The 60,948-nt window shown below is 50.0% G+C and overlaps 1 pseudogene; it reads left to right on the forward strand.

Annotated features, from left to right (window-relative positions):
• The first annotated feature begins 35,813 nt into the window (after positions 1 to 35,813).
• LOC122545947 (cyclic AMP-responsive element-binding protein 1 pseudogene) lies at positions 35,814 to 58,689 on the forward strand (annotated as a pseudogene).
• The last annotated feature ends 2,259 nt before the right edge of the window (positions 58,690 to 60,948 follow it).

The raw sequence follows: 60,948 nt of genomic DNA on the forward strand, positions 1-60,948 counted from the left end.
TAACCGTACTGTTACATGAATGTGACCGACACTCTAACAGCACAGGCCTGACTGCTGTTCAGGTTTTGCTGCACATGGACAGACAGATTGGTTCAGGAGCTGAGGGCTGACACATTGTTCGGAACATTGTGTGATCTTCAGTGAACATCCCCACTTCTGACCTGATGAGGAAAAGACATTGATGGAGCAGCTGAAGTTGTTTGTGCCAAGGGAGCTATGCTGAGGATCTCCTGAATAGGTGTCCTGGGACTGTGAGGATTATCGGCCACAGACCACAAACATCTTGCTCTGTGTTTCAAATCACTCGAACCAAAGGGCGGTTTACACTGATTCCCAATCAGTACAATTTTGTTGAGGTTCTTTGATTGTATCCTTGGTTAAATGCTGCTTTGATATCAGGGCCAGTCACTGTAACCTGACCCCTTGTGTTCACCTCGTTTCCACATATGAGGAGATCATGGTTTTGGAGAACGGAGTGTTTGCCTCAAACAACGCGTCGTGAATGTCAGCGATTCCGTATTCCACAGAGTTTGAGAGCTAGATTACATGATTAGATGATTACAGGCTTGCTAGGAATGGGCTCAGAAATAGACTGAGGAGAGCCACAAGGGGACACGAAAAATGCTTGGCAGGAAGGATTAGGGAGAACCCAAAGGCGTTTCACTCATACGTGAGGAGCAAGAGAGTGATCAGGGCGAAGGTAGGGCCGATCAAGGATAGCGTATGGAACCTGTGCGTGGAATCTGAGCCGATAGGGGAAGCCCTAAATGAGTTTTTGCTTTGGTTTTCACCAAGGAAAGGGAACTTGTTGTGAATTTGAGGAGCTGGAATACAGGCTTGATCTGATTAAGATTGATGAAGTTGATGTGTTGGATGTTTTGGCAAACATTAAGATTGATTCGTCCTGGGGCCATACCAGATTTATCCTAGGCTGCTCCGGGAAGTGAGAAAGAAGGTTGCTAAGCCACTGGCGAAGATCTTTGCCTCCTCATTCTCCATGGGAGTCGTACCAGGGGATTGGAAGGAGGCGAAAGTTGTTCCTCTTTTCAAGAAGGGTAATAGGTCACAGCACATTTTTTTCTTCTTCTCCTGAATGAATGCGAAGCGATGCATTTTGGAAGGTCGAACATGAATGCTGATTGTCGAATTAAAGACAGGATTCTTGGCAGTGTGGATGAACAGAGGGATCTTTGTGTTCAAGTACATAGATCCTTGAAAGTTGTGACTCCCATGGATAGGGTTGTTAAGAAAGCAGATGGTGTTTTGGCTTTCATTAAAAGGGGGAATTGAGTTTAAGACCCGCGACGTGTTGCTACAGCTCTACAAGTTGCTGGTGAGACTACACTTGGAATATTGTGTTCAGGTCTGGTCGCCCTATTATACGAAACATACAGAGTCTTTGGAGAGGGGGCAAAGAAGGTTTACCAGGATGCTGATTGGACTGGAAAAGAGGTTGACTTTTCGTTCTGGAGCAAAGGAGGAAGAGAGATGACCTGATTGAGGTATACAAGGCATGGATAGAGTCAACAGCCAGAGACCTTTCCCCAGGGCAAGATTAACTGGTACGAGGGGTCATAGTCATAAGATATTTGGAGAAAGATAAAGCGGAGACCTCAGAGGAACGTTCTTTACGTAGAGCATTCTGAATGCATGGAATGCATTGCCAGCGGTGGTGGTGGGAGCAGAGTCTTTAGGGACATTTAAGCGACTGCTGGATATGCACATGGATGGCAGTGAATTGAGGGGTGCATAGATTAAGTTATTATATTTTACATGAGTATTAACTCTCGGCATAACATCGTGAGTCAAAGGGCCTATTCTGTGCTACACTTTTCTATGTGCTATGTTCTAGATCACTGAAAATACTTAAAAAGGAGGTAGATGGATTTTGATCTGTCAGAGAGGTGAGGGTGATGGACAACTGGGCATTAAAGAGAATTTGGGAGCAAGATCAGATCAGACATGATCTTAGTGAAGGGAAAGTCAGGCGTAGGGTGGGGAGCGTGTTTGCGAATGGGGTGTTGAGGGGTGAACGACCTGCTCCTGTATCTGATGTTCTGACATTCTGTCCTTGGAAAGTTAGTGGATATTATTTTCCTGGAAGGTCTGTTATTGAATGTTGCAGTCAGGGAGGCCAGAGAATTTTGTGAGCCATCTCTCGGTGAGGTATGGGGGCTGTATTCACAGTGAATCTGCGTCTACAACATGACCAATAAATAAAGCACAAGTTGCGGAGAGGGGAAGCTATGTAAAGAGAGATGAGGGGCCTCTTTCATAACCAGCCTGGGCTTTCCAATTACATTTCCCAAATCACCTCAAAGCGTGTGGGGCAGTCTTGAAGGGCTGAATGGTCTCCTCCGTTTCTGTGTAACAGGTTATAGGAGTAAGTAGCCTCCAACTGCTCCTGTCTAGCACGTTTGAGGAGCTGAATGGAATCCAGAAACATGGGACTGAGGAGTAAGGGTGGGATATTAGATACTTTGAGCCTTCTTCACCAGAAACTAAGATTGTGGCTGGTCACGTTATGTTGTCAGCCCCACTTTACTGTCTGTATCCCATTATCCGTGACTCACTTCTCTATCAAATATTTAACTAACACAGCTTTGTTCAGCAACACTCCCTAGGATCTTACCATTAAGTGTACAAGTCCTGCCGCAATTTGCTTTCCCAAAATGCAGCAGCTCACATTTATGTAAATTAAACTCCACCTGCCACTCCTCAGCCCATTGGCCGATCAGATCAATATCCAGTTGCAATCTGAGGTAACATTCTTCGCTGTCCACTCCACATCAAATTTTGGTGTCATCTGCAAACGTACTAACAATACCTTCTACGTACATATCCAAACCATTGATATAAATGACTAAAAGTAGCAGACCCAGCACCCATCCTCGTGGCACTCCAGTGGTCATAGGTCTCCAGTCTGAAAACCAACCCTCCATCACCACCCTCTGTCTTCTACCTTCGAGCCAGTTCTGTAACTCCCCGTATTCCATCAGAATTAATCTTGCTCACCATTCACCCATGGTGAACGCCTTAGTGAACTCCATCTAGTTCACGTCCATTTCTCGGCCCTCATCAATCCTCTTTGTTACTTCTTCAAAAAAATCAATTAAGTTCTAGAAAAATGATTTCCCACGCACAAAGCCATGTTAGCTATCCCTAATCAGTCCTTGCCTTTCCAAATACATATACATCCTATCCCTCAGCATTCCTCCAAACACTTGCCCACCACTGACTTCAGGCTCACCAGTCTCTCGTTCACTGGCTTGTCCTTATCACCTTTCTTATAAATGGTACTCTTCTGGAATACTGTGTCTAATTCTGCTTACCTTGTTATAGAAAGTGTGCTGTTGAGGTGTAGAGTGTTTAGAAGAGATTTACCGGGATGCTGTCAGAAACAGAGGGGCTGAGTTATAAATGTAGACTGGTTAGGCTGGGACTGTTTCACTGGTCAGAAGAAACTTGATGGGTTATACAGGCTTATAAAATCATGAGAGGTCTAGATAAGGTGATTGGTTGTTCTCTTTTTACTAGGATTGGATATTCAAGACTAGGGGGATATTTTAAGATGAGAGGAGAAATGTTTTAAAAAGACATGAAATGCAATTTTTTTTACACAGAAGGTTTGTGCGTGGAATGAACTTCCAGTGGAAGTGATGGACGCAGATGCAGTTACAAGCTTAAAATACATTCAGATCAGTAAATCAGTTTGGATAGTGCTGTGAGCTGTTCCTTCCTCCCACCCTTGAATGAATCCTTTTTGGATTTCACCCTCTGCCAATGCCTATGCAGTGGTGTGGGGAGGCCAGCAGAGGGTGATATTGCATCAGTTTAAACAACACAGACTGTCCGACCGACCCGACACAGACACGCAAATAGACTGGGTGACACGCAGATAAAGGGAGCCTATCAGGTTTCCTCTTCTTCTGTGCTTCATCAAAACCTCATTCGCTCTGTCTGGCGTGTGTTAGGCTTTCTGTTCCTACATTGATAGCATGTCATTATTTGACTCCCTCTGTGACACTATGTAAGCATTAACTTGCTCACACAAGGCAGTGTGGCAGGATTTCAGTAGTTCCGTGGGCCTGTGACTCTCTGACAATCTCAACGTGTGTACAATGTTAACAATCACACAACGCAAGGTTTTTAAATTTGTACACGCCATTCCAACCCCGCCAGCTCCAAATCAATGCTTATAGATGGCACCAAACCTTAAAGCATTATAATGTTTCTGGAGGACAGTGTGGTACGCCAATAGGCCAGTAACACATTGGTGTAGTGTTCAGGTTTATTGGAGATGGGAATAAATGCAGATCAGTGTGAGATGATGTACTTTGGAAGGAAGGACATTAGAAGAAAATATAAAACAGGCTGTACTGTTATAAAGGGGGTGCAGGAACAGAGGGTCCTAGGTGTATATGAACACAGATTATTGAAGATGTCAGGACTAGTGGGGAGAGCAATAACTATTAGCTTCAGTATCTGAGCTGTTTTCAGGGGGAGGTGTAGGAGGGAGTCTCTGTGCTCCCTTCCCGGGAGGTGGTGGTGACAATGTGTTGTGAGCCCACCCTCCTTCCCGCCAAGACGAGGGGGAGTCCATTTGTACCAGCTCGGAAACGGAACTGCCAGTGGGTTTAAAGTGAGAATTGCTCTTCACTGAACATTGCTCCTTACTCGGTCGGTGGGACATGAATGTTTCAGAATCTCCACACGAGGTGTCCCGGTCCTCTCCAGCTCGTAGCAGGGTCCTCCCCACATGGCGGGGGTAGGGGGGGGGTGAGGGAATGCATATCGGGCACTCCACCAGCCGGATAGGCCCTTTCTGTCCTATTCCAGTCTGTTTCTCCTGGAATGGGAGAAAGAGATGGAGGGTGGGAGTGGACCATGAGCCTTGTTCGGGTATCGGTGCTGTAACAGATATACAGTGAGTGTGAGAGAACAGGGGAAGCTGAGTGACCCTTATCCTGACTGAGGGGGGAAGTTTATTGATACTTGTCCTGTATTACTGGTCATTTCTTCAGATCGCAGATACTGCACTGTGGTAGGTGGTGCGCCTAGACCATGCTTGGTGGGTCTGCTGGTGTGCCCCCTCTGGTAAGAGAATGGTCCCCCTCTGTGCTAGGCCATCCACCAGGACCTCCATGCCCGTGTCGACAAACCGTGGTGTAATTGTCCCTTATCTGCCATGTTCGAGATAAACTGTGCAGGGCAGCACCAAACAGGGAAAGCTCAAACATGTGTCCATTGGATTGTTAAAGATGGCATCAGTACCAGGGATCACGGAATACACCACCGGGCGTGGTGTGTACCTCCAGCCATGATGGGTGGGAGAATCAGGCTGGTATTGAATGAGAGGGACACCATGGGGTGAGGTGAGTAGTTAATTAGGTGAGTTCGATAAGCTAGCACCAGGAAACCAGCTCAGCCTCGTGGAGACAATCCCTCTGTCATACGCAATGAAGACAGGCTCATGTTACAGGATGCTATCGATGTGTTTACATTTCAGCATTCACAAACCTGGGAACACATCCTTCCATGACACTGTCTCTCAGTCCCCCCTCTCTGTCGATACCCCAAACGCATCCCACGTGGTAATATTTAAACTGATTCACTCACCATCTCTCTCTCTGGCAGTGATGTTCACACACAAAGCATCCCCTTGTCATGCTACATTGGAGATATGGAGATGTAAATGGATGTGAGCTGCACATTTTGTCACTTCCAGCATGGGCTGCATGATTCCCCACACTGCACAGGGATCTAACACAGTGTTACTGAGCAATGCACTGGAGTGCTGGACACAGTACTATATGCTGGGAGAGTAACTGCTCCTGGTTTACAGATGAATTCACGGGTGATCACTGCACAGGTAGCTGTGCTGATCAGACTATCTTGTTGAGGTTTATGTGGTCTGGATGGATATTTGTTTCAGGTTCACACATTAGTGCCGTGTTGTGGTCTGCACAGCTCCCCGTGCTGGACAGATATCTAGTCCAGGTTTATATATCAATGCACTGCTCAGGAAACTGGTGTTGAATCCTTCAGGACAGCAATGTTCCCACCCTCCGTATTAGGAACTGGGAAGGAGTGACCTGTGTCTGCTCTCGAGTGATCGATGTTGTGGGAATGTTCCAGAAACCATCTGTCCTTATGGATGTGTCTCTAACTGTTTGGGCAGGGAGGGTTTCTTGTGATTTATGTCATATTTTGGCAGTAATTCCGACCTTCCCATTTGTTATTCCAGCTCCGATTATTTTAATAAATCCCTGAATACAGGGACACATTTGAAAATCTCACTGTGTTCCCAATCAAACGGGTCCCTTTGCCTCCAGACTGATGGATAATGGGTTTGTTTTCCTTCCTCACAGTTAACGTAGTGACCATCTACGTCCTGCTTTATAAAGATTGTGGATTGTCTCCATCTGTCAGACGTTACCTGGGGGCCATGGCAGCGGCGGATCTCCTGGTCATTATCCTCGACCTGATCCTGAGACACATTCCCATTGTTTATCTGAAACAGTTTTATTTCCTGAGGGACTCCGTCCCCGTGTGTAATATCCACGCCGTCCTGCTTTATGCAGCCACTGACTGCTCTGTCTGGTTCACCGTCACTTTCACCTTTGATCGGTTTGTGGCCATTTGTTGCCAGAAGCTGAAAAGTAAATATTGCAGTGAGAAAACGGCGGCTGTGGTTCTGGGAGCAGTGACTGTGCTGAGCTGTTTAAAGAACATTTCCTGGTATTTTATGCTCACGGCTCGGTATCGGATGTGGAACGGCCCTTGGTTTTGTGATATAGCACACGCTGTTCTATTCTCCATTGTCTGGGTCACAATCGAGTTCCTCCATCACATTCTAACCCCGTGTGTCCCATTTCTCCTGATTCTGCTGCTCAATGTTCTCACCGTCAGACACATTTTAGTGACCAGCAGAGCCCGCAGGAGACTCCGCGCTCACACCAATGGGGACGCTCAGTCTGACACTGAAATGAGAAACCGAAAAAAATCCATCATTTTACTGTTTGTGATCTCGGCCAATTTCATCCTGTTATGGCCAATGTTAATGCTGTATTGTATATGGAGACGGATGTGGTGGATTGGGTATCGGTCTGTGACTCTCGATCCCTTTGTGCGGGAATTGGGCTTCATGCTGCAGCTCCTCAGTTGCTGCACAAACACCGCGATTTATGCCGTGACCCAGACTCAGTTCAGGCAGCAGCTGAAGAATGTGCTGAAATATCCCTTCACCCAGATCCATCCATCCATCAAATTCCCTCATTAATCAATCCATCCAGGATTTTCTCATTTTAGTTCAGTGTTTCAGCGATGTAGCAGCCTGTCGCTATGGTAACAGACTGAGGGTAGCGCTGGTTTGTCCATCCTTATCCCACAGAGGGGTTACAGGGAAACATTTCAATATTTCTCACAACTCAGGGGCCAATGAGAAAAGGCACCATCCCACTGACTGCATTCATCACTGCCATTTGTAAACAATAAAAATGTTCATTAAAGCGTGCCGAGCAGCAGAGTGACCGATGTTGTTGTGTGTCTTTTTATTGGAGAAGCTGAGCTGGAGAGAGACAGACTCAGCCCCAAGTCCTGGTCCTCAGGGAAGGGGAGGGCACTGCGCCAGGAGCTCAGGAGCTGGGTTTAACTCCCTCTGTCCTTACATTCCCTTCTGGGTCTCCCACTCCAACTTGGCTCTCAGCAGAATTCACCTTGCTCCCTTTGTCCCTCTACCTCCATATATCCCTCCCACTCTCACACTGCACTGCTATTTCTCTCTCATTTTCCCATTTACACACTCAATTCCACTGTCCTTGCCTTCCCCAATCTCATTCACTCTCTCTCCATCTTGCGATCATAACCTCCCAATGTTACTGTCTTCCTCGATTCCTTCGGTGCTGGGGGAACAGAAGAGGGTTGTCGATCTTCAGACCGGTGTTAAGGAACAGAGATTCGGACGGCATATTAGGTCATTGCCAGGGCAACAGTATGGAGCTTGGGCCAGATGCCATTACTTGGGGACATAGTGAGTGTGAGAATATGAGCCGTTACTAGGGGGTAACAGGTGGAGTGGCACCGTAGGCTGTGGCTGAGACTGGTACAACAGGATATCACAAACAGAACACATTGTGTGGGACATACTGTCTGTTACTCAGGGAATAGAATGGAAATGGAATTAAAGGCCATTTAGAGGGGATCATCTGGGTCGGTGTTCACAGGCAGGAGCTCTGTTTAAGGTGTGTGAGGAGTGTGATGGTGGGAGACTGCGTGGGCGTGTGAACGTGATGCTGGGGGAGTTTGCGGCGAGGGAGTGAGCCTGATGGCGGGGGAATGTGTGGAGGAGAGAGCGTGATGGTGGGAGAGAGTGTGGGGAAGTGAGAGTGACGATGGGGGCGTGTGCAAGGGAGTGAACAGGACAATGGGAGTGTGCGGGAGAGTGAGTGTGATGGTGGGGCAGCGCACAGGGTCTGCGAGTCAGGGTGGGGCTGTGTGTGGGAGAGTGAGCGATACAGTATGGGACAGTGTGCTTGACTGAGTCTCATGGTGAGGCTTTGTACAGGATGAGTGCATGACAGTGGGGTTACATGTGGTGGAGAGTGTGTGAAGGTGTGCGACTATGCAGGGGAGTGAACATGACGTTAGGGGAGTTTGTGTGGGTGAGCGTGACAGTGGGGGTTGTGTGGGGCAGTATGTGTGAGGTTGGTGGAGTGTGTGGTGGTGAACGTGACGGTGAAGGTGGTGTGTGGCAGCATGTGTGATGGTTGTGGATTGTGTGTGGGTGAGTACGATGGTGAGAGTGGTGTGGGGCAGCATGTGAGGGTGGCGGAGTGTGCGGGGGTGAGCATAACGGTGGGGGTGGTGTGGGGCAATGTGTGTAAGTGTGGGGCAGTGTGTGGAGGTGAGCGTGATGGTGAGGGTGGTGTGGGGCATTGTGTGTGAGGGTGGTGGAGTGTGTGGGGGTGAGCGTGACGGTGGGGGTGGTGTGCGGCAATGTGTGTAAGTGTGGGACAGTGTGTGGGGGTGCGCGTGATGGTGAGGGTGGTGTGGGGCATTGTGTGTGAGGGTGGTGGAGTGTGTGGGTGTGAGGGTGATGATGGTCGTCGTGTGGGCAGAATGTGTGAGGGTGATGGAGTGTGTGGGAGTGAGCGTTACGGTGGGATGGTATGGGGCAGTGTGTGTGATGATGGTGGATTGTGTGGGTGTGAGCGTGATGGTGGGGGTGGTGTGGGGCAGTGTGTGAAATGGTGATGGAATGTATGGGTGTGAGGGTAATGGTGGTAGTCGTGTGGGGCAGAATGTGTGAGGGTGGTGGTGTTCGTGGTTGTGAGCGTGACGGTGGGGATGGTGTGGGGCAGTATGTTTGATGGTTGTGGAGTGTGTGGGGTGACGTGTGATAGTGGGGGTGATGTGGGGTAGCATGTGTGATGGTTGTGGATTATGTGGGGGTGAGTATGACGATGAAGGTGGTGTGTGGCAGTGTATGTGATGGTGGTGGAGTGTGTGGGGGTGAGCGTGATGGTGAGGAGTGGTGTGGGGCAGTGTGTGTGAGGGTGGTGGAGTGTGTGGAGGTGAGAGTGACGGTGGGTTTGGAGTGGGGCAGTGTGTCTGACGGTGGTGGAGAGTGTGCTGGTGAGCGCGACGGTGGCGGTGGTGTGGGGCAGTGTGTGCGAGTGTGGTGGAGTGAGTGGGGGTGAGCGTGACGGTGGGAGAGGTGTGGGGCTGTATGTGTGGTGGTGGTGAAGTGTGTGGGGGTGAGCGTGACGGTGGGTGTGGTGTGGGGCCGTGTGTGTGATGGTGGGGGGAGTGTGTGGGGGTGAGCGTGACGGTGAGAGTGGTGTCGGGCAGTATGTGTGATGGTGGTGAAGTATGTGGGGGTGAGTGTGACGGTGAGAGTGGTGTGGGGCAGTATGTGTGATGGTGGTTGAGTATGTGGGGATGAGCGTAATGGTGAGGGTGGTGTGGGGCAGTGTGTGCGAGTGTGGTGGAATGAGTGGGGGTGAGCGTGACGGTGGGAGAGGTGTGGGGCTGCATGTGTGATGGTGGTGAAGTATGTGGGGGTGAGTGTGACGGTGAGAGTGGTGTGGGGCAGTATGTGTGATGGTGGTTGAGTATGTGGGGATGAGCGTAATGGTGAGGGTGGTGTGGGGCAGTGTGTGTGATGGTGGTGGAGTGTGGGTGTGAGCGCGATGGTGGGGGTCATGTGGGGCAGTGCGTATGTGCCCGAATGAGAGTGACGGTGGAAGGTGTGAGGGGCATTTTGTAACATAGTGGGTGTGAGGAGGGTCAGAGTTTGGTGACGGAATGACGGTGAGGGGGGTCAGGGTGACGGTGATAGAGTGAGTGTGAGAGGGCCAGGGTGACGGTGAGTGAGTGAGTGTGAGGGGTCCAGGTTACCGTGATGGAGTGAGTGTGTGGCGATCAGGGTGACGGTGATGGAGAAAGTGTGAGGGAGTCAGGGTGACGGTGATGGAGTGAGTGTGATTGGGTTAAGGAGACAGTGATGGAGAGAGTGCGAGGGGGTCAGTTTGATGGTGATGGAGTGACTGTGAGGGGGTCAGGGTGAGAGGGATGGAGTGAGTGTGAGTGGGCCAGAGTGAGAGTGATGGAGTGAGTGTGAGGGGGTCAGGATGACGGAGATGGAGAGAGTGTGATTGGGGATCAGTGTGAAGGTGATGGAGTGTGAGTGAGGGGGTCAGGGTGACGGTGATGGAGTGAGTGTGAGGTGGTCATGGTGACAGTGATGGAGTGAGTGTGAGGGGGTCAGGGAGACGGTGATGGAGTGAGTGTGAGGGAATCAGGGGGACGGTGACCGAGTAGTGTGAGGGGTTCGGTGTAACTGTAATTGCGTGAGAGTGAGGGGGTCAGGGAGACGGTGATGGAGTGAGTGTGAGGGGATCAGAGTGACTGTGGTGGATTGAGTGTGGGGGGTCAGGGTGATGGTGATGTAGTCAATGTGTGAGGGTTTGGAGACGGTGCTTGAGTGAGTGTGGGGGGGGTCAGGGTGACGGTGACCGAATGGGTGTGAGGGGGTCGGGGTGACGGTGAAGGAGTGAGTATGAGGGGGTCAGGGTGATGGTGAAGGAATGTTTATGAGGGGGTCAGGGTGACACTGATGGAGTGAATGTGAGGGAGTCAGGTGATGGTGATGGAGTGAGTGTGAGAGGGTCATGGTGACGGTGAAGGAGTGAGTGGGAGGGGGTCAAGGTGACAGTGTTGGAGTGAGTGTGAAGGGGTCAGGGTGATGATGATGGAGTGAGTGTAAGGGGGTCAGGTTGAGAATGATAGAGTGACAGTGATGGGATCAGAGTGAGTATGATGGAGTGAGCGTGAGGGGTCAGGGTGAGGATGATGGAGCGAGTGTGAGGGGGTCAGGGTGAGGATGATGGAGCGAGTGTGAGGGGGTCAGGGTGAGGATGAAGGAACGAGTGTGAGGGGGTGAGTGTGAGAGGGTCAGAATGATGGTGATGAAGGGAGTATGAGGGGGTCAGTTTGACGGGGATGTAGTGAGTGTGAGGGGTATAGGGTAAGGGTGATGGAGTGAGAGTGAGGGGGTCAGAATAACGTTCAAGGAGCGAGATTAATTGGGTAAATGAGACGGAGATGGAGTGAGTGAGAGAGGGTCAGAATGACGGTGATGAAGTGAGTGTGAGGGGGTCCGTTTGACGGGGATGGAGTGAGTGTGAGGGGTTCAGGGTGATGGTGATGGAGTTTGTGTGATGAAGTCAGGGTGACACTGATGGAGTGATTTTGAGAAGGTCAGGGTGACACTGAAGGAGTGAATGTGAGGGAGTCAGGGTGATGGTGATGGAGTGAGTGTGAGGGTGTCATGGCGACTGTGATGGAGTGAGTGTGAGGGGGTCTGTGTGACGGTGATGGAGTGACTGTGGGGGAGTCAGTGTGACTGTGATCGAGTGAGTGTGAGGGGATCAGTGTGATGGAGCTGGAGTGAGTGCGAGAAGGTCCCGGTGACGGTGATGGTGTGAGTGTGAGTGGGTCAGGGTGAGGGTGATGGAGTGAGTGTGAGGGGGTCAGGGTGAGGGTAATGGCCGAAGTGTGAGGGGTTCAGTGAGATTGAGATAGAGTGAGTGTGAGAGGGTCAGGGTGACTGTAATGATGTGACTGCGAGGGGATAAGTGTGACGGTAATGCAATGACTCTGGGTGAAGGCGATGGAGTAAGTCTGAGGGGGTCAGTGTGACGGAGATGGTGTGAGTGTGAGGGTGGCAGGGAGACATTGATGGAGTGAGTGTGAGGGGTTCAGGGTGACGTTTACCGAGTGAGTGTGAGGGTTCAGTGTGACTGGGAATCTGTGAGTGTGAGGGATCAGGGTGACGGTGATGGAGTGAGGATGAGTGGGTCAGTGTGACGGAGATGGCGTGAGTGTGAGGTTGTCAGGGTGATGATGATGGAGTGAGTGCTAGAGGGTCAGGATGACGGTGATGGAGTGAGTGTGAGGAGGTCAGTGTGACGGTGATGGAGCGAGTTTGAGGGGAAAAGGATGAGGATGATGGAGTGAGTGTGAGGGGGTCAGGGTGAGGATGATGGCATGAGTGTGAGGGGGTCAGTGTGACGGTGACGGAGTGAGTGTGAGGGGGTCAGCGTGACAGTGATGGAGCTAGTGTGAGGGGGTCAGGGAGAACGTGATGGAGTGAGTGTGAGGGGCTCAGGGTGATGTTGAAGGCGTTTTTTCTGAGGGGGTCAGGGTAACACTGATGGAGTGAGTGTGAGAGCGTCAGGGTGACACTGATTGAGTCAATGTGAGGGAGTCAGGGTGATGGTGATGTTGTGAGTGTGAGAGGGTCAGTGTGATCTGATGGAGTTAATGTGAGGGAGTCAGTGTAATGGTGATGGAGTGTGCGTGTGGGGGGTCATGGTGATGGTGATGGCCCGAAGGTGAGGGGTCAGGGTGATGGTGAAGGAATAACTGTGAGGGGTATAGGGAGCCGGTGATGGAGTGAGTGTGAGGGGGTCATGGTGACGGCCATGGATCGAGTGTGAGGGGGCAGTGGGACGGTGAAGCAGTGAGTGTGAGAGGGTCATAGTGACGGTGATGGAGTGAGTGTGAATCGGACTGGGTGTCAGTGATGGAGTGAGTGTTAGGAGATGAGTGTGATGTTGATGGCGTGAGTGTGAGGGGATCAGTATGATAGTGCTGGAGTGAGTGTGTGGGGTTCAGGGTGACGGTATGGAGTGAGTGTGAGGGGGTCAATGTGACTGTAATCGCGTGAGTGTGAGGTGGTCAGGAGGAATGTGATGGAGTGAGTTTGAGGGGGTCTGGGAGATGGTGATGGAGTGAGTGTGAGGGGGCTATGGTGACGGTGACCGAACGAGTGTGCGGGGTTCAATGTGACTGTAATCGCGTGAGTGTGAGGTAATCAGGAAGACGGTGATGGAGTGAGTGTGAGGGAGTCACAGTGACGATGCTGGTGTGTGTGAGGGGGTCATGGTGACGGTGAAGGAGTGAGTGTGAGGGGGTCAGGGTGACAGTGTTGGAGTGAGTGTGAGGGGGTCATGGTGACGGTGATGTAGTGAATGTGAGGGGGTCAGGGTGACGGTGATGGAGTGAATGTGAGGGAGTCAGGTTGATGGTGATGGAGTGAGTGTGAGGGGTCAGGGTGAGAATGATAGAGTGACAGTGATGGGGTCAGAGTGAGGATGGTGGAGTGAGCGTGAGGGGTCAGGGTGAGGATGATGGAGCGAGTGTGAGGGGGTCAGGGTGACGGTGGTGGAGTCAGTGTGAGGGGATGAGTGTGACGTTGATGGAGAGAGGGTGACTGGATCAGTTTAGATTAGATTACTTACAGTATGGAAACAGGCCCTTCGGCCCAACAAGTCCACACCGCCCCGCCGAAGCGTAACCCACCCATACCCCTACATTTACCCCTTACCTAACACTATGGACAATTTAGCATGGCCAATTCACCTGACCTGCACATCTTTGGACTGTGGGAGGAAACCGGAGCACCCGGAGGAAACCCACGCAGACACGGGGAGAACGTGCAAACTCCACACAGTCAGTCGCCTGAGGCGGGAATTGAACCCGGGTCTCTGGCACTGTGAGGCAGCAGTGCTAACCACTGTGCCACCATGCCGCCCACTAGTGTGATGGTGTTGAAGTGAGTGTGTGTGGGGGTCAGGGTGACGGTGATGGAGTGAGTGTGAGAGGGTCAGAATGAGTGTGAGGGGGTCAGTTTGACGGGGATGTAGTGAGTGTGAGGGGTACAGGGTTAGGGTGATGGAGTGAGTGTGAAGGGGTCAGAATGACGTTAAAGAAGCGAGATGAATTGGGTAAGTGAGACGGAGATGGAGTGAGTGTTAGAGGGTCAGAATGACGGTGATGAAGTGAGTGTGAGGGGGTCCGTGTGACGGGGATGGAGTGAGTGTGAGGGGTTCAGGGTGATGGTGATGGAGTTTGTGTGATGAAGTCAGGGTGACACTGATGGAGTGATTTTGAGAAGGTCAGGGTGACACTGAAGGAGTGAATGTGAGGGAGTCAGGGTGATGGTGATGGAGTGAGTGTGAGGGGGTCTGTGTGACGGTGATGGAGTGACTGTTCGGGTGTCAGTGTGGCGCTGATGGAGTGAGTTTAATGGGGTCAGTGTGACGGAGATAGAATGAGTGTGAGAGGGTCAGGTTGACGGTGATGGAGTGAATGTGAGGGAGTCAGGGTGATGGTGATGGAGTGAGTGTGAGGGGGTCAGCGTGAGAATGATAGACTGACAGTGATGGGGTCAGAATGAGGATGGTGGAGTGAGCACGAGGAATCAGGGTGAGGATGATGGAGGGAGAGTGAGGGGGTTAGGGTGACGGTGGTGGAGTGAGTGTGAGTGGATGAGTGTGACGTTGATGGAGAGAGTGTGAGGGGATCAGTGTGATGGTGTTGAAATGAGTGTGCGTGGGGGTCAGGGGGACGGTGATGGAGTGAGTGTGAGAGGATCAGAATGATGGTGTTGAAGGGAGTGTGAGGGTGTCAGTATGACGGTGATGGAGTGACTGTGAGGTTGTCAGTGTGACGCTGATGGAGTGAGTTTAATGGGGTCAGTGTGACGGAGATAGAGTGAGTGTGAGAGAGTCAGGTTGACGGTGATGGAGTGAGTGTGGGGGAGTCAATGTGACTGTGATCGAGTGAGTGTGAGGGGGTCAGTGTGATGGAGATGGAGTGAGTGCGAGAGGGTCCGGGTGACGGTGATGGTGTGAGTGTGAGTGGGTCAGGGTGAGGGTGATGAGGTGAGTGTGAGGGGGTCAGGGTGAAGGTAATGGCGTAAGTGTGACGGGTTCAGTGAGATTGAGATAGAGTGAGTGTGAGAGGGTCAGGGTGAGTGTGATGATGTGACTGCGAGGGGATAAGTGTGACTGTAATGCAATGACTCTGAGGGGATCTGGGTGAAGGCGATGGAGTAAGTCTGAGGGGGTCAGTGTGACGGAGATGGTGTGAGTGTGAGGTTGTCTGGGTGATGATGATGGAGTGAGTGCTAGAGGGTCAGGATGACGGTGATGGAGTGAGTGTGAGGGGGTCAGTGTGACGGAGATGGTGTGAATGTGAGGGTGTCAGGGAGGCGGTGATGGATTGAGTGTGAGGGGTTCGGGGTGACGTTGACCGAGTGAGTGTGAGGGTGCAGTGTGACTGGGATCGCGTGAGTGTGAGTGGGTCAGGGAGACGGTGATTGAGCGAGTGTGAGGGGGTCTGCGTGATGGTGAAGGAGTGAGTGTGAGCGAATCAGGGTGACGGTGACTGAGTGAGTGTGAGAGGGTCTGGGTGACGGTGATGGAGTGACTGTGAGGTTGTCAGGGTGATGGTGATGTAGTGAGTGTGAGGGAATCAGTGGGAAGTTGATGGAATGAGTGCGAGACGGTCAGGATGACGGTGATGCAATGAGTGTGAGAGGGTCATGGTGACGGGGATGGGGTGAGTGTTAGGGGGGCAGTGTGACTGTGATGGAATGAGTGTGAGGGGGTCAGGGTGGTGGAGATGGAGTGAGTGTGGGGAAATGAGTGTGACGGTGATGGAGTGAGTGTGAGGGGATGAACCTAACGGTGATGGAGTGAGTGTGAGGATGTCAGGATGATGTTGCGGGATTGAGTGTGAGGTGATCAGTGTGAAGTTCATGGAGTGAGTGCGAGAGGGTCAGGATGACGGTGATGCAGTGAGTGTGAGAGGGTCATGGTGACGGTGATGGGGCGAGTGTGGGGGGTCAGGGTGACGGAGATGCTGTGAGTGTGAGGATGTCAGGGAGACTGTGATGGAGAGAGTTTGAGGGAATCAGGGTGACGTTGACCGAGTGAGTGGGTGGGGTAAGAGAGACGGTGAGAGAGTGAGTGTGAGGGGGTCAGTGTGACGGTGACGGAGTGAGTATGAGGGAGTCAGGGTGACACTGATGGAGCAAATATGAGGGGGTCAGGGTGATCGTGATGGAGTGAGTGTGAAGGGGTCAGGGTGATGGTGAATGCGTTTTTCTGAGGGGGTCAGGGTGACACTGATGGAGTGAGTGTGTGAGGGTCAGGGTGACGGTAATGGAGTGAGTGTGAGGAGGTTAGGGTGACACTGATGGAGTTAATGTGAGGGTGTCAGGGTGATGGTGATGGAGTGAGTGTGAGGGGGTCAGGGTTTTGGTGAAGGAGGTTTTCTGAGGGGCTCAGGGTGACACTGATGGAGTGAGTGAGAGAGGGTCAGGTTGACGGTGATGGAATGAGTGTGAGGGTGTCATGGTGACAGTGATGGAGTGAGTGTGAGTGGATCAGGGTGAGAGTGATGGAGTGAGTGTGAGGAGGTCAGTGTGACGTTGATGGAGTGAGTGTGAGGGGAATAGGACGAGGATGATTGAGTGAGTGTGAGGGCGTCTCTGTGACGGAGATGGACTGAGTGTGAGGGGATCAGGGTGACGGTGATGGAGTGAGTGTGAGGAGGTCAGTGTGACGGTGATGGAGCGAGTTTGAGGGGAAAAGGATGAGGATGATGGAGTGAGTGTGAGCGGGTCAGCGTGAGAATGATGGAATGCGTTTGAGGGGGTCAGTATGACGGTGACGGAGTGAGTGTGAGGAGGTCAGGGTGATGTTGAAGGCGTTTTTCTGAGGGGGTCAGTGTGACAGTGACGGAGTGAGTGTGAGGACGTCAGGGTGACGGTGACGGAGTGAGTGTGAGGTGGTCAGGGTGACAGTGATGGAGCGAGTGTGAGGGGATCAGTGTGAAGTTGATGGAGTGAGTGCGAGAGGGTCAGGATGACGGTGATGCAGTGAGTGTGATAGGGTCATGGTGACGGGGATGGGGTGAGTGTTAGGGGGCAGTGTGACTGTGATGCAATGTGTGTGAGGGGGTCAGGGCGGTGGAGATGGAGTGAGTGTGGGGAAATGAGTGTGACGGTGATGGAGTGAGTGTGAGAGGGTCATGGTGACGGTGATGGGGCGAGTGTGGGGGTTCAGGGTGACGGAGATGCTGTGAGTGTGAGGGTGTCAGGGAGACTGTGATGGAGAGAGTGTGAGGGAATCAGGGTGACGTTGACCGAGTGAGTGGGTGTGGTTAGGGAGACGGTGATAGAGTGAGTGTGAGGGGGTCAGTGTGACGGTGTCAGAGTGAGTGTGAGGAGGTCAGCGTGACGGTGATGGAGTGAGTGTGAGGGAGTCAGGGTGACACTGATGGAGCAAATGTGAGGGGGTCATGGTGATCGTGATGGAGTGAGTGTGAGGGGGTCAGGGTGACGGTGATGGAGTTAATGTGAGGGTGTCAGGGTGATGGTGATGGAGTGAGTGTGAGGGGTTCATGGTGAACTGAATGAGCGAGTGTGAGTGAGTCAGGGTGACGGTGAAGGAATGACGGTGAGGGAGTGAGGGAGACGGTGATGGAGTGAGTGTGAGGGGGTCACGGTTTCGGTGATGGAGCGAGTGAGAGGGGAACAGGATGAGGATGATGGAGTAAGTGTGAGGGGGTCAGAGTGACACTGATTGAGTGAGTGTGAGGGTGTTATGGTGACAGTGATGGAGTGAGTGTGAGGAGGTCAGTGTGACGGTGATGGAGTGAGTGTGAGGGGAACAGGATGAGGATGATGGAGTAAGTGTGAGGGGGTCAGGGTGACACTGATGGAGTGAGTGTGAGGGTGTCATGGTGATAGTGATGGAATGAGTGTGAGGATGTCAGGGTGACAGGGATGGAGTGAGTGTGAGGAGGTCAGTGTGAGGGTGATGGAGTGAGTGTGAGGGGAACAGGATGAGGATGATGGAGTGAGTGTGAGGGGTCAGGGTGAGGATGAAGAAGTGAGTGTGAGGGGGTCAGTGTGACAGTGACGGAGTGAGTGTAAGGGGGTCAGGGTGACTGTGATGGAGTTAGTGTGATGCGTTTAGGGTGATGGTGAAGGTGTTTTTCTGAGGTGGTCAGGGTGACTGTGATGGAATGAGTGTGCTAGAGTCAGGGCGGTGTTGATGGTGTGGGTCTGAGGAGATGAGTGTGACGATGATGGAGTGAGGGTGAGGAGGTCAGGGTGACGGTGATGGTGTGACTGTGAGGGGATGAGTGTGACGGTGATAGAGTGAGCGTGAGGAGGTCAGGGTGACTATGATGGAGTGAGTGTGTGGGGGTCAGTGTGACGGTGATGGAGTGAGTGTGAGGGGGAAAGGCTGAGGATTATGGGGTGTGTGTGAGGGGTTCAGGGTGCGGATGATGCAGTTAGTGTGAGGGAGTCACGGTGAGGATGATGGAGTGAGGGTGAGGGGGTCAGGGTGACGATAATAGAGTGAGTGTGAGAGGGTCAGGGTGAGGATGATGGAATGAATTTGAGGGAGTCAATGTGACAGTGATGGAGTGAGTGTGAGGGGGTGAGTGTGACGTTGATGGAGTGTGGATGATGGGATCACGGTGCTGTGATGGAGTTAATGTGAGGGAGTCAGGGTGATGGTGATGGAGTGATTGTGAGGGGAACAGGATGAGAATGATGGAGTGAGTGTGAGGGGGTCAGGGTGAGGATGATGGAGCGGGTGTGAGAGGGCAGGGTGATGGTGATGCAGTGATTGTGAGGGAGTCAGTGTGACAGTGATGGAGTGAGTGTGAGGGGGTCATGGTGACGTTGATGGTGCGAGTGTAAGGGGGACTGGGTGACTGTGAGTGAGTGAGTGTGAGGGCTTCAGGGTGATGGTGTGAGTGTGAGGCGGACTGGGTGACAGTGATGGAGTGAGTGTGAGGAGATGAGTGTGATGTTGATGGCGTGAGGGTGATGGGATCAGTATGATGGTGTTGGAGTGAGTGTGTCGGGTTTAGGGTGATGGTGATGGAGTGAGTGTGAGGGGTTCAAGGTGACTATAATCGCGTGAGTGTGAGGTGGTCAGGAATACGGTGATGGAGTGAATGTGAGGGGGTCTGGGAGACGGTGATGGAGTAAGTGTGAGGGGGTCAAGGTGACGGTGATGGTTGAGTGTGAGGCGGACTGGATGACAGTGATGGAGTGAGTGTGAGGAGATGAGTGTCATGTTGATGGCGTGAGGGTGAGGGGATCAGTATGGTGGTGTTGTAGTGAGTGTGTGGGGTTCAGGGTGACGGTGATGGAGTGAGTGTGAGAGGTTCAAGGTGACTGTAACCGTGTGAGAATGAGGTGGTCAGGAGGACTGTGATGGAGTGAGTGTGAGGGACTCATGGTGACGGTGATGGAGAGAGTGTGAGGGGGTCAGGGGGAGAGTGATGGAGTGAGTGCGAGGGTGTCACGGTGACGATGATGAAGTGAGTGTGAGGGCGTCAGTGTGACAGAGATGGAGTGAGTGTGAGGGGATCAGGGTGACGGTGATGGAATGAGTGTGAGCGGGTCAGGGTGACAGTGATGGAGTGGGTGTGAGGGGATGTGTGTGACTGTGATGGAGTGAGAGTGTGGGGGTCAGGGTGACTGTGATGGAATGAGTGTGAGGTGGTCAGTGTGACGGTGATGGAGTGAATGTGTGGGAGTCCGGGTGACAGTGATGGAGTGAGTGTGAGGAGGTCAGAGTGAGGATGATGGAGTGAGTGTGAGGGGGTCATGGGACGCTGATGGAGCGAGTGTGAGGGGGTCAGGTTGACGGTGACGGAATGAGTGTGAGGTGGTCAGAGTGACTGTGATGGAGTGAGTGTGAGGAGGTCAGTGTGACTGTGATGGAATGAGTGTGAGGGTGCCAGGCCATTGGGCTGGAGTGAGTGTGTGGGGAGATGAGAGTGACGGTAATGGAGTGAGGGTGAGGAGGTCAGTGTGACGGTGATGGAGTGAGTGTGTGGGAGTCAGGGCGACTGTGATGGAGTGAGTGTGAGGGGATGTGTGTGACTGTGACGGAGTGAGTGTGAGTGGATCAGGGTGACTGTGACGGAGTGAGTGTGAGGAAATCAGTGTGACGGTGATGGAATGAATGTGTGGGAGTCCGGGTGACAGCGATGGAGTGAGTGTGAGGCAGTCAGGGTGAATGTGATGGAGTGAGTGTGAGTGGATGAGTGTGACGGTGATGGAGTGAGTGTCAGTGGATCAGGGTAACTGTGATGGAGTGAGTCTGAGGAGGTCAGAGTGACTGTGATGGAATGAGTGTGAGGGTACCAGAGCATTGGGCAGGTGTCAGTGTGGGGAGATGAGTGTGACGGTAATGCAGTGAGCGTGAGGAGGTCAGTGTGACGGTGATGGAGTGAGTGTGTGGGAGTCAGGGTGACGGTGATGTAGATAGTGTGAGTGGATCAGGGTGACTATGATGGAGTGAGTGTGTGGGGGTCAGTGTGTCGGTGATGGAGTGAGTGTGAGGGAAAAGGCTGAGGATTCTGGAGTGTGTGTGAGGGGTTCAGGGTGCGGATGATGCAGTGAGTGTGAGGGAGTCACGGTGAGGATGATGGAGTGAGGGTGAGGGGGTCAGGGTGACGATAATAGAGTGAGTGTGAGAGGGTCAGGGTGAGGATGATGGAGCGGGTGTGAGGGGGCAGGGTGATGGTGGTGCAGTGATTATGAGGGAGTCAGTGTGACAGTGATGGAGTGAGTGTGAGGGGGTCATGGTGACGTTGATGGTGCGAGTGTGATGGGGACTGGGTGACTGTGTGTGAGTGAGTGTGAGGGCGTCAGGGTGACGGTGTGAGTGTGAGGAGATGAGTGTGATTTGGATGGTGTGAGGGTGAGGGGATCAGTATGATGGTTTGGAGTGAGTGTGTGGGGTTTAGGGTGATGGTGATGGAGTGAGTGTGAGGGGTTCAAGGTTACTATAATCGCGTGAGTGTGAGGTGGTCAGGAAGACTGTGATGGAGTGAATGTGAGGGGGTCTGGGAGACGGTGATGGAGTGAGTATGAGGGGGTCAAGGTGACGGTGATGGTTGAGTGTGAGGCGGACTGGATGACAGTGATGGAGTGAGTGTGAGGAGATGAGTGTCATGTTGATGGCGTGAGGGTGAGGGGATCAGTATGGTGGTGTTGGAGTGAGTGTGAGAGGTTCAAGGTGACTGTAACCGTGTGAGAATGAGGTGGTCAGGAGGACTGTGATGGAGTGAGTGTGAGGGGGTCATGGTGACGGTGATGGAGTGAGTGTGAGGGCGTCAGTGTGACAGAGATGGAGTTAGTGTGAGGGGATCAGGGTGACGGTGATGGAATGAGTGTGAGTGGGTCAGGGTGACAGTGATGGAGTGAGTGTGAGAGGGTCAGGGTGAGGATGATGGAGCGGGTGTGAGGGGGCAGGGTGATGGTGATGCAGTGATTGTGAGGGAGTCAGTGTGACAATGATGGAGTGAGTGTGAGGGGGTCATGGTGACGTTGATGGTGCGAGTGCGAGGGGGACTGGGTGACTGTGAGTAAGTGAGTGTGAGGGCGTCAGGGTGACGGTGTGAGTGTGAGGCGGACTGGGTGACGGTGATGGAGTGAGTGTGCGGAGATGAGTGTGATTTGGATGGTGTGAGGGTGAGGGGATCAGTATGATGGTTTTGGAGTGAGTGTGTGGGGTTTAGGGTGATGGTGATGGAGTGAGTGTGAGGGGTTCAAGGTTACTATAATCGCGTGAGTGTGAGGTGGTCAGGAAGACTGTGATGGAGTGAATGTGAGGGGGTCTGGGAGACGGTGATGGAGTGAGTATGAGGGGGTCAAGGTGACGGTGATGGTTGAGTGTGAGGCGGAATGGATGACAGTGATGGAGTGAGTGTGCGGTGATGAGTGTCATGTTGATGGTGTGAGGGTGAGGGGATCAGTATGGTGGTGTTGGAGTGAGTGTGAGAGGTTCAAGGTGACTGTAACCGTGTGAGAATGAGGTGGTCAGGAGGACTGTGATGGAGTGAGTGTGAGGGGGTCAGGGTGACGGTGATGGAGTGAGTGTGAGGGGTTCAGGGTGACTGTGATGGAGTTAGTGTGAGGAGGTCAGGGTGATGGTGAAGGTGTTTCTCTGAGGGGGTCAGGGTGACTGTGATGGAATGAGTGTGCTGGAGTCAGGGCGGTGTTGATGGTGTGAGTCTGGGGAGATGAGTGTGACGGTGATGGAGTGAGGGTGAGGAGGTCAGGGTGACGGTGATGGTGTGACTGTGAGGGGATGAGTGTGACGGTGATGTAGATAGTGTGAGTGGATCAGGGTGACTATGATGGAGTGAGTGTGTGGGGGTCAGTGTGTCGGTGATGGAGTGAGTGTGAGGGAAAAGGCTGAGGATTCTGGAGTGTGTGTGAGGGGTTCAGGGTGCGGATGATGCAGTGAGTGTGAGGGAGTCACGGTGAGGATGATGGAGTGAGGGTGAGGGGGTCAGGGTGACGATAATAGAGTGAGTGTGAGAGGGTCAGGGTGAGGATGATGGAGCGGGTGTGAGGGGGCAGGGTGATGGTGGTGCAGTGATTATGAGGGAGTCAGTGTGACAGTGATGGAGTGAGTGTGAGGGGGTCATGGTGACGTTGATGGTGCGAGTGTGATGGGGACTGGGTGACTGTGAGTGAGTGAGTGTGAGGGCGTCAGGGTGACGGTGTGAGTGTGAGGAGATGAGTGTGATTTGGATGGTGTGAGGGTGAGGGGATCAGTATGATGGTTCTGGAGTGAGTGTGTGGGGTTTAGGGTGATGGTGATGGAGTGAGTGTGAGGGGTTCAAGGTTACTATAATCGCGTGTGTGTGAGGTGGTCAGGAAGACTGTGATGGAGTGAATGTGAGGGGGTCTGGGAGACGGTGATGGAGTGAGTATGAGGGGGTCAAGTTGACGGTGATGGTTGAGTGTGAGGTGGACTGGATGACAGTGATGGAGTGAGTGTGAGGAGATGAGTGTCATGTTGATGGCGTGAGGGTGAGGGGATCAGTATGGTGGTGTTGGAGTGAGTGTGAGAGGTTCAAGGTGACTGTAACCGTGTGAGAATGAGGTGGTCAGGAGGACTGTGATGGAGTGAGTGTGAGGGGGTCATGGTGACGGTGATGGAGTGAGTGTGAGGGCGTCAGTGTGACAGAGATGGAGTTAGTGTGAGGGGATCAGGGTGACGGTGATGGAATGAGTGTGAGTGGGTCAGGGTGACAGTGATGGAGTGAGTGTGAGAGGGTCAGGGTGAGGATGATGGAGCGGGTGTGAGGGGGCAGGGTGATGGTGATGCAGTGATTGTGAGGGAGTCAGTGTGACAATGATGGAGTGAGTGTGAGGGGGTCATGGTGACGTTGATGGTGCGAGTGCGAGGGGGACTGGGTGACTGTGAGTCAGTGAGTGTGAGGGCGTCAGGGTGACGGTGTGAGTGTGAGGCGGACTGGGTGACGGTGATGGAGTGAGTGTGCGGAGATGAGTGTGATTTGGATGGTGTGAGGGTGAGGGGATCAGTATGATGGTTTTGGAGTGAGTGTGTGGGGTTTAGGGTGATGGTGATGGAGTGAGTGTGAGGGGTTCAAGGTTACTATAATCGCGTGAGTGTGAGGTCGTCAGGAAGACTGTGATGGAGTGAATGTGAGGGGGTCTGGGAGACGGTGATGGAGTGAGTATGAGGGGGTCAAGGTGACGGTGATGGTTGAGTGTGAGGCGGAATGGATGACAGTGATGGAGTGAGTGTGCGGTGATGAGTGTCATGTTGATGGTGTGAGGGTGAGGGGATCAGTATGGTGGTGTTGGAGTGAGTGTGAGAGGTTCAAGGTGACTGTAACCGTGTGAGAATGAGGTGGTCAGGAGGACTGTGATGGAGTGAGTGTGAGGGGGTCAGGGTGACGGTGATGGAGTGAGTGTGAGGGGTTCAGGGTGACTGTGATGGAGTTAGTGTGCGGAGGTCAGGGTGATGGTGAAGGTGTTTCTCTGAGGGGGTCAGGGTGACTGTGATGGAATGAGTGTGCTGGAGTCAGGGCGGTGTTGATGGTGTGAGTCTGGGGAGATGAGTGTGACGGTGATGGAGTGAGGGTGAGGATGTCAGGGTGACGGTGATGGTGTGACTGTGAGGGGATGAGTGTGACGGTGATGTAGATAGTGTGAGTGGATCAGGGTGACTATGATGGAGTGAGTGTGTGGGGGTCAGTGTGTCGGTGATGGAGTGAGTGTGAGGGAAAAGGCTGAGGATTATGGAGTGTGTGTGAGGGGTTCAGGGTGCGGATGATGCAGTGAGTGTGAGGGAGTCACGGTGAGGATGATGGAGTGAGGGTGAGGGGGTCAGGGTGACGATAATAGAGTGAGTGTGAAAGGGTCAGGGTGAGGATGATGGAGTGGGTGTGAGGGGGCAGGGTGATGGTGGTGCAGTGATTGTGAGGGAGTCACTGTGACAGTGATAGAGTGAGTGTGAGGGGGTCATGGTGACGTTGATGGTGCGAGTGTGAGGGGGACTGGGTGACTGTGAGTGAGTGAGTGTGAGGGCGTCAGGGTGACGGTGTGAGTGTGAGGCGGACTGGGTGACAGTGATGGAGTGAGTGTGAGGTGATGAGTGTGATTTGGATGGTGTGAGGGTGAGGGGATCAGTATGATGCTTTTGGCGTGAGTGTGTGGGGTTTAGGGTGATGGTGATGGAGTGAGTGTGAGGGGTTCAAGGTTACTATAATCGCGTGAGTGTGAGGTGGTCAGGAAGACTGTGATGGAGTGAATGTGAGGGGGTCTGGGAGACGGTGATGGAGTGAGTATGAGGGGGTCAAGGTGACGGTGATGGTTGAGTGTGAGGCGGACTGGATGACAGTGATGGAGTGAGTGTGAGGGGATGTGTGTGACTGTGATGGTTTGAGAGTGTGGGGGTCAGGGTGACTGTGATGGAGTGAGTGTGAGGTGGTCAGTGTGACGGTGATGGAGTGAATGTGTGGGAGTCCGGCTGACAGTGATGGAGTGAGTGTGAGGAAGTCAGGGTGAATGTGATGGAGTGAGTGTGAGGGGATGAGTGTGACGGTGATGGAGTGAGTGTCAGTGGATCAGGGTGACTGTGATGGAGTGAGTCTGCGGAGGTCAGTGTGACTGTGATGAAATGAGTGTGAGGGTGTCAGAGCATTGTGCTGGTGTCAGTGTGGGGAGATGAGTGTGACGGTAATGGAGTGAGGGTGAGGAGGTCAGTGTGACGGTGATGGAGTGAGTGTGTGGGAGTCAGGGTGACTGTGATGGAGTGAGTGTGAGGGGATGTGTGGACTGTGATGGAGTGAGTGTGAGTGGATCAGGGTGACTGTGGCGGAGTGAGTGTGAGGAAGTCAGTGTGACGGTGATGGAGTGAGTGTGAGGGGAACAGGATGAGGATGATGGAGTGAGTGTGAGGGGGTCAGGGTGAGGATGATGGAGTGAGTGTGAGGGGGTCATGGGACGGTGACGGAGTGAGTGTGAGGTGGTCAGTGTGACGGTGATGGAGTGAATGTGTGGGAGTCCGGGTGATAGTGATGGAGTGAGTGTGAGGAGGTCAGGGTGAGGATGATGGAGTGAGTGTGAGGGGGTCATGGGACCGTGATGGAGCGAGTGTGAGGGGGTCAGGTTGACGGTGACGGAATGAGTGTGAGGTGGTCAGAGTGACTGTGATGGAGTGAGTGTGAGGAGGTCAGGGTGACTGTGATGGAATGAGTGTGAGGGTGCCAGACCATTGGGCTGGTGTGAGTGTGGGGAGATGAGTGTGACGGTATTGGAGTGAGGGTGAGGAGGTCAGGGTGACGGTAATGGAGTGAATGTGTGGGAGTCCGTGTGCAGTGAGGGAATGAGTGTGAGGAAGTCAGGGTTAATGTGATGGAGTGAGTGTGAGGGGATGAGTGTGACGGTGATGGAGTGAGTGTCAGTGGATTAGAGTGACTGTGATGGAGTGAGTCTGAGGAGGTCAGTGTGACTGTGATGGAATGAATGTGAGGGTGCCAGGCCATTGGGCTGGTGTCAGTGTGGGGAGATGAGTGTGACGGTAATGGAGTGAGGGTGAGGAGGTCAGTGTGACGGTGATGGAGTGAGTGTGTGGGAGTCAGGGTGACTGTGATGGAGTGAGTGTGAGGGGATGTGTGTGACTGTGATGGAGTGAGTGTGAGTGGATCAGGGTGACTGTGACAGAGTGAGTGTGAGGAATTCAGTGTGACGGTGATAGAGTGAGTGTGAGAGGGTCATGGTGATGGTGATGGGGTGAGTGTGAGGGTGTCAGTGTGACAGAGATGGAATGAGTGTGAGGGGTTCAGGGTGACTGTGATGGAATGAGTGTGCGGGGGTCAGGGCGGTGGTGATGGAGTGAGTGTGGGGAGATGAGTGTGACGGTGAAGGAGTGAGGGTGAGGAGGTCAGGGTGACCGTGATGCAGTGACTGTGAGGGGATGAGTGTGATGGTGATGGTGTGAGGGTGAGGAGGTCAGGGTGACGGTGACGGATTGAGTATGACGGGATGAGTATGATGGTGATGGAGAAAGTGTGAGTGGAGCAGGGTGATTGTGATGGAGTGAGTGTGAGGGGGAAAGAGTGAGGATGATGGAGTGAGTGTGAGAATGTCTTGGTGAGGATGATGGAGTGAGTATGAGGGGGTCAGCGTGAGGATGATGGAGTGTACATGAGGGAAACAGGATGAGGATGATGGAGTGAGTGTGAGGGATCAGGGTGAGGATGAAGAAGTGAGTGTGAGGGAGTCAGTGTGACAGTGACGAAGTGAGTGTGAGGGGGTCTGGTAGAGAGTGATGGAGTGAGTGTGAGGGTGTCACGGTGACGATGATAGAGTGAGTGTGAGGGCGTCAGTGTGACAGAGATGGAGTGAGTGTGAGGGGATCAGGGTGACGGTGATGAAATGAGTGTGAGCGGGTCAGGGTGACAGTGATGGAGTGAGTGTGAGGGGATGTGTGTGACTGTGATGGAGTGAGAGTGTGGGGGTCAGGGTGACTGTGATGGAGTGAGTGTGAGGTGGTCAGTGTGACGGTGATGGAGTGAATGTGTGGGAGTCCGGGTGACAGTGATGGAGTGAGTGTGAGGAGGTCAGGGTGAGGATGATGGAGTGAGTGTGAGGGGGTCATGGGACGGTGATGGAGCGAGTGTGAGGGGCCAGTGGGACGGTGATGCAGTGAGTGTGAGAGGGTCATGGTGATGGTGATGGAGTGAATGTGAGGGGGTCAGTGTGACAGAGATGGAGTGAGTGTGAGGGGTTCAGGGCGGTGGTGATGGAGTGAGTGTGAGGAGATGAGTGTGACGGTGATGGAGTGAGGGTGAGGAGTTCAGGGTGACGGTGATGCAGTGACTGTGAGGGGATGAGTGTGACGGTGATGGAGTGAGGGTGAGGAGGTCAGGGTGACGGTGACGGATTGAGTGTGAGGGGATCAGGGTGACTGTGATGGAGTGAGTATGAGGGGGAAAGGGTGAGGATGATGGAGTGAGTGTGAGAATGTCTTGGTGAGGACGATGGAGTGAGTGTGAGGGGTCAGCATGAGGATGATGGAGTGTATGTGGTGGGTTCAGGGTGCGGATGATGGAGTGAGTGCGAGGGAGTCAGGGTGAGGATGATGGAGTGAGTGTGAGGGCGTCAGGGTGACTGTGATGGAGTGAGTGTGAGGGGATGTGTGTGACTGTAATGGAGTGAGAGTGTGGGGGTCAGGGTGACTGTGATGGAGTGAGTGTGAGGTGGTCAGTGTGACGGTGATGGAGTGAATGTGTGGGAGTCCGGGTGACAGTGATGGAGTGAGTGTGTGGAGGTCAGGGTGAGGATGATGGAGTGAGTGTGAGGGGGTCATGGCACGGTGATGGAGCGAGTGTGAGGGGCCAGTGGGACGGTGATGCAGTGAGTGTGAGAGGGTCATGGTGATGGTGATGGAGTGAATGTGAGGGGGTCAGTGTGACAGAGATGGAGTGAGTGTGAGGGGTTCAGGGCGGTGGTGATGGAGTGAGTGTGAGGAGATGAGTGTGACGGTGATGGAGTGAGGGTGAGGAGTTCAGGGTGACGGTGATGCAGTGACTGTGAGGGGATGAGTGTGACGGTGATGGAGTGAGGGTGAGGAGGTCAGGGTGACGGTGACGGATTGAGTGTGAGGGGATCAGGGTGACTGTGATGGAGTGAGTATGAGGGGGAAAGGGTGAGGATGATGGAGTGAGTGTGAGAATGTCTTGGTGAGGACGATGGAGTGAGTGTGAGGGGTCAGCATGAGGATGATGGAGTGTATGTGGTGGGTTCAGGGTGCGGATGATGGAGTGAGTGCGAGGGAGTCAGGGTGAGGATGATGGAGTGAGTGTGAGGGCGTCAGGGTGACTGTGATGGAGTGAGTGTGAGGGGATGTGTGTGACAGTGATGGAGTGAGTGTGAGTGGATCAGGCTGACTGTGACGGAGTGAGTGTGAGGAATTCAGTGTGATGGTGATGTAGTGAGTGTGAGGGGAACAGAATGAGGATGATGGAGTGAGTGTGAGGGGGCCAGGGTGAGGATGATGGAGTGAGTGTGAGGGGGTCATGGGACGGTGACAGAGTGAGTGTGAGGGGGTCAGGTTGACGGTGACGGAGTGAGTGTGAGGGGGTCAGGGTGACAGTGCTGGAGCGAGTGTAAGGGGGTCAGCGTGATGGTGAAGGTGTTTTTCTGAGGGGGTCAGTGTGACACTGATGGAGTTAATGTGAGGGAATCAGCGTGATGGTGATGGAGTAAGTGTGAGGGTGTCATGGTGATGATGATGGACCGAGTGTGAGGGGGTCAGGGTGACAGTGAAGGAATGACTGCGAGGGGTCAGGGAGACGGTGATGGAGTGAGTGTGAGGGGGTCATGGTGACGGTGATGGAGTGAGTGTGAGGGGGTCATGGTGATAGAGATGGAGTGAGTGTGAGGGGTTCAGGTTGACTGTGATGGAATGAATGTGCGGGGGTCAGGGCAGTGGTGATGGAGTGAGTGTGGGGAGATGACTGTGACGGTGATGGAGTGAGGGTGAGGAGGTCAGGGTCACGGTGATGCAGTGACTGTGAGGGGATGAGTGTGACGGTGATGGAGTGAGGGTGAGTAGGTCAGGGTGCCGGTGACGGATTGAGTGTGAGGGGACGAGTGTGATGGTGATGGAGAAAGTGTGAGTGGATCAGGGTGACTGTGATGGAGTGAGTGTGTGGGGGTCAGTGTGACGGTGATGGAGTGAGTGTGAGGGGGAATGGGTGAGGATGATGGAGTGAGTGTGAGAATGTCTTGGTGAGGATGATGGAGTGAGTGTGAGGGGGTCAGCGTGAGGATGATGGAGTGTATGTGAGGGGTTCAGGGTGAGGATGATGGAGTGAGTGTGAGGGAGTCAGGGTGAGGATGATAGAGTGACGGTGAGGGGGTCAGGGTGAGGTAATAGAGTGAGTGTGAGAGGGTCAGGGTGAGGATGATGGAATAAATTTGAGGGTGTCAGTATGACAATGATGGAGTGAGTGTGAGTGGATGAGTGTGACGTTGCTGGAGTCTGGGTGAGGGGATCAGTGTGATGATGTTGGAGTGAATGTGTGTGGGGGTCAGGATGACGGTGATGGAGTGAGTGTGAGGGGGGTCAGGGTGACCGTGATGGAGTTAATGTGAGGGGGTCAGCGTGATGATGATGGAGTGAGTGTGAGAGGGTCATGGTGATGTTGATGGTGCAAGTGCGAGGGGGACAAGTTGACTGTGAAGGAGTGAGTGTGAGGGGTCAGGATGAGGATATTGGAGTGAATGTGAGGGCGTAGAGTGACGGTGATGGTGTGAGTGTGAGGGGGGGTCTGTGTGACGGTGATGGCGTGAGTGTGAGGGGGTCAGAGTGTGATGATGGAGTGAGTGTGAAGGGGACAGGGTGACAGAAGGAGTGAGTGTGAGGGGCTCAGGGTGACGGTGATGGTGTGAGTGTGCGGCGGACTGGGTGACAGTGATGGAGTGAGTGTGAGGAGATGAGTGTGATGTTGATGGCGTGAGGGTGAGGGGGTCAGTATGATGATGGTGGAGTGAGTGTGTGGGGTTCAGGGAGACGGTGATGGAGTGAGTGTGAGGGGGTCAAGGTGACTGTAATCGCGTGAGTGTGAGGTGGTCAGGAGGACTGTGATGGAGTGAGCGTGTGGGGGTCTGGGAGACGGTGATGGAGTGTGTGTGAGGGGTTCAGGGTGAGGATGATGGAGAGAGTGCGAGGGGGTCAGGGTGAGGATATTGGAATGAATGTGAGGGCGTAGGCTGACGGTGTGTATGAGGCAGTCTGGGTGACAGTGATGGAGTGAGAGTGAGGGGGTAGTGAAACGTTGATGGAGTGAGGGTGAGCGGTTCAGTGTGATGGTGTTGGAGTGAATGTGTGTGGGGGTAAGGGTGACGGTAATGGAGTGAGTGTGAGAGGGTCATAGTGACGGTGAAGGAGTGAGTGTGAGGGGGCCAGGGTGATGGTGAAGGAGTGTTTGTGTGGGGGTCAGGGTGCTGGTGAAGGTGTGTTTGTGAGGGGGTCAGGCTGACACTGATGGAGTGAATGTGAGGGAGTCAGGGTGATGGTGATGCAGTGTGTCTGAGGTGGTTCTGTTGTCGGTGATAGAGCGAGTGTGAAGGGGTCAGGGTGAGCGTGATGGAGTGAGTGTGAGGGGCTCAGGGTGATCGTGATGGAGTGAGTGTGACTGGGTCATGTTGACGGTGATGGCGTGAGTGTGAAGGGGTCATGGTGACGTTGATGGTGAGAGATTGAGGGGGAAAGGGTGACGGTGAAGGAGTGAGTGTGAGAGGCTCAGGGTGACGGTGATGGTGTGAGTGTGAGGCGGACTGGGTGACAGTGATGGAGTGAATGTGAGGAGATGATGGCGTGAGGGTGAGGGGATCGGTATGATGGTGTTGGAGTGAGTGTGTGGGGATCAGGGTGACGGTGATGGAGTGAGTGTGAGGGGGTCAAGGTGACTGTAATCACGTGAGTGTGAGGCGGACTGGGTGACAGTGATGGAGTGAGTGTGAGGAGATGAGTGTGATGTTGATGGCGTGAGGGTGAGGGGATCAATATGATGGTGTTGGAGTGAATGTGTGTGGATCAGGGTGACGATGATGGAGTGAGTGTGAGGGGGTCAAGGTGACTGTAATCGCGTGAGTGTGAGGTGATCAGGAAGACGGTAATGGAGTGAGTGTGAGGGGGTCACGGTAGCGGTGATGATTTGAGTGTGAGGGGGTCATGGTGACGGTGATGGAGGGAGTATGAGGGAATCAGGGAGAGAGTGATGGAGTGAGTGTGAGGGGGTCAGGGTGACGATGATGGAGTGAGCGTGAGCGCGTCAGTGTGACAGAGATGGAGTGAGTGTGAGGGGATCAGGATGACGGTGATGAAATGAGTGTGAGCGGGTCAGGGTGACGGTGATGGAATGAGTGTGAGCGGGTCAGGGTGACGGTGATGTAGTGAGTGTGAGGGGGTCAGGGTGACCGTGATGGAGTGAGTGTGGGGGAATCAGGGTGACGTTGATGGAGGGACGGTGAGGTGATCAAGGTGACGGTGATGGAGTTGGTGCGAGTGGGTCAGTGTGACGGTGATGCAGTGAGTGTGAGGTGGCCAGGGTGAGGGTGATGGAGTGAGAGTGAGGGTGCCAGGGTGATGGTGATGGAGAGAGTATGAGGAAGTTAGGGTGACGGTGATGGAGTGAGTGTGAGAGGGTCAATGTGACGGTGATGGAGCAAGTGTGAGGGGGTCAGGGTGACGGTGATTGTGTCAGTGGGAGGGGGTCAGGGTGACAGTGATGGAGTAAGTGTGAGAGTCAGGGTGAGTGTGATGGAGTGAGTGTGAGAGGGTCAGGGTGACAGGTATGGAGTGAGTGTAAGGGGGTCAGGGCAACGTTAATGGAGTTAGTGTGAGATGGTCAGTGTGACGGTGATGGAGTGAGTGTGAGGTGGCCAGGGTGAGCGTGATGGAGCGAGTGTGAGGGTGTCAGGGTGACGTTGCACAAAATTTACATCAAAGTTACATCAAATGCAATACATTAACTCTGCTTCTCTCTCTCCACAGTTGCGGCCGGTCTGTTTCAAATTTCCAGCAGCCACAGTATTTGTGTTCATTTTAGTAACATCATCGTTAACTTTTCAGAACTCACCCAGTTTCTGCAACATCTTTGATCCACTTAGTATCGCAAACATTGCAAATTATTCTCTGGAATGTAGTCAGTGATTCCGTTCTTGAGGTGGAAATGATCACAGATTCCCAGGTGTTTGAGTGAAGTCATTTCTCCTTATCTCAGTCACTCAGGCTGCTCTCCAGTCCTGAGACTGTGACCCATTGTAGATTCCTATCAGCAGAGACAGCTGCCAACATCAACCATGCCAATCTCTTTGGAAATAATATCCAGTTCCATGAAAACACTTCTTATTCACATGCAGTACTCACCCACTTAGTCCCACTTTGTAAACAACCTCCAGTCCCAGGAATGAGTCAGTGCCCTTCTGTTACAAACACTCTGATGGCAGCGTGTGCTTCCTTCAGGGAAGAAAACAAATTTGCACCCATCTGTGTCCATCTGACTGCCTGAGGTTCCACTAAGTACATTAATGGAAATCACATTGGAAAACCAAACCTCTGTCCAGGTGTTTACATCACTTCGTGCAGAATTTACAGACAAAGGAAATCTGCATTATCGGGAGCATAATCTTATTAGTGACAATCTGTTGCACACAGCAACAAGATCCTCTCATAAACACAAGCCATTGTTTTATGTTGAAATTGAAATATTAAGCCAAAAAGGTCATGTAAACAATCTGCTGCTTGTCACTTTAATAAATGAACTTCCTGATAAGATAATGCTCAAAGTGTTATAAAGTTGAAGGTGATAGAGAGAGAAAACGCTCTTCTGAACTGAGAGCTTACCACTACCTGTGTACCGTATATGACTGGCCAGAAGCAGAAAGAAACGAGTCACTGTATCGGTTTAAAATTAAATTGATGTAATTTTAATAAGTGCCTGACTGAAATAACGTATAGTTATAGAGCTGGAGGCAGATAATAAGCAGTGAAGAGAAAGGGAGAGCTCAGATTTATGAATAGTTGATTAATATTCACTTTTCGAGTTAAAAATAAATTGATGCTATTTTCTTTAAATAGTGGAATTTGTGAGTTTTCTGTCACTCAGACTTTAACAGATTATGTGGGGAGGTGAACTTTTCTGGGTTTTGGTTTAATTAACAGAGGGGTTCACCGTCATGTTGTCACAAAAGAAACACAACAAAGAACAGCACAGCACAGGAACGGGCCCTTCAGCCAATGTGACACCAAATTAAACATATCCTTTCTGCCTATCTTTGTTCCATGTCCTTGCATATTCACGTGCTTACCCAAAAAACCTTTAAACACCCCTCTCATTTCTGCCTCCTCCACTATCCCTGGCAACATGTTCCAGATTCCGACCACTCTTTGTGGAAAACATATTACCCCTCACATCTCCTTTGAGCTCTCCCCCTCTCACCTTAAATGCACATTCTCTAGTAAAGATATTTCAACTCTGGGTAAAACATTTTGACAGTCAACCCTGTGCATCTTATGACGCTGCGCTGACTGTCCCTAATTAGGACATTCTTTACCAAATGCGCATAAATCCTATCCGTAAGAATTCTGTCCAAAGCTTCCCAACCACTGAGGTGAGACTCACGAGTCTATAATTTCCTGGATTGTCCCTTTTTCCCTTCTTGAAGAGAGGAACGCCATAAGCTACTCACCAGTCCTCTGCAACCTTTCCAGTGGCTAGCGAGGATTCAAAAATCATGGCCAAGACCCCAACAATCTCCTGTCTTGCCTTTCTCAAATAACCTGGGGTAGCTCCCATCGGGCCCTCAGGATTAATCCATTTTAATGATCTTCAAGAAATCTAACGCTCCTTTCTCGACCTCAAAAATGCCCGAGCACATTAGCATGCTCCACACAAATCTCATTATCCCCTATATCCTGTTCCTGGGTGAATGCCGATGCAAAGTAATTATTTAGGATCTCGTCCACTTCTACTGACTTCAAGTACAACTTCCTTCCTTTAGTCTTGACTGGCCCGACCTTCTTCCGAGTTATGTGGAAGCTTTGGAAAGGGTTCAGAGGACAATTACTGGGATATGGCCTGGTATGAAAGGAAGGTCTTACAAAGAAAGGCTGAGGGAAGGGAAGCTGTTTTAGTTGGAGAAAAGAAGGTAGAGAGGTGACTTAATTGCCTGCAACAGTAGTAGAATCGCCGATGCAAAGGGCATTTAAATGGGCATTGGACATACATATGTAATATTGGAAGGGTGTAGGCTAGATAGGCATCAGATTGTTTTCACAGGTCGGTGCAACATTGAGGGCCAAAAGGCTTGTACTGTGCTGTAACGATCCATGTTCGTATCCTCTTGTGGGTAATTATCTCCAGAACGATTTGGGATTCACTTTAACCCTCCTTGCGAAGGGCATGGCCCCTCCTTGCTCTGCTCCTTCCCTGTTCAGGTTCCTTCCAGCTTTTGTTTTTTAACATTCCTCACATGCCACGTCCAATTCTTGCTTCCCAAACCTTGCATGGGCTTGTTTTTTTTCTCCTTTTGACTAAATTCCCAGCCTCCCTTATTATCCAAGGGGCCCTTACATTACCAGCCTTATCCCTCCACCTTACTGGAACATGCTAGTCGTGAACTCCGATCAGCAATCCTTTAACGAACTCCCACGTGCCCAATGTGGCATTGTCTAATGACAGATACTCCCAATTAATACTCCCCAGCTCCTGCCTAATACTGACATCATTTGCAATCCCACAATTTAGAAACATCCCATTTATTCGTAGCTGCCTTAAAAAAAACCTTAAGTTGTGATCACTGTTTCCAAACTGGTCTCCCACTGAAAGGTCAGTCACCTGGCCAGGCTCATTCAGCAATATAGGTCCACTATTGCCCCCCCTCCTTTACATTACTATTTCAAGAAACCCTCTTGGATACACTTAATTAACTCTGCACCATCTCAGCCTCTTGCTCTAAAGTAGTGCCAGCAAATGGTGGGGAAGTTAAAGTCACTTTGAGAACTCTGTTGTTATTGCCTCGTTTCATAAATGCCGAGATATTTGTACCTCGAGGTATCATTGGCAGATTGAGGGTCCTACAGTATAATCCCATCAACTGCATCCTTCTTATCCACGTTGCCTCAATGGGTGAGCCCCTCCAGTATGTCCTGAATGCAGACGGAACATTCACCCAATTGGTAATGCAACTCCTCCACCTCTTTTCCCCTCCTTTCCATTTTATCTGAAACAATGAAACCCTGGAATATTGCGCAGCCAGTGCTGTCCATTTCCGAACCTAATCTCTGGAATGGCCACAATATCGGATCTAAGCTTAACTACCTTAGGTATGTTGCGCCCTGTGTTGAAATTAACACAATCAGCCCATTCGTACTATGGTGTTCATTTCTCTGTATTTCCTTTCTGATTGACTCGTATACATCTTCCGACCTTCCTTACGCCCCACGTGCTGCCCTGCTGCTGTGATTCCCAGGACCTTGCCATTCGAGGTTAAACCCTTCCCCTGTAGCAGGAGCAAGCCCCCCTGTGAGGATATCAGTTCCCCTCTAGTTCAGGTCACCCCTGCTCCAGAAGAGGTCCCAATGATTCAAGATCCTGAAACTCTCCCCCTGTACCAGCTCTTCAGCTATGCATTCATCTCTGCTATCTTTCAATTTCTTGTCTCACAAGCACATGGGACTGGTGGTAACGCAGTGATTACTACCCTCAAGGTCCTGCTCTTCAGTCGTTCCCTACTTCCTGTGCTTACTCCTCAGGACCTCATCCCTTTGTCGACCCGTGTTGTTGGTAGCAATGTGCACCATGACCTCTGGCCTCCCATTTTCCCAATTCGGAATTTCAAGCAAATGCTCAGAGATGTCTTTGACCCAGGCACCAGGGATACAACACCCCATCCTGGAGTCTTGGACGCAGCCACAGTAAAAGTTGCTGGTAAGGTTCCCTTTTATTCTTTCCCCTCTAACCTTAAACTGATGCCCTCTCGTCCTCAATTCTTCTACCCTGGGAAAAAGTGTGAATGCATTCACCCTATCCATGATCATATACATTTCTATAAGATCTCCCTTATGTCTACTCTGCTCTGAAGAAAAATATCCCAGCTTGTCCAACTTCTCCCAATAACTCAAGCCATTGAGTTGTGGTGCTATAAACCTGGCAACCGCTGTGCCACTCTCCTGAGATGCAATCCCCAACAATACACCAGCTCTCACTCCTTAAACATCCCGCATCCAACACCATATTTGTCCCATGTATGGTCCTCTGTGTCTTGCTGTTGCTCCAATCCAACCACGCGGACACCCACCTACCTGATGGAACCTGGATGCATGGACAGGACAAGATCATGGGTGTTTTTTAAACGCAATGAATGGAATTCTGAAATTACATTTGGACTGAATGTAATGTAGAGCAGCGTGAAATGGAAGTGGATGACTTACGTGACTTGCTGTACGGATACTGACAGTAGAATCCGAGGTGATCGTGAGTATATAGAGGTAGAATGTTGGAGGCAAGCTGGGACTGTGTTGCAGTAGTCATGTGAGAGGGAACAAATGCTGGATGGAGGGTTTCAGCAGCTGATGGACTGACACTGAGGTGAGCCATCGGAAACTGAGCAAGTGGCATCATCTAATAGGACAGAGAAACTGATCCATCAGCCTGAAACTGACCGACCACGTGGTTCTCAATGAATCCAATACGAGTGAATGGAAACATTGCTCACAGCCTGTTTCTGTAACATTCAAAACAACCAGGAAATGGAAAGTGAATAATGAGCTGAAAACAAGGCCACTGCTCTGTTAGAGTCAAAATCATTCAAAGTTCAGCCACTGAATATTCTAACCTGCAGAAAGGAATCTCCCAGAATCACAGCAGAAGGAGAAAACAAGCTTGGCAGAGACAGAATGAAGCCACCCCCTGCATCACAACAGCTGAGAACAAAGAGGCTGAATTCTAAACAAACTGAGAATGATGGACTGAGTGTGAGACGGTCTGGGTGACGGTAATGGAATGAGTGTAAGAGGGTCAGGGTGAGGATGATGGAGTGAGTGTGAGGGGGTCAGTGTGACAGTGATGGAGTGAGTGTAAAGGGATGGGTGTGATGTTGATGGAGTGTGGGTGAGGGGAGCAGTGTGATGGTGTTGGAGTGAATGTGTGTGGTGGTCAGGGTGACGGTGACGCAGTGAGTGTGAACGGGTCAGGGTGACAGTGATGGAGCGAATGTGAGGGGGTCAGGGTGACCGTGATGGAGTGGGTGTGAGGTGGTCAGGGTGATGGTGAATGAATTTTTCTGAGGGTGTCAGGGTGACACTGATGGAGTGAGTGTGAGGAGGTCAGGGTGACGGTGATGGAGTAAGTGTGAGGAGGTCAGGGTGACACTGATGGAGTTAATGTGAGGGAATCAGGGTGATGGTAATGGAGTGAGTATGAGGGGGTCAGTGTGACGGTGATGGAGTGATTGTGAGTGGGTCAGGGTGAGGATGATGGAGTGAGTGTGAGGGAGTCAGTGTGACGGTGATGGAGTGAGTGTGAGGGGGTTATGGTGACGTTGATGGTGAGAGTGTGAGGGGGACAGGGGGACGGTAAAAGAGTGAGTGTGAGGGTGTCAGGGTGACGGTGATGTTGTGAGTGTGAGGCGGACTGGGTGACAGTGATGGAGTGATTGTGAGGAGATGAGTGTGATGTTGATGGTGTGAGGGTGAGGGGATCAGTATGATGGTGTTGGAGTGAGTTTGTGGGGTTCAGGGTGACGGTGATGGTGTGAGTGTGAGGGGGTCAAGGTGATTGTAATCGCGTAAGTGTGAGGTGGTCAGGAGGACTGTGATGGAGTGAGTTTGAGGGGGTCTGGCAGACTTGATGGAGTGAGTGTGAGGGGTTCACGGTGACGGTGACCGAGTGAGTGTGTGGGGTTCAGTGTGACTGTTATCACGTGAGTGTGAGGTGGTCAGGAAGACGGTGATGGAGTGAGTGTGAGGGGGTCACGGTGACGGTGATGGAGTGAGTGTGAGGGGGTCAGTGTGACAGTGATGGAGCGAGTGTGAGAGGGACAGGGTGAGTGTGATGGAGTGAGTGTGAGGGGTTCAGATTGACAGTGTGGAAGTCAGTTTGAGGCGTCAGGGTAAGAGTGATGGAGTGAGTATGAGGGGGTCAGGGCGACGCTGATGGAGTTAGTGTGAGGGTGTCGGGGTGATGGCGATGGAGTGAGTGAGTGTGAGGCGGTCAATGTTCGTGTGATGGTGTGAGTGTGGGACACAGCCTGGGACTCACTCACTCACACACACACACACACACACAGCCTGGGATTGACTCATTCACTCACTCACACAGCCTGGTACTGACTCACACACACACACAGCCTGGTACTGACTCACACACACACAGCCTGGGACTGACTCACTCACTCACACACGCACACACACACACACAGCCTGGGACTCACTCGCGCACACACACACGCACAGCCTGGGACTCACTCGGTCACACACAACCTGGGACTGACTCACACACACATAGCCTGGGACTGACTCACACACACACAGCATGGGACTGACTCACACACACACAGCCTGGGACTCACTCACTCACACACACACTTTGGGTTTCCCTTAAACACTCTGGGACATTCTGTGATTTTATCTTACACTCGAGGATTCCCTTACACACCATAGGACTCTGGGATTCTCTCTCACACACTCTGGACACTCTCACACACTCTGGGACACTGTGATTCTCTCTCACATTCTGGGATTCCGTTACACACTCCGGGACACTATGGTATTCTCTGACACACTCTGGGACTCTCCCAGACAACTTGGGACACTGAGACCTTCTCCCACGCACTGTGGGACCCACACCCACACACTCTGGGACACTGTTATTCTTTTACGCAAACTGGGATTATCTCGCACACTCGGGGAATCTCTCACACACTCTGTGATTGTCTCACACATTCTGGGACTCCCTCACACACACTCTGGGATTCTCTCACACACTCTAGGAATCATTTGCACACTTTGGGACACTCTAGGATTCCCTTAGGCAATCTGGGACGCGAGGATCCTCGCCCACACACTCTGGGATTCTCTCACACACACTCTGGGACTCCCTCACACACACACACACTCTGGGACACTGTGATTCTCTTACACTCACTGGGGTTCTCTCGCAAACTCTGGCATACTCGGGGAATCTCTCTAAAATTCGGGGATTCCCTTACACACCATGGGTTTCTGGGACTCTCTCACTCACTCTGGAACTCTCTCTCTCTCTCTCGCTGTGGGATTCTGTTGCACACTCTGGGATTCTCTCACACACTCTAGGAATCTCTAACACAATCTGGGATTTCCTTATGCAATCTGAGACACTGGGACTCTCGCACACACCCTGGGACACTCTGGGATTCTCTCGCCCACTCTGGGATTCCCTCTCACACACTCTGGGATTCCCTTACGCAATCTGGGACACGGGGACCCTCTCTCACACACTCTGGGACACTATGGGATTCTCTCACACATTCTGGGACTCTCTCACACAACCTGGGACTGTCTCACACAACCTGGGACTTCCTCACACACTCTGGGACACTGGGACCCTCTCCCACTTACTCTGGGATACTGGGAACCTTTCCCACTCACTCCGGGACACTGTGATTCTCTTACAATCACTGGGGGTCTCTCGCACGCTCTGGCACACTCGGGGAATCGCTCTAACATTCGGGGATTCCCTTACACACCATGGACTCTGGGACTCTCTCTCACTCACTGTGGGATTCCGTTACACACTCTGGGATTCCCTTACACACTCGGGGGCACTATGAGATTCTCTCACACACTCTGGGACACTCTGGGATTCTCTCATACACTCTAGGAATCCCTAACACACACTGGGATTCCCTTACGCGATCTGGGACACTGGGACTCTCTCACACACCCTAGGATTCCCTTACACACCCTGGGACACTGGGACCCTCGCCCACACGCTCTGGGATACCCTTACACACTCTTGGACACTCTGGGATTCTCTCACACACATCCTGGGATTCTCTCACACACACCCTGGGGCACTCTGGGTTTCTATCACACACTCTGGGACACTCTGGGATTCTCTCACGCACTCTGACACATTCTGGGATTCTCTTACACACTCTAGGATTCCCTCTCATACACTCTGGGATTCCCTCTGGCACATCCTGGGAATCTCTCACACTCTGGTACACCCTGGGACTCTCTCACACACAACCTGGGAATCTCTCACACACACCCTGGGATTCTGTTAAACACTCTCGGACAAATTCAACTAGCGGCGGGGTGGGGGGGGGGGCAGTTAGCTATGAAGAGATCGAGGGAGGGTAAGAGACCAGTACGGCGTGTCCTCTCGGACACTCTGGGATTCCCTTACACACTCTGGCACACTCTGGGAAAATTCTGTGATTCTCTCTTACATTCGGGGATTCTCTCATACACTCAAGGATTCCCTTACACACCATGGGACTCTGGGACTCTCTCACATACCCCTGGGACTCTCTCACTCACCCCTGGGACTCTCTCACTCACTCTGGGATTCCGTTACAAACAATAGGACACTCGGAGATTCTCTCATACACTCGAGGATTCCCTTACACACCACGGGACTCTGGGACTTTCTCACATACCCCTGGGACTCTCTCACTCACCCCTGGGACTCTCTCACTCACTCTGGGATTCCGTTACAAACACTGGGACACTCGGGGATTCTCTCTTACACTCAGGGATTCCCTTACACACCGTGGGACTCTGGGACTCTGTCACTCACTCTGGGACTCTCTCTCACTCACTGTGAGATTCCATTTCACACTTTGGGATTCCCTTTCACACTCTGGGACTCTCTGGGATTCTCTCACACATTCTAGGAATCCCTAACACACTCTGGGACACTGTGGGATTCCCTTACGCAATCTGGCACACTGGGACCCTCGCCCACACACTCTGGGATTCCCTTACGCAATCTGGGACTCACACTCTCTCCCACACACTCTGGGACACTGGGACCCTCTCCCACACACTCTGAGTACACACTCTGGGATTCCTTCACATACTCTGGGACACACTGGAATTCTTTCACACACTCGAGGAATCCCTAACACTCTGGGAATACCTTACCTAATCTGGGACACTGGGACCCTCGCCCACACACTCTGGGATTCCCTTACGCAATCTGGGACTCTGGGACTCACACTCTCCCACACACACTCTGGGACACTGGGACCCTCTCCCACACACTCTGGGATTCCCTTACACTCTCTGGGACCCTCTCCCACACACTCTTGGACACTCTGATTCCCTTACACACTCTGGGACTCGCAAACACACTCTGGGACACTCACACGCACTCCGGGATTCCCTTACATACTCTGGGACACTGGGAACCTCTCCCACACACTCTGGGTACACACTCTGAGATTCCCTCACACAAGGTGACTACCTGGTCAGGTCCACGCCCCCTACGACCCACCCTCTCATCCTGGCACTTTCCCCTGCCACCGCAGGAACTGTATAACCTGTGCCCACACTTCCTCCCTCGGCTCTATCCAAGGCCCTAAAGGAGCCTGCCATATCAATCAAATTTTACCTGCACATCCACTAATATCATTTATTATATCCGTTGCTCCCGTTGCGGACTCCTCTACATCGGGGAGACTGGGCGCCTCCTAGCAGAGCGCTTTAGGGAACATCTCCGAGACACCCGCACCAATCAACCAAACCGCCCCGTGGCCCAACATTTCAACTCCCCCCCACCCCACTCTGCCGAGGATATGGAGGTGCTGGGCCTCCTTCACCGCCGCTCCCTCACCACCAGACGCATGGAGGAAGAACGCCTCATCTTTCGCCTCAGAACACTTCAACCCCAGGGCATCAATGTGGACTTCAACAGCTTCCTCATTTCCCCTTCCCCCACCTCAGCCTAGTTTCAAACCTTCAGCTCAATACTGTCCCCTTGACTTGTCCGACCTGCCCAGCTCCTTTTCCACCTATCCACTCCACCCTCTCCTCCCTGACGTATCACCTTCATCTCCTCCCCCACTCACCTATTGTACTCTATGGTACTCTCTCCCCACCCCCACCCTCCTCTAGCTTATCTCTCCACTCAGGCTCTCTGCCTTTATTCCTGATGAAGGGCTTTTGCCCGAAACGTCGATTTTGCTGAAGCTCCTCGGATGCTGCCTGAACTGCTGTGCTCTTCCAGCACCATTGATCCAGATTCCCTCACACACTCTGGAACACCCAGGGACGCTCTCTCACGTGAGCGCACACCCCTGGGACGCGTGCGCCTCCCCACCCCGAGACACTCTGACGTGTGAAACCGCGCCCCCCACCACAAGGGATCCTCTCCCCCACACCCCCCCCCCCCCCACAACCTCGGGACGTTCTCTCGCGCACACACACTCTGGGACATTCTGTGATTCTCTCTTACACTTGGGGATTCCCTTACACACCATGGCACTCTCTCACACAATCTGGGACTCCCTGGGACCCTCCCTGTCACACTCTGGGTACTCCCTCACATACTCTGAGGATTCCCTTAGGCACTCTGGGATTGGTGGCAACGGGCTTGGGGGCAAAGGGGTTGGACGTGGTTGGGGGAACGGCGTTGCACAGGGTTGGGAGGGGAACGGTGTCGGTCGGGGTGGGGGGGACAGATTCGGACGGGTTTGATGGGAGCCGTTTTGGGCGGTGACACATTTCCCTCCACCCCCCTCGGAGCCCCCTGTAAACACTGACACATTCCGTCCCACCCCCCTCGGAGCCCCGTCAAAATACTGACACATTCCCCTGCCCACCCCTCTCGGAGCCCCCTGTAAACACTGACACATTCCCCCCCCTACCCCTCTCGGAGCCCCCTCTAAATACTGACACATTCCTCTGATGTATTGATCCGTTCCTGAAAATTTGTATAAACATCCCCACCACCACGCTAAATGAGCTTCTCTCAATCTCCCACTCACAATGAAAGCTATAGCCCCCTCTACAAATGGGTATATGAACAATCCAAATGATACCCTTCCATTTCCTACACCAAAGCAGTGACTACTCTTCAAGCTGACAATCTGGGCATCCAGTGAATCTCTCTGTCCTAACAATTAACTGAGTAAATATTATAGAAATATCCGTTGTGATCCTGACAGACAACCTTTCAGGTACTCCCCATGAGGGAAAATGTGGATATTGGGTATGTCTTGGATTGTCCCAGCTTTTGGAAGGGTTTCTCCATCGAGATCCTCTGATTCAGAGTCCGGAAGCCGGGATGTGTGGACGGACAGGACTGTGCGAGCTATGTACACCACATCTGACTGTGTCAGTCACAAAAATAAATCTCTCGGTTTGAGTCCTGTCATGGTCAGTGAGGATCAGTAATGGACGCCTGATTCCCTGTCTGGGAGAAAATATTCCTGTTTTGCAAGATCAACATTTTAAATTGAATATTTCCATGTATCAGAACTGCCTACAGAGTCAGCGATGAGCAATGGACTCTAATTTACACCCAGACATCAATGAGACCCAGAAAGAGTCCTTGCTGTTTCAATATCGCAATCATAGTGCCACAGTCAAGCAAATGAGGGGATTGTTTCTCCAAAAAAAAACTTCAACCACACGGACAGAACGATACCATTTAGACCCAGGAGTCTGACCACAGCTAATAACATTCTTTGTTCTGCTTAAAAGTTACATCAAATGCAATACATTAACTCTGCTTCTCTCTCTCCACAGTTGCGGCCGGTCTGTTTCAAATTTCCAGCAGCCACAGTATTTGTGTTCATTTTAGTAACATCATCGTTAACTTTTCAGAACTCACCCAGTTTCTGCAACATCTTTTGATTCACTTAGTATCGCAAACATTGCAAATTATTCTCTGGAATGTAGTCAGTGATTCCGTTCTTGAGGTGGAAATGATCACAGATTCCCAGGTGTTTGAGTGAAGTCATTTCTCCTTATCTCGGTCACTCAGGCTGCTCTCCAGTCCTGAGACTGTGACCCATTGTAGATTCCTAGCAGCAGAGACAGCTGCTAACATTAACCATGCCAATCTCTTTGGTAAAAATATCCAATTCCATGAAAACACTTCTTATTCACATGCAGTACTCACCCACTTAGTCCCACTTTGTAAACAACCTCCAGTCCCAGGAATGAGTCAGTGCCCTTCTTTTACAAATACTCTGATGGCAGCGTGTGCTTCCTTCAGGGAAGAAAACAAATTTGCACCCATCTGTGTCCATCTGTCTGCCTCAGGTTCCACTAAGTACATTAATGGAAATAACATTGGAAAACCAAACCCCTTTCCAGGTGTTTACATCACTTCGTGCAGAATTTACAGACAAAGGAAATCTGCATTATCGGGAGCATAATCTTATTAATGACAGTCTGTTGCACACAGCAACAAGATCCTCTCACAAACACAAGCCATTGTTTTATGTTGAAATTGAAATATTAAGCTAAAAATGTCATGCAAACAATCTGCTGCTTGTCACTTTAATAAATGAACTTCCTGATAAGATAATGCTCAAAGTGTTATAAAGTTGAAGGTGAGAGAGAGAGAAAACGCTCTTCTGAAATGAGAGCTTACCACTAACCTGTGTACCGTATATGACTGGCCAGCAATCCCAGAGTACTGGGAAAGCAAACAAATGTAACATTTGGCTGTGAAATATAGACCTGAGCTGGTTGATGTTTTGACAATAATTCAAATTTAACCTATCCGTTTAAATTATACCTCAAGATTCCAAAACCCAATCGAATTTGAATTTATTGTTTTGCCAGCATCAAGCCAATGAGATGGTCTAATGGCGGCAATTAAAATGCAGACATTTTAAAAACTGATCAGAGAGTAACTGCTGTCTGGGAGAGTTAACATCTTTCTCGCCAAGAAATTAGGAAAGTCTCTCAACCAAAGGGTGCCTTTTCATATGAAACATACTCAGAGTAAAAGAAGACTACGACGACCCAGGAAGCAGAAAGACACGAGTCACTGTATCGGTTTGAAATTAAATTGATGTAATTTTAATAAGTGTCTGACTGAAATAACATATAGTTATAGAGCTGGAGGCAGATAATAAGCAGTGAAGAGAAAGGGAGAGCTTAGACTTATGAATAGTTGTTTAATATTCACTTTTCGAATTAAAAATAAATTGATGCTATTTACATTAAATAGTGGAATTTGTGAATTTTCTGTCACTCAGACTTTAACAGATTATGTGGGGAGGTGAACGTTTCTGGGTGTTTGGTTTAATTAACAGAGGGGTTCACCGTCATGTTGTCACAAAAGAAACACAACAAAGAACAGCACAGCACAGAAACGGGCCCTTCAGCGCAGAATGTTGTGCTGAATGTGACACCAAATTAAACTCATCCTTTCTGCCTATCTTTGTTCCATGTCGTTGCATATTCACGTGCTTACCCAAAAAACCTTTAAACACCCCTCTCATTTCTGCCTCCTCCACTATCCCTGGCAATATGTTCCAGATTCCGACAACTCTGTAGAAAACATATTAACCCTCACATCTCCTTTGAGCTCTCCCCCTCTCACCTTAAATGCACATTCTCTAGTAAAGATATTTCAACTCTGGGTAAAACATTTGAAGCGTCAACCCTGTGCATCTCATGACGCTGCGCCGACTGTCCCTAATTAGGTCATTCTTTACCAAATGCGCATAAATCCTATCCGTAAGAATTCTGTCCAAAGCTTCCCAACCACTGAGGTGAGACTCTCGAGGCTATAATTTCCTGGACTGTCCCTTTTTCCCTTCTTGAAGAGAGGAACACCATAAGCTACTCACCAGTCCTCTGCGATCTTTCCAGTGGCTAGCGAGGATTCAAAAATCATGGCCAAGACCCCAAAAATCACCTGTCTTGCCTTTCTCAAATAACCTGGGGTAGTTAGCATCGGGCCCTCAGGAGTAATCCATTTTAATGATCTTCAAGAAATCTAACGCTCCTTTCTCGACCTCAAAAATGCCCGAGCACATTAGCATGCTCCACAGAAATCTCATTATCCCCTATATCATTTTCCTGGGTGAATGCCGATGCAAAGTAATTATTTAGGATCTCGTCCACTTCCGCTGTCTTCAAGTACAAGTTCCTTCCTTCAGTCTTATCTGGCCAGACCTTCTTCCTAGTTATGTGTAAACTTTGGAAAGGGTTCAGAGGACAATTCCTGGGATATGGCCTGGTATGAAAGGAAGGTCTTACAAGGAAAGGCTGAGGGAATGGAAGCTGTTTTATTGGAGAGAAGAAAGTAGAGAGGTGACTTAATTGCCTGCAACAGTAGTAGAATCGCTGATGCAAAGGGCATTTAAATGGGCATTGGACATACATATGGGTAATATTGGAAGGGTGTAGGTTAGATAGGCATCAGATTTTTTTCACAGGTCAGTGCAACATTGAGGGCCAAAAGACCTGAACTATGCTGTAACGATCCATGTTCATATCCTCTTGTGGGTAATTATCTCCAGAACGATTTGGGATTCACTTTAACCCTCCTTGCGAAGGGCATGGTCCCTCCTTGATCTGCTCGTTCTCTGTTCAGGTTCCTTCCAGCTTTTGTTTTTTAACATTCCTCACATGCCATGTCCAATTCTTGCTTCCCAACCTTGCATGGGATTTTTTTTCACCTTTTGACTAAATTCCCAGCCTCCCTTGTTATCCAAGGTGCCCTTCCATTACCAACCTTATCCCTCCTTCTTACTGGAACATACTTGTCGTGAACTCCGATCAGCCATCCTTTAACTAACTCCCACGTGCCCAATGTGGCATTGTCTAATGACAGATGCTCCCAATTAATACTCCCTCGCTCCTGCCTAATACTGACATCATTTGCAATCCCACAATTAAGAAACATCCCATTTATTCGGAGCTGCCTTAAAAAAAAACTTAAGTTGTGATCACGGTTTCCAAAATGGTCTCCCACTGAAAAGTCAGTCACCTGGCCAGGCTCATTCAGCAATATAAGGTCCACTATGGTCCCTCCCCTCCTTTATATTACTATTTCAAGGTCCTGCTCTTCAGTCGTTCCCTACTTCCTGTGCTTACTCCTCAGGATCTCATCCCTTTGTCTACCCGTGTCGTTGGTAGCAATGTGCACCATGACTTCTGGCCTCCCATTCTCCCAATTCAGAATTTCAAGCAAATGCTCAGAGATGTCCTTGGCCCAGGCACCAGGGATACAACACCCCATCCTGGAGTCTTGGACGCAGCCACAGTAAAAGTTGCTGCTAACGTTCCCTTTTATTCTTTCCCCTCTAACCTTAAATTGATGCCCTCTAGTCCTCAATTCTTCTACCCTGGGAAAAAGTGTGAATGCATTCACCCTATCCATGATCATATAATTTCTATAAGATCTCACTTATGTCTCCTCTGCTCTGAAGAAAAATGTCCCAGCTTGTCCAACCTCTCCCAATAACTCAAGCCATTGAGTTGTGGTGCTATAAACCTGGCAACCGCTGTGCCACTCCCCTTAGAAGCTATCCCCAACAATACACCAGCTCTCTCTCCTTAAACATCCCGCATCCAACACCATATTTGTCCCCTGTATGATCCTCTGTGTCTTGCTGTTGCTCCAACCCAACCACGCGGACACCCACCTACCTGATGGAACCTGGATGCTTGGACAGGACAAGATAATGGGTGTTTTTAAACGCAATGAATGGAATTCTGAAATTACATTTGGACTGAATGTAATGTAGAGCAGCGTGAAATGGAGGTGGATGACTTACGTGACTTGCTGTACGGATACTGACAGTAGAATCCGAGGTGATCATGAGTATATAGAGGTAGAATGTTGGAGACAAGCTGGGACTGTGTTGCAGTAGTCATGGTGAGAGGGAACAAATGCTGGATGGAGGGTTTCAGCAGCTGATGGACTGACACTGAGGTGAGTCATCGGAAACTGAACAAGTGGCATCATCTAATAGGACAGAGAAACTGATCCATCAGCCTGAAACTGAATGACCACGTGATTCTTAATGAATCCAATACAAGTGAATGGAAACATTGCTCAGAGCCTGTTTCTGTAACATTCAGCACAACCAGGAAATGGAAAGTGAATAATGAGCTGAAAACAAGGCCACTGCTCTGTTAGAGTCAAAATCATTCAAAGTTCAGTCACTGAATATTCTAACCTGCAGAAAGGAATCTCCCAGATTAACAGCAGAAGGAGAAAACAAGCTTGGCAGAGACAGAATGAAGCCACCGCCTGCATCACAACAGCTCAAAACAAAGAGGCTGAATTCTAAACAAACTGGCAAGCAATACAGATACTTTTAGAGTTACAGATCGAGTTCAGAATTATCCAGGAAACAGACTTACCAGATGCACTGGTCGGTGGTGTGTGCCAGAATTCGATGAAATAGCTTTGTGATGTGCCGTTTTTTTCGTTGAGAAATGATTCTTTGTTTTCGCTAAGAAGAGCGGATGTGTAGTTCACTGATCACTAGATTTTGAAACAAAGGAAACCTGATCAAGGACTCACAGGTCAATTACACTGTTAGTGACAGTCCATCGCACACAACAACAGCCTGTTACACAGAGAACAGAACAGATTCTAGTTTAACAGACACACTCTCACAATGAACATCTGCTGCTTTAATAAAAATGTTACCTGTTTGAGAAAAGGAACATATCACCAATACAGCGAGACTTTTAAACTGCCCAATGTAACTGCGGAGTTTTTAACCAATTCAGTGATCACTCTTTCTATGTATTTTAAAGCTATTTTGAGCGGGGTATGTCTCGCGTGTCGGTGTGGACTTGCTGGACCAAAGGCCTGTTTCCACACTGGAGGGATTCTATCCAAAAGATTGTCAACCTGTCCCACAGCAGGCTGGGTAAGGCCCGAGGGGAGTCTGTACCCGGCAGGGGTTGTGTCCCACTGCAAAATGGGTAAGGCCCGAGGGGACTCTGTACTGGGGAGTGGCTGCTTCCCACAGCAGGATGAGTAAGGCCCGAGGGGACTCTGTACCGGGCAGGGGTTGTCTCCCACAGCAGGATGAATAAGGCCATAGGGGACTCTGTACCAGGGAGTTGCTGCGTCCTACAGCAGGATTGGGAAGGCCCGAGGGGAGTCTGTACCAGGAAATGGCCGTGTCCTACAGCAGGATGGGCAAGACCTTGGACAAGTATGGGTAATGTCCGAGGGAAATCTGTACAGGGGAGATTGTGTCCCACAGCAGGATGGGTAAGGCCGGAGGGGTGTCTGTACTGGGGACGGGTTGTGTCTCACAGCAGGATGGGTAAGATCTGAGGGGAATCCAACCCGTAGAGGGGTTGTGTCCCACAGCAGGATGGGTAAGGCTCGAGGGGAGTCTGCACCGGGGAGTGGCTGTGTCCAACAGCAGGATGGGTAAGACCCAAGGGGAGTCTTTACCGGGGAGGGGTTGTGTCCCACGGCAGGGTGGGTAAGGCCCAAAGGTCTTCTGTACCGGGGAGGGGTTGATTCCCTCAGCAGGATGGGTAAGGCCGAGGAGAGTCTGTACTGGGGAGGGATTGTGTCCCACAGAAGGATGAGTAAGACCCAAGGGGAGTCTGTACCAGGGAGGGGTTGTGTCCCTCAGGAGGATGGGCAAGACCCAAGGGGAGTCTGTACCGGGGAGGGGTTGTGTCCCACAGAAGGATGAGTAAGACCCGAGGGGACTCTGTACCCATGTGGTTGTGTCTCTCAGCAGGATGGGTAAGTCCCGAAGGTCTTCTGTACCGGGGAGGGTCTGTGTCCCACAGCAGGATTGGTAAGGCTTGAAGTCAGTTGTACCTTGGAGTGGTCTTGTCCCAAGCAGGATGGGTAATGTCCGAGGGGAGTCCATGTTGGGGAGGGGTTGTGTCCCACAACAGAATGGCTAAGGTCTGAGGAGTGACGAGAGCAAAGATTTACTTCAGGAGCTGAGGGGCAACATTTTCCACAGAGGACGGTTCATATACCGAATGGACTGCCAGTGGCACATGGGTGAAACAAGAACAATTACAACATGGAAAAGACATTTGGGCAAGAACATGGAGGGAAGAAGGTTTGAAGGGCCATGGGCCAAACGCAGGGAAATGCAACTCATTCAGTTCAGGAAACCTAGTCAGCACTGATGACTTTGGCCAGAGAGTCATGCAGCACAGAAACAGACCCTAAGTTTTGGGTTATTGGGGGAGTGGACTATCGTGGAGAAAGTGAGGTCTGCAGCTGCTGGAGATCAGAGCTGAAAATGTGCTGCTGGAACAGCGCAGCAGGTCAGGCAGCATCTAGGGAACAGGAGGATCGACGTTTTGGGCATAAGCCCTTCTTCAGGAAAGTGGACTATCGTGACAAGGCATGTTGTTGACAATAGACAGTAGACAATAGGTGCAGGAGTAGGCCATTCAGCCCTTCGAGCCTGCACCGCTATTCAATATGATCATGGCTGATCATTCCAAATCAGTTTCCTCTTCCTGCCTTATCTCCATAACCCTTGATTCCACAATCCTTGAGAGCTCTATCCAACTGTTTCTTAAATGAATCCAGAGACTTGGCCTCCCCTGCCCTCTGGGGCAGAGCATTCCACACAGCCACCACTCTCTGGGTGAAGACGTTTCTCCTCATCTCTGTCCTAAATGGTCTACCCCGTATTTTTAAGCTGTATCCTCTGGTTCGGCACTCGCCCATCAGCTGAAACATGTGTCCTGCCTCCAGAGTGTCCAATCCTTTCATAATCTTATATGTCTTAATCAGATCCCCTCTCAGTCTTCTAAACTCAAGGGTATACAAGCCCAGTCGCTTCAGTCTTTCAGTGTAAGGTAATCCCGCCATTCCAGGAATTGACCTCGTGAACCTACGCTGCACTCTCTCAATAGCCAGAATGTCTTTCCTCAAATTTGGAGACCAGAACTGCACACAGTATTCCAGGTGTGGCCTCACCAGGACCCTGTACAGCTGCAGAAGCACTTCTTTGCTTCTATACTCAATTCCTCTTGTTGTGAAGGCCAGCATGGTATTAGCCTTCTTCACTACCTGCTGTACCTGCATGCTTGCCTTCATTGACTGGTGTACAAGAACACCCAGATCTCTCTATACTGCCCCTTTACCTAAATTGATTCCATTGAGGTAGCAATCTGCCTTCCTGTTCTTGCCACCAAAGTGGATAACGATACATTTATCCATATTAGACTGCATCTGCCATGCATCTGCCCACTCACCTAACTTGTCCAGGTCACCCTTTCATCTCCTCACATCCTCATCACATTTCACCTGCCACCCAGCTTTGTATCATCAGCAAATTTGCTAATGTTATTGCTGATATCATCTTCTATATCATTAACATATATTGTAAAAAAGCTGCGATCCCAGCACGGATCCCTGCGGTACCCCACTGGTCACTGCCTGCCATTCCGAAATGGAGCCGTTTATCACTACCCTCTGTTTCCTATTAGCCAACCAATTTTCAATCCAATCTAGTACTTTGCCTCCAATACCATGCGCCCTAATTTCACTCACGAACCTCCTGTGTGGGACTTTATCAAAAGCTTTCTGAAAGTCCAGGTACACTACATCTACTGGATCTCCCTCGTCCATCTTTAGAATTACATCCTCAAAAAATTCAAGAAGATTAGTCAAGCATGATATCCCCTTCATAAATCCATGCTGTCTCTGTCCTATCCTGTTACGACTATCCAGATGCGCCGTAATTTCATCCTTTATAACAGACTCCAGCATCTTTCCCACCACTGAGGTCAGACTAACTGGTGTATAATTTCCTGCTTACTCTCTCCCACCTTTCTTAAAAATTGGTATAACATTAGCCACCCTCCAATCCTCAGGAACCTACCCCGAATCTACCGAACTCTGGAAAATAATCACCAACGCATCCATGATTTCCCGAGCCACCTCCTTCAGTACCTTGGGATGTAGACCATCAGGCCCCGGAGACTTATCAACCTTCAGACCTAACAGTCTCTCCAACACCAAATCCTGGCAAATATAAATTCCATTACGTTCAGGTCCTTCAGCCACTGTTACCTCAGGGAGATTACTTGTGTCTTCCCCAGTGAACACAGATCTGAAGTACCCATTTAATTCTTCTACCATTTCTTTGTTCCCCGTAATATATTCACCTGTTTCTGTCTTCAAGGGCCCAATTTTTGTCCTAACCATTTTATTGCCTTGCTCATACTTAAAAATGCTTTTACTATCCTCCTTTATATTATTGGCCAGTTTACCTTCGTAGCTCATTTTTCCTCTGCGTATTTCCTTCTTAGTAATCCTCTGTTGCTCTTTCCAAGCTTCCCAGTCCTCAGTTTTCCCACATATCTTTGCTATATTATACTTTTTCTCTTTTAACTTTATATGCTTCTTAACTTCCGTCGTCAGCCACGGCCGTCCATGCCTCCTCCTGGGATCTTTCTTCCTTTTAGGAATGAACTGATCCTGCAACTTCGGCATCATACACAGAAATATCCGCCATTGTTCCTCCACGGACATCCCTGCTAATGTATTGCACCATTGAACTTTGGCCAGCTCCTCCCTCATAGCTCCATAGTTCCCTTTATTCAACAGTAGTAGTCACTTCCGACTGTACCCTCTCCCTCTCAAATTGCAGATTGAAGCTTAATGTATTATGGTCACTACTTCCCAATGGCTCCTCCACTTCGAGGTCTCTGACCAATTATGGTTCGTTACACAATACCAGATCCAGAATTGGCTTATTCCTGGTCGGTTGAGACTGAAGTCAGTTAGAGAGATATGGATGGTCGTCTGGACTGGAGCAGGTTTCAAATGTGTGAAGTGATTGGTGAGAGGGGAGGAAAGTATAGAGATAGGAACTGTTTTTGGCATTAGAATGATTGATGACACTGATCCATAAGACAAGCCATAAATACAGAGTGGGAGAGGGAACACAGAATGGAACATTCCCAGACAGCATTCCCACCCTCTCGTGGAAGGCCTGCTTTCCCCTCTTTTGTACTGATGCTAACTAAGACAGCACAGGCTTCGATTGATAACTGTGACACTCCGGATGTTGTCTTAGTACAGCAAAACTTGCAGTAAAGGCGGTGACTGAACCTGGGGTGTGTCTGTACTGTGCTCCCCCTCCAGCAGTATAGCTATGTCATGTCCTGTTAGCTGATCTTTGGAGCCCTCTCATTGCTCTCTGCTCTGTGCACTGAGAGTGATCTTACTTCACTACAGGACGTATTGAAGGCTCCAGATCTCCCTGCCCTGTGTCTCTCTGGCTGACAAACCCTCTTCAATGATAAAGTTAAAAATCACACAACACCAGGTTATAGACCAACATGTTTAATTGGAAGCACGCTAGCTTTCGGAGCGACGCTCCTTCATTAGGTGATTGTGGAGGGCTCGATCGTAACACAGAATTTATAGCAAACATTTGCAGTGTGATGTAACTGAAATTATACATGGTAGAATTGATTGTCTGTTAAGCCTTTCATCTGTTAGAATACAGTGATAGTTTCACTCCTTTCATGTGTAAATCACAAAACCCTTTCTTTTAAGGTTGCATTCTTGGGTTAGCTGTTAACAATGGTGATAGCTAGACAATATGTTGAAGGTGTTCACCCCTTGTGTTCTCTATCTATGACCTGACGTTTAGATTGATTCTAATCTAAAAAGTGAGATAACAGAATTTATATAATTTATGTAAAACTCTGTTATCTCACTTTTTGGCACTGAGTCCCACAGAAATCTGGAACATCCCAGTCTCCATCGACTCTCTGGGGTGGAGAATTCTGTTTGCTCAAGATCTGGAGTAGCTGCAAGAGCGAGGGACACTGACAGAGGCAACAATTACACCCAAACAGTGAGGGATACCACATGAAGAGATACTGAGTGATATCACCAGAGTGCAAGATCAAACAACTGTGCAGGAAGAAAGGGTTTTGATTCATGTTGCACTGGGATGCGCAACCTGTGAGCAGGCGAAGTGATAGCCGAGTGGCATTATTGTGAGACAATTTATCCAGAAACTCAGCAAATGTGCTCTGGGCACAGGTTCAAATCCCACGATTGCAAATCATTGAATGTGAATTAAATGCTTCAAAAGATATGTAATTAAAAACCTGTAAGTGAGTATTAAATCATTGCTGATGTTAAGAAAAATCCACCGAGTGCATTCATGTCTTTAGTGAAGCAATCTAAGGTGGGTCTTTCCTCAGATTGTCCTAAACCCCGATAGCCCCGCCCTCCTTCTCAAGATGGCGGCTCTGAGGCCCGCGCTCCCTCTTCCCTCAAACAAATGGCGGCCGTGACGCTGGGCCGCTTTTCCGACAGAGACCACCATCTCCTTATCCGGGTCTGGAGGGCCTTTTTTCGGGTTTTTTCACGTTTATCCGCGTCTTGTAAATTCTTTACGCTCCTTTGTCCCAGTGAGTCTCCCACACGCCGCCCTCTGAAGCCGATCGTAGCCGCACCCGGAGAAAGCTGCTCCATATCTCGCCGTGTCCTGGTTAATATGACACTGCGCATGCCCTTCATAGAAAACAAACTGCGCGTGCGTCGGAGGTTATCAGTGAGTTTATATAGAATATTTATAACCGCACAGAATTACGGGAGAAATATTAGACATTAACAATTGCTCTGTCGGGTTACAGTCATTCAGATATGTAAATAGATTGTTCGGTCCAATTTAATCATACCGGCCACATATGTAAATTACCAATCGTTCTGGGAGTTTGAAAATAAGTTTGTTACTCGAGTTGTGTAAATCGATTGGAAATATGTACATTGTCAGATTTATATCTTAACTATTTCTTTAAAACCTCACATTGTTTAATGAGAGGAGTTTAATGCTCCACTATGTCGTGAGAATGATCAATCCTGCAAAACAGTTTACTTTCTGACCAATCCTGAAGCGTTCACTCCCGAGAATGCATTGGTCCCGCTCCTCACTCACTCTGGTTGGAGGACCGGACGCTGATCTGTCCTCCAGTTCCGCCCCTTCTTCCCAATTGCGACTCAGCAGCGAAGCAACAGAAACATTCAGGGACAAGGGAAGTTGGAGTCGATGCCTTGTGATGCGGTGAAAATATCCCGAATCTTGGACCGAGAGGCCTTGGTTCAATTCACAGATGGTGCAGGTGTGTGTAAAAACAACTTTGAACAGGTTCATGAGGGAAAACAAGGGGAGTCAGGAACCGAATAAAAACGATAGAAAATGCATACAATGTGGTGGGGCTCGCAATACTCAGATAATTTTCGTCTTTTCCAACTGTTTCAGGGTCCCAATACAGTCTGTTCCACTCCTCCTTGTGCCATATACCACGTTTGTGGGGTAAACTGTTGTGGTGGGATATAAAGGTGCTTTTCTAGAACTCATCCGGTTTTGGAGTTGAAAATGGGCGAGAAAGAGTAGGGTTTTGTATGGAGTTACCTGTTCCCCTCCTTTTGCAGCATCTCATTATTGCCCTGACTCTACCTCGTACATGTTTGGTAGAGATCACTGTCATTTCGTAAGCCCACAATACAAGATCCGTCACTCTGTTTAAGACAACAGAAATCTCTTTTAGCACTATAGTCATAACACGCATGGACCTGTTGCAGTGCCTCAAACTCCATGAGGCAGCTATACTCTCTATGATAGACAGGCTGAGTTTAGAACCTCCTCTGTCCTTAAGACTTTATGCACTGCTTGCACTCTTCCATTTCCCCTTTGCACGTTCCCTTTCCAAGCCTCTCCACCTGCATCCCTCCACAGTTGGAGCTGTCAAGGGCAGACGTCTGTGGAATAGCCTCCCTAACCTTCTGTATCCTCCTTTAAAGATGTATTTTAAAATCATTCTCTTTAATCAACGTTTTGATCATCCATGAAGCACCTTAGGAGATTTGCCATTGTGAAAGATTCCATACAATGCAAGTAGTTGTTGTTGTAATTGCTATACATTAGGAGAAACAGGAATGATGCAGTCAAAATTGTAACAAGAAAGTCACTGATAGGCGGGGTGTATAGGCCACCAAATAATTACATCACAATGGCATGGCCAATAAACAAATAAATAACTAATGCCTGTAAAAATGGTACAGCTATTATCTGGGTGATTTTAATTTACATGTAGATTGGTCGAACCAGCTCAGTCAAGGGAACAGGAGAATCGACGTTTCGCGCATTAGCCCTTCTTCAGGAAGAAGGGCTAATGCCCGAAACGTCGATTCTCCTGTTCCCTAGATGCTGCCTGACCTGCTGCGCTTTTCCAGCAACACATTTCCATCTCTGATCTCCAGCATCTGCAGACCTCACTTTATCCTCCAGCTCAGTCAAGGTAGCATTGAGGTGTTCATTAAATGTATCCATGATAGTTTTCTTGAACAGTATGAAATGGAACTGACAAGGGAGCAAGCTATCCAAGATCTGGCCCTGTGCAATGAGCCAGGAATAGTTAATGACTTCAGAGTTAGGGATCCCCTGGGAAGAAGCGATTACCGTATGGTTGAATTAGAATACATATGGAGAGTGTGAAGATAAAATCTAATAACTGGGTCCTGTGCTTGAACACTGGGAACTACAATAGAATGAGAGAGAATCTGGACAAAGTAGACTGGAAACAAAAATTTTATGGTAGGAAGTTGATGAGCAGTGGAGGATTTTCAAAGACATTTTACAAAGGTGTATTCCAGTGAAAAGGAAGGACTGTATGAAAAGGCATTCTTGGCAGTGGGTGTCTGAGGAAAGTGATCAAATTAGACCATAAGACCATAATACATAGAAGTGGAAGTAAGGCCAATCGGCCCATCGAGTCCACTCCGACATTTAATCATGGCTGATGGGCATTTCAACTTCACTTACCCGCATTCTCCCCGTAGCCCTTAATTCCTTGTCACATCAAGAATTTATCAATCTCTGCCTTGAAGACATTTTGCGTCCCAGCCTCCACTGCACTCCGTGGCAATGAATTCCACAGGCCCCACTCTCTGGCTGAAGAAATGTTTCACATTTCTGTTCTGAATTGATCCCCTCTAATTGTAAGGCTGTGCACACCGGTCCTAGTCTCCTCACCTAATCTAAACAATTTCCTAGAGTCCATCCTTTCCAAGCCATGTATTATCTTGTAAGTTTCTATTAGATCTCCCTTAACCTTCTAAACTCCAATGACTACAATCCAAGGATCCTCAGCCATTCCTCGTATGTTAGACCTACCATTCTAGGGATCATCCGTGTGAATCTCCGCTGGACACGCTCCAGTGCCAGTATGCCCTTCCTGAGTGTGGGGATCAAAACTGGACACAGTACTCCAAATGGGGACTAACCAGAGCTTTATAAAGGCTCAGTAGCACATCGCTCCTTTTATATTCCAACCCTCTTGAGATAAATGACAACATCGCATTCGCTTTCTTAATGACGGATTCAACCTGCATGTTTACCTTTAGAGAATCCTGGACTAGCACTCCCAGATCCCTTTGTACTTTGGCTTTATGAATTTTCTCACCGTTTAGAAAGTAGTCCGTGCTTGTATTCATTTTTCCAAAGTGCAAGACCTCGCGTTTGCTCACATTGAATTTCATCATCCATTTCCTGGACCACTGTCCCAAACTGTCTAGATCCTTCTGCAGCCTCCCCACTTCCTCAGTACTACTTGCCTGTCCACCTAACTTCGTATCATCAGCAAACTTCGTTGGAATGCCCCCAGTCCATTCATCCAGACCATTAATATATAATGTGACCATGCAGGTAACCATGCCTGGGATCCAATTAACAACAGGTCCAGCAGTAACTTTAGTGCAACGAATGGGCAGACTGTTCAAGTTCAAGGAGTTATCCAAGCAACTCAGTCCTCAGTCACGCAGTCCCCTCAAGTTCAGACTGTTCAGAATTCTACAATACTTGAAAATGAGGACTCCCAGGAATCTGTGGATAGCATGACTGACTCTCAGAAACATAGAGAAATTCTATTGAGACGGCCTTCATATAGGAAAATCTTGAATGAACTTTCTTCTAATCCCCCTAGTGTGCCAAGAAATCGATGAGAAATCAGAAGAAGAGACTGTCTCAACCATTACTACAATGACGATGCAGACACCCATCTATCAGACTAGCAGCAGACAACACATTGCCATCACACAGGGGGGAGCAATTCAGCTGGCCAACAATGGTACAGATGAAGTGCAAGGACTCCAGACACTAACACTGACCAACGCAGCTACAGCCAAGGTTGGAGCAGCCATTTTACAGTATGCACAGCGCCCTGATGGACCGCAAATCTTTGTGCCTGGCAGCCAAGTGCTTGTACAAGGTGCTGCTAGAGATGTCCAAACCTATCAGATCCGTAAAACTCCTACCTCCACTGCAGACCAGGGAATGGTTATGGCATCTTCACCAGTCCTGCAAGACCAGACACAAAATGCTGAAGAAACCACTCGTAAACGTGAGATCTGCCTCATGAAAAACAGGGAAGCAGCTCGAGAGTGCCTTCGCAAGAAGAAAGAGTATGTGAAATGGTTGGAGAATTGGGTTGCTATTCTGGAAAATCAAATTGAAAGAGAAGGCGTACAAATTGGCCAAAAACAGCAGAAACTAGAGCTGGGAAAATATTAAAGGTCAATAGAAAGCCACAAAAGAGGTATAAAGAAAAGTAATATAGAACATGAGAAAAATAAACTAGCACCGACTATAAAGACAGAGAGCAAAAGTTTATATAAATATATATAATGAGAAAAGAATGGCTAAAGTAAATGTTGGTCCTTTGGAAAATAAGAAGAAGCATTTAGTTATGGGATATCACAGTGGAGGATACTAAGGTAGGTGAGGATTTGGAAACTATCATTATTACGTAACAGCTAGTTTTAGACTGTTTGGAGGTAATTGAGCTAACGATAGAAAAGTCTCCTGACCTTGATGGAATGCATCCCAGGGTACTAAAAGAGATGCCAGGAAAAATAGCAAATGCATTGGCAGTAATTTTTCAAAATTCACTGGACTCTGTGGCAGTCCCAGCAGGTTGGAAAACAGCAAAAGTGATGCCACTGTTTTAAAAAGGATGTGGACAAAATGTGGGGAATTATAAACCAGTTAGTTTATTCTCTGTAGTGGAAAAGATGCTTGGGTCTATTATCAAGGAAGAAATAGCAGGGAATCTCAATAGAAATTGTTCCATTGTACAGACACAGGGTTCATGAAGGGCAGGTCATGCTTGACCAATCTTTTGGAATTCTTTGAAGACATTTCAAGCAAGGTGGACAATGGGGACCCAGTGGATGTGGTACAGCTGGATTTCCAAAAGACCATCAACAAGATACTGTGCAAGAGGCTGTTGCATAATATAAGGGTGCATGGTGTAAGGGGTAGAAGATTGGTTTAATAATAGGAAGCAAAGTGTGGGGATAAATAAGTATTAATCTGGCTGGCAATCATTGATAAGTAGTGTGCCTCAGGGATAGGTTTTGGGACTGCAATTATTTACAATTGATCCAGGTGATTTGGAGTTGGAACCAAATGTCGGGTGTCAAAATCTGCATGTGATACTAAGATGATTAGCGGAACAAAGTGAGTGGAGGACTGTGAAACTTTGCAGAGGAATATAGATACATTGAGTGAGTGGGTAATGGTCTGTCAAATCAAATAGAATGTTTGCAAATATCAAGTTTATACTCATTGGTTGTACTAATATTTAAAAATAAATAGTTGAATGTTAAAACGTTGCATCATTTGCTCTGCAGAGGGACCTGAGAACCCTTCTGCATGAAGGTTGGTCACCAGGTACAACAATCAGTTCAGAAAGCAAATGGAATTTTGTACTTCATTGCTGAAGGGATTGGGTTTAAAAGGAGAGGTAATGTTCCAGCTGCATTTGGTGCTGGTGAGGTCACACCTGGAGTACTACATGTAGTTTTTATCTCCTTAGTTGAGAAAGGATGTACTGGCACGAGAGGTGGTGCAGAGGAGTTTAACTAGGTTGATTCCGGAGTTGAGGGGGTTGGCTTAACAGAGACTGAGTAGATTGGGATTATATTCATTGGGATTCAGAAGAATGGAAACATATAAAATAATTAATGGAATGGATAAAATAGAAATAGAGAGATGTTTCCATTGGCAGGTGAAGCCAGGACAAGAGGGCATCACCACATGACTAGAGTCAGCAAATTTAAGACTGAATTGAGAAGGAACTTCTTGACCTCTATAGAATTCATTGCTCAGGGAAGTAGTTGATGCTAGTTCAGAAAACGTTTTTAAAGCTAGGTTAGAATTTTTTTAAAGTAATTAATTTATGGACATGGTGAGAACGTGGGTAAATGGTTGTGTCCACGAAATGATCAGCCATGATCTTATTGAATGGCAGAGCAGGCTCGAAGGGCAGGATGACCTTCTCCCGTTCCTAGTTCTTATGTTATACATCCCTCCCTCATTCGTGACTTGGAGGTGTTGGTGTTGGATTGGGAAGGACAAAAGTAAAATTCACAGAACACCAGGCTATTGGTCAACAGGATTATTTGGAACCACTAGTTTTGCTGCTTCTTCATCAGGTGGTTTTGAGATGTTGTTGTCATTTTTAACTCTTTTAACTCATGAACAGCGACAAAAGCCACGAAGCAATCCGCATGCTCCAGCCAACAATGGGCTCCGGGTGATTGATGTCAGCGGCGGACAAATGGAAAGGCAGGTACAGAGCTGGAGGACCTGGCGGGGCAGTTGGTCCTCCGACCAATCAGAGTGAATGAGGGGCGGGACTAGACTATACCACGTGATCATCCTCGCGGTCTGTTCGGGATGTGTGGACGGAGAGCTGTTGGCAAAGATAG

This window comes from Chiloscyllium plagiosum, unplaced genomic scaffold (genome assembly GCF_037043375.1).
Source record: "Chiloscyllium plagiosum isolate Xiang-an unplaced genomic scaffold, Cpla_swu_hap1 HiC_scaffold_44, whole genome shotgun sequence".
Classification (NCBI taxonomy): domain Eukaryota; kingdom Metazoa; phylum Chordata; class Chondrichthyes; order Orectolobiformes; family Hemiscylliidae; genus Chiloscyllium; species Chiloscyllium plagiosum.